At 33.2% G+C, this 72,089-nt stretch overlaps 1 protein-coding gene and 1 pseudogene across 3 annotated transcripts; both read right to left on the reverse strand.

The window, feature by feature from the left end:
* Positions 1-3,150: 3,150 nt before the first annotated feature.
* On the reverse strand, positions 3,151-25,885 carry LOC134690971 (uncharacterized). 3 transcript variants are annotated; one of them, XM_063551156.1, is made up of 10 exons: positions 25,723-25,885; positions 15,225-15,886; positions 13,693-14,002; positions 13,361-13,471; positions 12,486-12,662; positions 11,031-11,089; positions 9,360-9,478; positions 8,297-8,507; positions 4,898-5,068; positions 3,151-3,750 (listed from the first exon to the last, which is right to left on the reverse strand). In XM_063551156.1, exons 2-10 carry the CDS (start codon positions 15,819-15,821, stop codon positions 3,439-3,441), a joined length of 2,067 nt encoding a protein of 688 aa, XP_063407226.1. In that variant the 5' UTR covers positions 15,822-15,886; positions 25,723-25,885; the 3' UTR covers positions 3,151-3,438. The 3 variants fall into 3 exon arrangements, with proteins under 3 accessions (XP_063407226.1, XP_063407227.1, XP_063407225.1); XM_063551157.1 differs by lacking the exon at positions 25,723-25,885 and adding an exon at positions 24,309-24,463 and having other exon boundaries at positions 11,031-11,086; XM_063551155.1 differs by lacking the exon at positions 25,723-25,885 and adding an exon at positions 24,309-24,463.
* A 22,167-nt stretch (positions 25,886-48,052) lies between these two features.
* On the reverse strand, positions 48,053-48,933 carry LOC134689934 (uncharacterized; annotated as a pseudogene).
* Positions 48,934-72,089: the final 23,156 nt, after the last annotated feature.

Below are 72,089 nucleotides of genomic sequence, written 5' to 3' on the forward strand. Positions count from 1 at the left end.
ATTCTAGATTTAAAATTGTCTTATATTGTCTTAGTGACAGACACCTAACGACGTTGAGTAAAGAATAAAATAAAGTGGTGTAAATTTCCGGGGAACCCTCTTAAGACAGGTGAGGTAGAAATATCATCTTATGTCGGCATTTCTTGTGGGACTGTCTGCATGCATATTTGACCTTGATAATGTAGGCTGTTCGGAAAACAACAATTATGGTTTTGAATTTAAAATCCCAAACACAGTATGCGTCATTGTGAAGGTTACAATATTCATAATACGAATCAAGGGAGGGTTAAAAAAACACTAAAAAAAACAACATCAGTTTAACTTTGTTTGTTTTCTTACATTGAGATTTATTCTGCATTATCTGCTCGCTTCTTTCACTAAAGTAAGGATCTACCCACTGCTCAAGTATTGTAGTTGCGTTGCTCCTTTTCAGAACTCTGTCAGTTGTGCTATTTTGTAGCACAATTATCGGTCATTTTCTGACGTATGGACTAAATGTGACAACAATATATTCACAGATTTGATTTTTTTCTCCTTGCATGCCATGAAACTCATTATAGTCTCCGGTTTTCAAAATTTCAGTTGAAACTTCAAATACGATTTCAATTGTTTTATAGTTTTGTTCATACTGTTTAAATATTTTAATCATCTTTGACTTCTGAGGTGATGGATCATAACATGAGACAGAAGACATAACTCAACGCAAGAACCCCTAGGACTTTAAAAAGTCAGAATTTACATGCTATTTGTTTGTACTCTCATTGTATGCTGCTTGTATCCTTATCATTGAGCTTTTTGCAAGTTCTAGAAGATTTGATAAACTAACAACTTTGGGCACTGGTACAGGTGCGGTTTTTATATTATAAGCATGCATTGATCAGTGTCTGTCTTCCTCCATCTTGGATTTTGAAATACCAGAAAACAATCGGTCTATATCTTTAATAAAATGTGCAAATTTTGAAAGTAATAGGTAATTCATGTGTAAGAATTTTCATTTCAATATAGAAAATGACATGTTTTATCATATTTATGGTTGTATTTTACAAAAAACAGAATACTTTTGTTTGATTCAATTTTTTCCAACTTTGCCACATAAGGGTAGGCAACTCAAATGTAAGGGCAGATAATTCAGATAAAGTTACTTTTACAAAAGAATGTGTTAGGAATTTACCTATTTTATTATGTAGCAAGAAAACGGGTCCCGTGACCCAATTTTTTCTTTTTCTTATGTGAAAGCATAATATATGAGCTATCTTCTCATATTTTGTCTCAAAATTCTATGGTGTAGTTATCGTTTTATGGCAGAAAATTTCATGTCAATATTGTTGTGGTATTGTTTCATGCATAATCTGTACAAAATCTGTCAATTTTGCACAACCTGTAAAGTGAAAATAAGCCCCGTGAATCACTCTTTTTATTTTATTTTTTTAAAAAGCATGATATGAACTACACATTTTGGCAAATTATTAAAAAATTCTATGGATTATAATTTAGACACCCCATCTACCTTAAAGGAGTAGGTCCGGTAAGGGCCGATTTTGGCCTCAAATTTCAGGTTCATCTGACGAAAGATTTTGAACACTTTTTAAACACTTAAGTGTCTATTTCAATGATTCAATTATTTTATGTGAAAGATTTTAACTGATTTTGTCATTAAAAGGCTCCGATTCTAGCTTAAAAATGGAAAATCTATCAAATATGCCAAAAAATGTCAATTTTCAGATCGTTTTTGTAAAAAAACGAAAGTGACCGCATCCGTGTTCATCCTCAACCTTTATATATGTTATGTATTATCATCAAATACAACTTACGTTTCAATATTATGAATGAACACAAATGCGGCCACTTCCTTTTAAGACGAAAACCGTCAAAATTTTAACTAAAATGCTAAAATTGTGAAGATTTCAGTAATTTAGCATGAGTTTATGATGCTAGTTCCCGATCTATGCGCATTATTGTATTGTCAAAATCAGCACATATTTATGTAGCAGAACCAATATCTTTCCAATAGATAACTAGAAGTTTACATTTTAACAATTTTGTAAAACAACTATATTTTGGGGCCAAATAAGGGTCTTACCGGACCTTCTCCTTTGTTTAAAAAAAACTGTCCTGTAATCTATTAGTTGTTTTACATTTTCTACCCGAAATTGATAAAAGTAAAATATCAAACGAATTATAAGCGTGGTTATTGGTAATTTGTTATAATATTATTTAAAAGTTTTAATGGGGTAGACCTATATTAAGGGGCATTACCCTTTAAAAACCATGAATGATTCTGCCGAACACTGGATCTCGCCTGCGACTGTTGCTATCAGTGTAAAGGTGTAGTATTGATCGCAATCATTGTCATTTTAGAACAGCTGAACTATATTTTCAGACGTCATTTTTACATTTTAAAGACGTTGAATAATGCATGTTTAGTCTAAATGCATTTTGGTTATATTGTTTTGTTGCTGTCACATCGAGGTTGACCATTATCTCCATTTATTCATTCTTCATATTCTTAATATTTGAGGGATAATGGACGTATAAACAGACTGAGAGACGGAAAAACGAACTGCCGGTAAAAAATATTATACCTTCCACAACTTTGTTTTTTAAGACATAATAATTGGACGAATAAACCCTTTATGTAACTATATTAAATTATACCAAGTAAAGTTCACGTAAACTAAGAAATTTTAACGGCGATTGTATAAATCTTAATCCGGTACTATATATGTTCACGTTTTGTTGAGGAAACAACACCAAGGTAATCACTTTTGTGTCCCTGCTAATCAAAATGAATTTAAAAAGAGCAGGCGAAGATCCGGCCATTTCGAAAAGGGGTTTTCCAACTCCCGCAACACCGTAAAACGTTATCATAATTAAAAATTAAAAATCGAAAAAAGGAGGTCCAGCACAAAGACATATGTTGCATTCCTGTTTCTACCATACACAGCAATTGTAATGTACCCATGCAGGAAGTAAAAGATTTTGCCAGACCCAATTCAAAACAGCATGCTCGTTCGACTTACTGCACAAACAAAAATATACAATTTAAAAGAATATAAAACTTACACAATTAAGAGTATCGGAAATAAATCAGGACGTACATGTATATGAATATGAATTAATTGCTGGCAACAGATTTTATTTATAATTTGAGAATATAATTAACAATTTCCAAAGAAAGGAGTGACCCAACCCACTTAAACATATTCTCTTTCTGCTCCAGCCAAAGCAAAGTTTTATCTCATCTGCTTGAATGTAACGTAAAAACAATCATTGAACAAACACGTTAATGGGGTACTGACAACTAGACTGAGTAGATCAATGCGGATAAAAAACAATAAAACGAACAAGCGTCACTGCTTAACCCAGTTCAGTTACACTACGACATAAGTAAGAAATCTGACTGTTCATTGATGAAAAAACTTCAGTCAATATCTAACATTATGGCTTGGTTGTGTTAATGTTTATGTCAAAATGTACAAGAAGACCCCAGTGATCACTAGGGAATAAACCACATGTGGGAATTATTTCTTTACCAATAAGCTGAAACGACACGGGAGATATAACGTTGTCTGTTTTTGGATGTCTCATATATATGCGATCAAATCTAATTTTAGGTTTGAAGTCTTGATTTTCAGCCAATTGCAGGTTTGTGTTGATAGATGTGTCCCACGTAAACTGTGTTTCCTTATTTCTCCCGGTTTCTATCCAAATGTCCAAAACACCTTTGGGAAGTCCCTTGATTTCACGTATCTACAAGTAATATAATTACGATAATCAAAAAGAATAAGAAATACACAGGAATAACAGACACATTGTAAGACAAAGTAGATGGTCTGTTAAAATAACATGAAAAATGAATCAGTATTGTCAACAAAAAGACTCACCAGTGACGCGCGAGTCATAATAGTATAAGGCCTAAGCAAGTTAAGGTTGCAAAGCATTGATGACCCAAATTTCCAAAAAGTTTTGCCAAATTCGGCTTAGGTAATCTATGCATGGGGAAGAGCATCACTTGTATAGCGAACAATTTACAAAACAGTAAATTTACAAAAATTACCGATCAAGGATATTTCATGTCAACACAGAGACGTTGACTACTGGACTGGTGATATTCTTGAGGTTGAAACGTCCTTCAACAGTGACATCGACCAATTGGTTGGAAAATGTCACCAAAGACACCAGTATTATACACTACTTTTGAAAGTTGAAAGTATAACTTGTTCATAAATTGTTGCATTTTAAGAAGAAAATTGACTAATTTGATACGGTTAATTAATCCAGTGTATGATTGCATTTCTTTTGCAACGCTTTTGAAGTCAACATTTAAGTTGGTAAGAGAAAATTGTTGAATTTTTTTGTGTTTCCTTTGCACGCTATGAAGTTTTGAAAGAATGTAATCATGCCTTATTCATTCCGTGTTTGTGCAACTTTGTTTATCTCGTTGTGGTACGGTCGTGCAAATATAGTTTTGATCTAAAATAAGATATAACAGCTCTAGGTTACAAACGAATAAGCATCCACTGTGTAATATAGCTACTGTCTTACATATAACTTCCATAGGAAATCCTGCCTTCTATTCAATATCCATTCTTATTCGATGAATTGAAGGTCAGACATGAAATCAGCTCTCAAACAAAGGTCAATGTTAAGCCAATTTAGGCCGGGGCGTTTGCTCTGACGTTCTTGGTGTTAACACACAATGTATATAGAGAGTCCGTTTGACTGAACACATAATATCTTTTTAAAAGTATGACAATATAAATGATTTGACTTTACTTTAAATCCCATGGATTCTAGAATGTTGCGTCATTTGGAGCGAAATACTTCTAAGGGACCAATTCGGGCTTGGCAGCAGCTTCCAATTTATTTTTTGAACCATCATTTAAACCATTTTTACCTCTCTGTCTTTAACGTTAAAGTCCCCGCCAAAAAGCACAGTTCTGTCACGACTAGCATTAACCACATGGTGCAAAGCTCTTTTCATCTGATGTTTCCTCTCATCACTGTTGGCTTTCATACTTTCTAAATGTGATGTCATCAACAGGCAAGGTAAACCTTTTATTGTACACTAAAATAAATATGTAGTAGGTGTTTTTTTTTATCCTGTTTATGTACTTGAAACATTTTCAGATTGGTAAATGTAAATGTAGAATGTACTTTACCCTTTAATTTTCAATTTATTGCCAAATTTATCAACGAAGTTTTTTTACTGTTATTTATATCTTTTCTTGATATTACTTCTGATATACTTTTACATTTGTTTGCTTACACGCTCCTAATATGATTATTCCAGAAATGACATGCATGCTTAACTATGATTTCTAAGTAAAAAAATAATGAGAAAACGAATCATTTTACCCAAGCCATGAGCTGGATAAAACATGGTATAAAAAGCAAAACTAAACCTGGCAATCGTTTGGCACAAGACCAAGGCTGCCAACAGAGCAAGTGTCTCCTGAATCAGACTCATTTTGACAGCCTATCGTATCACGTTGCGTTTGGACAAAATTAAAATATTTAACCTTTCTGAATGACAGTAAATATTGACGACTTCAAGTCTAAACCTCCTGATTGCACCTATGCTAGTTCCCCATTCATATATAATCAGGCGGACCATGTTATTACTGGTGACCTAAAAATATCAATAACACTTCTCTGCGAAATGTGTTATCGAAAGGCCCGAAATATTGTGGACCTAAATCCATCAATTGGAAACACAACTTCAAAATACCGAAGTTGAGGATTATGCCAGGCAATGAGCTAAACGCGAGAAAGAAGACTTAAATACTCCTTCCGAATGGAACAAGGCTGTGCCGTCGTTGATACAAATCAGAATTAAAAAACTGAATGGGTCTATGAATATCCATGCTACATCAATCTTTAAAGACCCAAATGTTGCAAAACACAAGTCTTACCTCCATGACAAATATGTTGTCGTCCCCGCAGATAAATCCCCAAACAGCATCGTTTTTGTGTTTAAAGCACATTACTTTAACTGTTTGATAAATAAATTGGGTATTGACAATTCACTTGGACACTCAACTTATACTCCCACGACACTTACCAAGAAGGAAATCCTGGATATTCATAGGTCTGTTCTATGTTTCAACCAAATATGAAGAACTGGACTTCAAAGTTATTGTGAAACAACCTATTCTAGAGGTGGAGTGAATCAGATGTGGATACTAAAAAAATTCCACAGATTTTTTAGAGTACATACAATCTAAGACTCTTTCACCTTGCAATAGTATTAAAACATATGACTTTTCTACACTTCACACTAGTATTTCCCATTCGAAATTAAAATACAAATTAAAAGAGTTGGTCCAGCTTGGTTTCATAAAAAATGAATGACCAACGTATCTTGTCTTAGGGAGGGATAAATCGTACTTGGTAAAACATCACTCTGATTCAAACAAAATATTCTCTGAAACTGACATTATCAAGATGCTTTAAACATATTTGTTACGTTTGGAGGACGTGTTTTTCAAAAAACAATCGGCATTCCCATGGGAACCAATTGTGTTCTTCTTCTTGCCGACTTGTCCCTTTATTCATATGAGGCTAACTTCATACAGGAACTTCTTACTAGGAAGAAAGAAAAGAAGTCAGCAGTATCCTTTAACTTTACTTTCCGCTATAAAGATGATGTTATCTCACTAAATAATTCAAAATTTGGTGACTATGTTGAACACATCTATCCCATCGAACTAGAGATAAAAAAATACAACATATACAGTTAAGTCTGCCTCATATCTCGACTTGTTCCTTTATTCATATGAGGCTGACTTCATACAGGAACTTCTTAGGAAGAAAGAAAAGAAGTAAGCAGTATCCTTTAACTTTACTTTCCGCTATATAGATGATGTTCTCTCACTAAATTATTCAAAATTTGGTGACTATGTTGAACACATCTATCCCATCGAACTAGAGATAAAAAAAAATACAACAGATACAGTTAAGTCTGCCTCATATCTTGACTTACATCTAGAAATTGGCAATAAGGGTCGTTTGGAAACAAAACTGTACGACAAAAGTGATGATTTCAGCTTCCCAATTGTGAATTTTCTATCTTTATGGAGCAAAATTTTAGCAGCGCCTGCATACGGAGTATATATCTCCAAGTTGGTATTCCACGGCTTATATTTCTTATCATGATTTCCTTGATAGATGGTTGCTGGTGACAAGGAAGCTATTAAACCAAGAGTTCCAATTGGTGAAGGTGAATTCAACTTCGTAAATTTTACAGACGCCATCACGAGTTGGTTGACCGTTATGGAATAACTGTTTCACAGATGACAGCAGATATGTTCCAATTGTCGTAACTACAATCCCGTCCCCTTCCCCCGAATGTGACCTACCGAATAAGACTTATTACCGGGTGTGTACTAACATAAGCAACACGACAATTGCCACATGTGGAGCAGGATCTGATTACCCTTCCGGAGCACCAGAGATCATCTTCTCTTTTTGGTTGGGTTCGTGTTTCTCAGTGTTTAGTTTTCTATGTTGTGTTTTTTGTACTGTTGTTTGTCTGTTGGTCTTTTTCTTTTTTTTAGCCATGGCAGTTTATTTTCAACTGATGAGTTTGAATGTCCCTTTCGTATCTTTCGCCTCTCTTTTAAATGAATATACTAAAGATTATTACACATTAATATGTGATGGTCTATTTGAGAGATTTTCAAAACCCTTTCTTTTTCTAAAACAAAGCTCTTTTTTTCTCAATATTGTGGTCATAAGTAACGGGTTATGTAAATGTTAATTTTTTCACAATTGTCTATGTATAAGAGTGATTAGTATATTACTAGATTTGCTAAATTCAACAATTTTATACATGTCAATCTGGTTTTACACAGATCTTTCACTATGCTCCGTTACCTTTGTTTGACGCTCGTGGAAGATTCGAAGACATTGCATAAGGGGTCATGTTCTGGGACTGTTTTGTATGCAAAGTTGTAATCAAGGGAAATTCCAAACGGATGTCCTTTATAAGAAGGCAAAATCAAAAGCTCAAACACATCAAACGATTGGAATCACTCGTTCGCACTTTTGTTACATATTGTTCACCTGCAAGCATGTAAGTTTGATTGTCGAGTGGAATGTACATCAGAAGTTACGTATTTACTGCCTATAATTATTTGGATGTGAAAAGCACTCATCATAGATACCTGTCTTATAATGTTATAAGACAGGCGGTTGCTCCATCTACAAATGAATCATCCGGAGCCTTAAACATTAGCTTGTGTAACAACGAAAAAGTAATGACAGAAGGTAACACATGTATTTTTTTTCTTACCTCAACTCTTTGTAACGTTCTCCCCTGTTTACTGCTAGTAAAAGGAATGATTTTCGAGTCTGTAACCTGAACACTATTTTGCTTCACCATAATGACTGTGAAATAACATTCAACACCTGATTCCATAAACGTATAATCTAGACATTTTCTGGACAGCATCTCCAACGTATCAAGTATGACTTCTTGTAGAAATACTACATCAGGTCTTTCCCTACAATCAAAATTATTTGTAATATGTATAACAGTTTAACAGGAAATTATAAGGTTACATAGCAAGTTTCTTTTGTTAAAAATTAAGGTAGATAAGAAGTTGATGATATATGCGGCGATGAAAGAGCTAACTGACCACACCAAGAGGTAAACTGCCGGAATTCAAAAAAAAAATCTAAATCACCACAAGTAAAATATGAGCTTTGTCGGACAGAAATCAACCTTGTGCAAGTGCACATATACATGTACATGGATACGACTTTGATTGATTTTGGAACATGAAAATACGAAATAAAATAGAAGTTTTATCTATTTTGTCGGGTTCTTATAACAACTAAATTTTCAAATAGTTACATACTTTCCGTAGAGATTTTTTCAACCCAAAATAGGTTAACAGATGTATTAAAATTCATTTGCATAAGGTCAATTTCTATCTGACGCAGCTCATATGTTACGAATAAATTGAAAGTCTTTACAGGCATTAGTTGCAGGATCGGTGTTATTTTTGAAAATAATCAAAGTATGAGAGTCTTCAATGAAATTGTTCAAAGTTGAAATTTATGTGTTTTGAAATGTACTTCTGATTTCTGGTAATTACTGTTTGGCTGTTGTTTGTTTCTTCTTCAAAACAACAATAAGCATAAGAGTCCACATGGCAACTTTGCAATATTGAAATTCCTATTTGTGTTATTCAAATTTTTACTTATTATCCAGAATATAAAATATCTGGGAGAGTCCAAGAAATTAACAAACTAAGTTGAAACTTCAATCTTTCCGATACCAAAACTCATCCAATGTATGTGTTTCATGCTGGTTAGGTTGCAATTACTATTTTATCACACGGTACACTTACCTATTTATGATCGAGATTACAGCACTTGTTCGTTCTTTGATGCTATCCTCAGAAAGACCATCGATGTTCCATGATAACAATTTAATTCGATCTAGTGACGATTCTTCATCAGATATACTCTAAAGAATATGTGTCAAATATATATAAAGAATATACATAGGCACGTCATAGCTTTATCATTAGTATAAAGGACAGAGTGAAATAAGAGCTTATTTTTTTACTTTTAATTGAAGATTTGAATTTTTGTCTTTTTCAAAGGTCAAGTGATGCTAAATTAAAAATAAGTAGATTTCGATCCTTATCGTAACAATAAGCGTAGTTCTGAAGTCAAGGAAATGTGATTTTTATGGGATTTTGCGACAAAAAGTAAAATAACAAAAATACCTAACTCCAAGGAAAATTCAAAACGGAAAGTCCCTTATCAACTGGTAAAAAAAAAAGCTAAAACACATCAAACGAATAGATAACAACTGTCATATTCCTGACTTGGTACAGGCATTTCCTTATGCAGAAAATATATAGTTAAGGTAATTTTTTCTGTTTTGTTTTTTGTTTTTGTGACCTGCATATATAGAGCAATTGCAGGTACTTACTACATATATCACTTCAATGGTTTTTTTTCGATAGAAACAACATCTTTCATATCAATATTTTTTTGGCAATGTGCTAAATATTTCGCACTTACTAAATATGTGTGAAAATGTATTAATGCACATTTTATAATTTTTTGTAGAAAATTGGGGTTTTCCTTTCTGTAGACACTGAAATCTTCGTTAAGATTCATTATACATTTTAGAGCTTTAACAGTTTCAACAATGCAACTACTTAAATAAACAGTTATATTTAGCTAAAATAACCTAATTTTGTAAAACCTAATTTTTTTTCAGGGCGGAAAGGGCCCTTAGCGCATCTCTCCTTTATTGTATTTTATCACATTTCTTCTTTAATTATCAGATGAATATAAAGATGAGAAGATGTGGTATGATTTCGAGTGAGACAAATCTCCACCAGAGACCAAAGAAATAGAACATAAATATAATAGAAGATGTAGACAGCTCTGTCACAAGCACAACAAAAAATTAACTGTTCATTGTAAGGGTATCTGTTGAACAATGTTATGGAGCTAACTTCGACTTACCGAGTAGTTTATGGTCCTTTTACACATGAAAGACAAGATCGACTAAATGGTTTACAACATAATTTGAATAGTCTTAAAGAACTATTGGTATCCTGAAATTCATTAGCATGGTAGCAAAGAAAGAACAGCATTCCAATATCGTTTATAAGGGCTGTTATAAGGCAAACGGAAGAAAGCTTTCATTCATACCCAAAAGGTCATCAAATCTATATCGCTGTGTGGAACAACAAAGGTTTGATAATCACAGGTCTATTTATAATACGACTTATTTGACTTTTGAAAAAGGGTGTAGATTAAGAACTACTAGTACTTTAATTGTCGATAACTCAATACAATATATTTTCTTATCCTTATTTCAATTTTGTCTGCAAGGTTATATATTTTCTTGAAAAAACATAGATATTGTGTATAAAGACCAATAAAGACTTATAGATATTTATTTACGGAAAAACAGAATTTCTGCAAGATCGATTACATGTGAGAGGCCCTTGAAATTTCGCCTTTGTATTCCGCCGAGCTGTAAATATGCATACCTGCTTCCAATTAGATTCTTCTGTTGTGATTTCTTGTAAGCATTCTGATAGTTGTGCTGCTAAAAAGGAAATGCATTTGAGACAGTAGAGGCAATATATTTTCTTTGGAAAGACAGTTAATATACTGATTGACACGGAAGCCAATAATAGTCCTATCAGTCTTATATAGACAAAATAAACATTAGACTGCCAAACATTTATGGACGAAATCCTCATAGGATTGCCTGTTGGTGGAAATTTCTGAAAATAAAATCTACGTGCGTCTTAGGCAAGGTGTTAAATTAAAATGGTTTGATATCGATGATACTTACAATGAAAAAATTGACCTATCTGGTATATTCAGAATTCTGTAAGTATAATAGTACAATGTATTGAGCGTAAATCTGATTCGTAAAAGAACTACAGTAAAAAAGTCATATTACATTTTGCCAGCTTTAGGTTGGCCTTTTGTATACCTAAGTCAGGTGAAGGAATTAAATTGATATATATGTTGACACAATAAATAAGCTAAGTTTTAAGAAGGTCATGATACTATCTTGCTTCAATTTCTAAAACAGAATGATAAAGTACTAATACCAAACATAACTAGTTTGTCCAAGATTTTATTATAAAAGTGGAAAAATTAGAAAATGTTAGTGTTGTCTCTGATATTGGTTTTCCCTACAGCTTATCTCAAAAGATGATCTCTAAGTGACGACATCAAAAGTTCAATCTTAATTCACATAGTTTTTTCACTGAACCCCCCCCCCCCCCCCCCCCCCCTTTCTACTGTCCAATTATTATTATATAGACAATTAAATATATTTAATTAAAAATAAATTAAACATTGAGACAAGCTAGCATACAACTAAGACTGCATTTATTTTTATTTAGCAATTCCTGTATCTGAAATATGCCCGACTGAAAAAAATCCAGTTAACCGCCCACAACTTTCTCCTGATCAGAGAGCAGCTTTAACTTACGTAATTTAGAATTGCTCTAACACTTGAACATATTATGACAGATTCACCCTAAAACAATTTGGACAGATCTACCTTAGAACTAATCCTGACAGTTCTTCATACAAACATTTTGGACAGTTCTACCCTAGAACGTATTTTGATGGCTTTACCCCTTCAACAGTTCTATTACAAACTGTCCCAGGGTATATATAACTGTAATAGAACAGATACGAACAGTTCTATGACAGATTATTCTCGCAGTTCTGAACAGAGTTTAGAACTAATCCCTACTGTTTATGTATATAAATATACATGTATCATGGGTCGGTTTCTTCTTAATGTATTTACATTTTTTTAATTGCGTTAAGAAACACTCTAGTTTTCTACTAACATAGGTAAAAGTCATTATTCAAACTTATATACTGTGTATTGGCCTGTCAAATTGCTTGATTTTAAATGGTACAGTGCTGACTTTAGAAAAAAAATCTATTTTAAAACATAAATGCGTAATTACTGCTATTTTCGTTGTGTTGTAGTGTACACAAAGCCTCCTTGCTGATATTTTTAACTGCTTCTTCGGGTGATTTAGCCAATCTTTCGAGGGTTTCAATAATTTTCCAATCTTTCGTCTCAATCATTTGTGATTTGTTCTGTTTGTCAAGCGATAGATTCGAGAGACAACACACAGCTTCTGTAATATATATATATATTTCAATATTATTACATGTTTTACGACAGTTCTTATACATAAATTAAAGGTTACCCTTGTTAATATTTTTTAAACACTTTATAGTGAAAATGTTATGCGAATTATACCATATAATTAATGGATTGTTTCTCATTCAAAAGTAATAGCATTAACACTTATGATATGTTCACGCTCACATACCCCACGCTCTAACATTGTCAGTGGACAAATAAAATCTCACTAGATTCCTACGTTCAAAGACTCATAACTACTACAAAAGTCAACTGATCAAACTTTCTTGTGGATATGCACGTCTACATATTATGGCCTCATTAACTCTGTTGTGTGGTTTCAAGGAGTTGCTATGACAAACTACTTTAGTAGTATATTTAGGCCAAAAGTCTTGTTCAAAGGGGCATAACTCCTAGAAAAAAAAATGAATAAAATTTCCTGTCGATATGCACATCTGCATAGTATGTTCTTAAAATCTACAAAGTTTCATGAAATTCTGCTGTGTGGTTTTATAGGAGTTTGGTGGGGTTTAATTACCAGAAGGACTATGAATTATGATCATACTTAATTGGATAGTGAAAAACAATATAAGGCGTATTATAAACATTTCAAAAGTGAACATTTTTTCAAGGACTATATATATATATGATATGCAATTACTTAAATAAAGTAAAAGGAAATATTTTTACCATATTGTTCCTCTGTTTCACCTTGTTCTGCTATCATAACAAGAAGTGGCACTGCACCCCGCTGTACCAATAATCTTTTGTTGGAATCATTTCTAGTCACCTGTTTTACAACTGTATAAAACATAAAACGAATTTAAACATGGGGTAGAAGAGTTTAAGCCTGATAATATCATTATGATGTCTCTTTCAGTAAATCTTCTTTAACAAAAAAGGAGGTATGTTAAGAGTTATTAATTGCAAACTTGCCATTAACTTCTTGTTCGTTTTTTTAATTTCTTTTAATTCATTTCATACTATTTAAATAATAAAAATATCTACTTGGTTATTCTCACTTTTTGCTAGCTCTTTTATTGACCAGATATCCCAACCGTCACATTCAGTTTTAAGTGCCATTGAAAGTGCCCATACCACATATTTGATGATGCCATCGTTGATTTTCAAAGTCTGAATTTCAGATTCATTCGCTATATTACTAAGGACTGCTAAACTGAGAAGTCGAATTCTGTTGTCGTCAGAATCTAGATACGGTATTATTGTTTCAATACAGTTTACATCTCGAATTCTTTGAACGTTTTCCTCAAACATGGTTACTATATACAGCAATCGGTAAAGAATTTCTAGGATATCTGCACCTTCCGTGATCTTTAAAAAAAATTATAATATAAACATTTCAGAAAATAAATGAATATTTCAAACAAATAATTCGTCGTAAACGAATTGATAAAACAAATCTTTGAAGAGACTCTCTAGTACCGAGGGATCTAAGACGTAAATAAAAGCAACTGTGGACAAAAGTTTCGCCTACATAATTGTTGATGACCGATGAATATACTAAAAGTCCATGACATCGAACAACGAATGTATTTTTCGGCCAATCTTGTATCACACTATGTATATTAGGATAAATAATAAACCATTAACTTAACATACAGAAAGAGTCATGTGGTCCTTGTAATACTGACGTCACATGTACAATAACACATAACAAATTGTGAATGATTTTAAATATTCTCGATTTAAAATCTTCCTTATTGACAGAAACCTAACTTTGATTAAAGAACAAAAAAGTTATCATGTAAATTTCATGGAATTATAATTATTTCGTACCCTAACCATTTCGTACCCTTGAAAAAGCCATTTCGTACCCTGACCATTTCGTACCTCATGGAATATTAACATGTAATGCCATTTCGTACCTCATGGAAGATTAATATGTATGCCATTTCGTACCTCATGGAAGATTTATATGTCATATCATTTCGTAAATGAAGTTTCCAAGTGCTGCTTAATTAAACCAATCATCGGTCTTTATAAAACTGTTACGTCTAGATGCATAATTTTATTCAATATGTTATATTTAAAAAAAAACATTAATACAAAAATATGATACGAAAAAGCTATCCATGAGGTACGAAATGGTAGATGCATTTGGCCCATAGGGTACGAAATGGATATTATCGTGGGTACGAAATGGTAAATGGTGGGTACGAAATGGCAGATTTGGGTACAAAATGGCAGAGGTACGAAATGGTCAGGGTACGAAATGCCTTGCTTCCAATTTCATTTAAACCCTCGGAAGACAATGAAAGTAGAAATATCATCTTACTATTCTTAGGTCAGAAATCTTTATAACGGGACTGTCTATAGGCAAACTTGATAATCTCGACTGGTCTGAATCAGCAATTATGGTTTTAAATTTGACTACACAAATAAAGTATACGTCTAGAGTGAAGGCTAAAATATTCCAAAATATGAATTTAGGGAGGCATGAAAAAAAACCAAACGTATTTTTATTCACATAAAAAATATCAATTTAACTTCATTCTTTTTTTTTTTTGGCAAAATGTGCTTTATTCTGAATTACCTGCTCGCTTCTTCTATTAAAATAAGGCTCTAACCACTGCTTAAGTATTGTAGTTGCTCCTTTTAAGAACTCTGTCAGCTGTGCTATTTTGTTACACAATTCACGGTTATCCTCCGACGTATGGACTAAATATGACAACAATATATTCAGTGATTTGATATTTTCACCTTGCAGATATCCGTGCATGCCTGGAAACTCTTTATTGTCTCTAGTTTTGAAAAGTTCAGTGGAAACTTCGCATACAATTTCAATTGTTTTATACTCTTTTTCATACTGTTCAAACTTGTTAATTATCTCTGACCTCTCAAGAGATGACTTATAATATGGAAAGGCATGAAGAACTTCATACAATAACTCCAAGGACTTCCGGAAGTCAGGATTAACATTACATTCGTTGGTTCTCTCGTTGTATGCTTCTTGTATCCTTATCATTGAGCTTTTGGCAAGTTCCAGTAAATTTGAGAGACTTACAATATTAGGCAATGGTACAGGTGTGCTTTTTATAAGCATGAATTGTTCACTGTCTAACACTATTTCGCCTTTATGTTTTATAATTTCAAATACTGAATCAACGTCATATTTAGGTAGCCTGTCCATTTTGGGACTGAAATTTATTCAAACAAATATGTACTGTAATCTATTAGTTGTTCTATATTTTCTACCTGAAATTGATAAAAATAAAATATCAAAAGAACTATGATCATGGTTATTGATAGTTTTTTGTAATATACATTCTATGTTTTATGGGATAGACCTAGATTAAGGTGCATGATCGTAATGGGTTCCACAGATCCCGGTCTCTCGCCAGCGACTGTTGCTGTCGGTGTAAACGTGTAATACTGATCGCCATAAACTAAGTCCATTTATTAGTAAAAAACGAGGGAGAAAAAAAAACGTATTTCTAGTATCAAAACATTCCATGGTAGTTTAAAACAAATTTATGGATGTTGAATACTGAATGTACAGTCCGATGCATTTTGATTATATGTATTGTGCGATTGCTGTCACATTGAGATTTACCCATAGCTTATTTTCTTTATACTTTAGATCCCTACTGTTTGAAGGATAATGAACGGATAGAAAGACGGACATACGCACAAACGAACTGACGTACAGGTAACAACATTTTACCTTCGACAATTTCGAGGTATAATAAAGGAACAAATAACTCTTTTAGTCGAACTACGTTAATACCAAGTAGAGTACATGAATGTACTTTTTAAACTAAGAAATCTTAACAGGAATCGTATAATTCATTTAGATAATCAAAGTACTGACGTGCTGTTTACTCGGATGAACCCAAGATCTGACAAATGAATAAAAAAAAAAGTTCTACCTCCATATTGACTACTAGCAGTTGATTTTTCAAGTCAAATATCAAACATTTCAGCCACATTTATATATTTATGAAGTTAACATACTAGTATTTAACATGTTATAAATTGTCTAGCTTCTGTGGGCATAGAGGGTCGAAAGGACCAAAAAAAAAAAAAAAAAAGTTCCGTGTTTTGCACCGTAGAGGATAATACATTTAATGAATGCATTTCGATCAGACGTGACTGTGTTTAAAACATATCCCCTTCCCCAATATAAGACTGGAGAAGTATATGCGACTATAATTATATACTCATGTGCATCTTGTATTTGTAAACAGTATACATATACCTTTAATTTATTAATCATGCCATTAAATTCATGTAATTTCTACCATGTATATAGCAGAAATTGTTTTATTTTTCTTTATAAATGGTTCAAACGGAAGAGGTAAATCACAGAATCATATTTTGATTCGCTTAGTTTAATCAGTAGTGGATCAAGGAACTATTAAACAGGGGTGTGCGTACATGTCAGTTAGGGGAGTAGGAAGGAGCCAAACATTCTTTTATACTAATATTTAAGATATGAAAAAGGAGATAATTAGTTAAAAGTCAGCGGGTCGCACGATTCCTTCTATACAATGATAGGCAAGCAGTGTAGTGTGTTTACATATCATACGCTAATAAATAGATATTTTTTTGAAAATTATATACAATCATGAGATGTCTCCGTACCGTTATGTTGATTAATTATGAGTTATCTCTGTGATAAATAAATATCATTGAAACCAGTCGTGATATAATACAACTCTTGTAAACTGGATTCAAACTTAAAAACATATAGGCTTACAATTCAAATTCAAATGTTTACAGTAAATAGTCCAGAGGCCCATGTCCTCAAATTTAATGACCTTTAAATGTAGGACCCCAGTTTATTTACTTGTGATGTTGCTGATGGATTGAGCATAACAATCACCTTTTCTTCATCTGACAAATCTTGAACAGAAAGTGTATTTCCAAATTATAAAAAAAAATGTGTTTCTCAGCTCCCTATTCAACTCACAATCTAATAAAAACTTCTTTTTCATCCACTTATATGTTACATTTAAGGCAAAATCGCTGCTCTCTGTGAATATTAGAATGTCTTCCTTTTTTCTATATTTAAATAATGGTCTGTAAATGTTAGTTTTGTTATTAATTTTCTATATGTAAAGTTTGGTGTTCTTAAAAAGTCTTTAAAATAAAATTTTGTTTAAGGTTCTTATATAAATAAAGTTTACTTTTTTCATCATTTTTGGGGCATTTTATTATGAATCAAATTTTATAAGGTGGTTTTTAGAACTTGTTTTAGGTAACCTTTAAATGGATTACAGATTTTTAGGTCTGAACTAGTCATAATCTTGTAGGATTTGTTTAATATCTAAATAAGTTCACATAGGAATATTTTCTTTTATAGGTTAGACAAATTGAATACTTGGTCATGTTTTATGAATATTTAAAGCCCGAAGCGTAGCCGAGGTTTTACATGTTCATAAAATATGACCAAGTATTGTCTGACCTATTCAGGACATATTCACACCTTCGAGTGACATAACAAAAATTAGCCTCTCATTGTAATAATCCAATTTTGATATTAGCTCACTTTAAATGTTAAATTCAATATGATGTCTTCTGCTTCAGGTAAACACTAATCTTATATATCGATAATTCCTTCATTTTAAAAAGCACATCATGTTATAAATAAATCAGCTTTTCTTAAATTGTGTAATTTTTAATTATGAAAAAACTTCATCAATGAATTTTAATAAATTTATAATCGTTTCAACATCAAACACTTGGTTTTTTTTATTGATGAATTTATTGTTTTTTTTTCTTTTGTTTTTTTATAACCAGTCATTGATTCTTAAAACATTGATTTTAAGGTCTCGTATAAAAATCAGATTAAATACTACATTATTTTACCCACACCTTTGTCCCCTTTTCATTTTTTTTTTGGGGGGGAGGTCTATATATGTATCATTAAATAACATTTACAATGTTAAAATCTCAACTTAAAATGCTTTCATAGTTTTATAGTTCTATTCTCCTGATTTCATTTATGAATAATTAGACAAACAACAGTACTCATGATTTTTTTTTGCTCTTTTCCTTTAGAAAATAGTGCATAGAAAGCCATGTACTATGAAAAATAGAAGGGAAAATACTAATTTTTCATTGGACGAGAATGGGTATGACTTTTGTTCTAAACATACAGTCAGGTATCTACTTCGTTAAAATTATCTCCCCATTACGCCAGTTCATTTTTACAATCGTAGAAATGGAAGTCATTGTAGGGATGACGCGCTGCCAATTTAGCTCTTGAAAACCGATAAATTTATCCACATAGCACCATTACGATCCTTATATGTCAGTTGTATTTTAAAAGACAAATGTATCTACTAGCTAATTAGCATCAGTTAATGTTCTTATCTGCATTGACTCAACTTAAAACTATTGTCAGATCGGTTGTCAGGTGGAATTTTCGAAAATTCATAAACATTTAAAAAAAAATCTAATTAAATATTTCGTGGAAGGGCAGACTTAAAATGTTCAGTGGTTGAAGACTACATACACCCTAGTTATCACACACAAAAGATTATGTTTTTTAGAAGATAATTATGCATTTTTACCATCCAACTTAAAAGACTTGTCGTCAAGAACTTTTAGTAAAAAATAGCTATTCGAACACACCGACTCTGTTTTGTGATTCATTAGAAAGGTATTTCACTTGACCCATATATTTCATCTTTTAGTACTGTGAATTTCTTATGTTATAAAGGCAATCTGTAGCTTTGATATATAAAAGTGATAGAATCTGAAGCGAGATGATGTATCAAATACTCTTGCTTTATACGTTTTCAAGACGAAATATTCAACTCAAACACGCCCTAACATAAAAAGGTACACTCGATTTCTCTTTTCGATACAATTGTTACCCATTTTTTTGAATTTTTTCTTGAGTCACATTATGGAAGGGCAGACACGAAAATTACTGAACTAATAGATTGATATGTTCTCCGTCCGTGGTAATTTTTTTTTTTATCGGAGGTATATGCATTTTCTACATCCAACTTGATAGATACCCATGTCGTCGACTTGATATCTAATTTTTCTGTTAAACTTTGTAATAGATAAATTGAAAACTTATGCAAATGGTGTTTTTAAAATAAAAAACTCCGTAATTGAGCAGAAAATTTTCATTTTATTTGTTTCTATTAACTTCTTTAAATTTTGTTACTATAGTAAACATTACAGTAAGCCTTTATCGCCTTCTCTAACAAAGAGCTTCGATTCTTTTGTTCTATTTCAACCGGGTTTCCGCCTGCATAGGTAAACCATAGATATAATGACTATTTTATATATGGGTAAACCTTTTAATGAATACTTAAGGTTCATGTGGAACCTTTGGCAAAAATGGCTGCGTTTTCACCTCAAAATTTACTCTGAGTACAGTGTCCCAGTAGCGTCCCGATTCTCCCAAATGCGAACCGGAGTGGATTCCGAAAAAGTTCTCGCATTCGCCGAGATCTGAAGAATTCAGGACTTAATCGGCAAGAAACAGCAATGAAAAAGATCCCAAGATCATGCTCGTTCCTCGGAGAACTGTCCAGACAACTCAGAACAGAGTTACGATTTTGATTCGATTCAGCCAAATCGGTCATCACATAGTCACGGTTATGGCAAGCCGTTTTACTTTTTATTTCAAATTCAAGATATCTCATATATAATAAATAAGATATCTCATATAATATGTAATATTAAGATATCTCATATAATATATGATATATAAGATATTTCATATAATATGTAATATATAAGATATCTCATATAATATATAAGATGTTTCATATAATATATTAGATATATCATATAGTTTATAAGATAACTAATTTAATTTATAAGATATCGTATAAAGAAAATTATATGTAAAATTTAAAAATTATACATGAGATATCTTATCAACTATATTAGATATCTTATAAACTATAAAAGATATCTTATAAACTATATATTAAGATATCTTATAAACTATATAAGATATCTCATAAACTATATAAGATATCTTATAAACTATATAAAATATCTTATAAAGTTTATTAGATATCTTGAAGTTAGAATACATAGTAAAGCGGCTTGCCATACACGATTGTAACCCGACTAGACGAACGATTGTTACGGGACACACCTTGTTGTCGAACAGTAATCCGACTTTTTGACTTTTCGTGCTGTGGCGCTGTCTGATCTCAAACGGAAGCTACAATCGACATTGTGTGGACGCCTCATTAATGAAACAACATCAAGGTGAGTAACACTATTATATCCCTGTGATTTAAAATTTATTGAAAGAGAATGTTTTAAATGTTTTTATGAATTTAGAAAGTAAGCTGTTATTCATTTTCATGGTGTAAATACGTATTTGGCAATCCCATCTGTACAATAAATATTCATTGTAATGTACTCATGAAATAAAAGATATCGTCATGCTCGTTCCACTTATTTTGTATAGGCAGGGATACAGTTTACAATATACTAGGCGTTATTTCACTTTGGAAAAACACGTTAAATTGAATATAAAGTCAATAATTGGTAAATATCATTTTTCAGAGGTTTGTATTATAATAGTTCACACGGAAACATAATAATGTTAAGACTTTTTCATTACTTGGTCACAAATCAGGGCAATACGTAACATTTCAAAATATTTTAAATTTTCATAATAGGCGTCAAATTGCCGTTTATTTTTTGAAGATTTATGTATTCACTCAGCTGAAAATTATGACTATTTTCCGTTATTCTCTTTTTTTTGTTTGTTATGCAAATACATATATATTATCAACTGAATAATCTGCGATACAGAATTCATATCCGTTTCATAACGTTACGTGCTTCGCAATACTTCACTTAACTATGACAAATTCTGGCAGAGAGTTCATATCTGCTACATGTACCTGCTTGGCGAATATGAACTCTGCAATTTACGAGATAGTATTACGAATAAAAAGACAGTGAGGAGTAATTGTTTTATATTTTCTGTACACAACACAATCATCAAAAAACCTTAAACTTTCCCCCCAAATTGCACCGATCAAGTGTTTGATTTTACTTTTTATGGTTGTTCTTACTTGACCGAGTAGCAGGAGGTCCTACCATATAGTAGGTAACCTGTCGAAGATTGTATAATGTGGAATCAACAGTTTGTTACATGTATATAAAAATATTGAATGTGTCTACACACATGGCATTGGTATATATGATATATGTGAAGTTCCTGCAAGTTTGCTGCAAACACGCAGCAGAAAAAAAAATCGTATTAAAAAGTTTGCATCAAAAACTTACGGCAAGTTTGCAGCAAATATAATTTGCATACTTATGTTTGCCACAAGCTTACCGCAACCTTTATGTGCATGGTAAAATGGTTGCGGCAAGATTGCAGCAATTTATGCCCCCCCCCCCCCATTTGCTGCAATGTTTGCTGCTTGTTTGCTGCAAACGTTTGCCACAAGGCTTTTTTTCGGTAAGGATATGAATGGGGCTCATAACATCACGTCTACTATTAATTTTATACAAAACTTGGCAGGAAAAGTCCTGTGTTTGATAAATTCGTTATATACATTGTAAGGTCACTACTGACCACCTACGGATACATAAAAGGGCCTCACCGCCTATGTATTTTACTAACCCACTATGGATCCGTAGGGGGGTCAGTGGCAAACCGTATAACATATAATATTATTAATTCGTATATTTTAGAAAATTTGATTCGTTTAGGGATAGTCACATGTAAAACTTTATTTTCGAAGGTAGAGAGAAAACTGCGGATAGCAAAAAGCATATTGAACAGAGCATACTGCACGGTTATTTTTAGAATATCTAAAAACCGATTACTTTGTGACGTCATGTAATGAATTTCAGGAAATCGTTAAACGTCCTTAAACGTTTTGAAACAAATGATAGATCTGTGATCGATTATCTTCAAATACACAAGATGTCAAACTAAACAACAAATTAAATTAAATAACAACTAATATGTTGTTATTGTCAAGGAGACAATATGATATCTATAAAATTCAAACAAAATCAAAAGACGATTTTGATAAAAAAATATGCATAATGGTCTGAAATTATTGATATAACAAATATAGCCTTTGTATGAGGTCAATACAGGATATATACATGTATCGACCCAAAGAAGTATATCGACGTCGGAATTCGTTCTCAGTCAATATACTTCTTTCAGGTCAATATATCCTTATATCGACCTCATACAAAGGCTATGTTTGTATAATAATATTAATTCGTATTATTTAACAAATTTGATTCGTTTAGGCATAGTCACATGTTAAACTATATTTTCGAAGGTAGAGAGAAAACGGCGTATAGCAAAAAGCATATTGACCGGGAAAATGCATATCGCGCTATTATTTTTAGAATATCTAAAAACCGATATACTTTGTGACGTCATGTAATGAATTTCAGGATATTGTTTAACGTTTTGAAACACATGATATCTGTGATCAATAATTTGACGGAACATTTTTTCAAACACATAAGACAATGTAAGATGTCAAAAAAAAAGTAAATTAAATAACAACTAATATGTTGTTATTGTCAAGGAGACAAATTGATGTAATATTCATAAAATTCCAACAAACCTAAATGACGATTTTGATACAAATAAAATTATGGTCGGAAATTAATAATATAACAAATATAGCCTTTGTATGAGGTCAATACAGGATATTTCGACCCAAAGATTTGTATAATATTATTAAATCGTATATATTAACAAATTTGATTCGTTTAGGGATAGTCACATGTTAAACTATATTTTCGAAGGTAGAGAGAAAACGGCGGATAGCAAAAAGCATATTGATCTGCAAAAAGCATATCGCACGGTTATTTTTAGAATATCTAAAAACCGATATACTTTGTGACGTCATGTAATGAATTTCAGGAAATTGTTTAACGTTTTGAAACACATAATATCTGTGATCGATTATTTGACGAAAATAATCTTCGAATACATAAGATATAAAAAAAAAAAGTAAATGAAATAACAACTAATATGTTGTTATTGTCAAGAAGAAAATGTAATATCTATAAAATTCCAACAAACCTAAATGACGATTTTGATACAAATATGGTCGGAAATTAATAATATAACAAATATAGCCTTTGTATGAGGTCAATACAGGATATATCGACCCAAAGAAGTATATCGACCTCGGACTTCGTCCTCAGTCAATATACTTCTTTCAGGTCAATATATCCTTGTATCGACCTCATACAAAGGCTATATTTGTATAATATAGCTAGTCCAAATAATTATGACGTCTTGAAAGGCTATTTTCTTTTTTTCTTTGACGCCTTACGTACGAAGTAAGGCGTCAAAGAAAAAAAATATAATAGCCTTTCAAGACGTCATAATTATTTGGACTATAATATAGCCTTTCAAGACGTCATAATTATTTGGACTATAATATAGCCAGCTATCGTTTTTCACTGCACTGCATTATTTGTATTCCAAATAAATATGACGTCTTGAAAGGGTATTTTCTTTTTCTGTGACGCCTTCCTACGGCGTCGTAGGAAGGCGTCACAGAAAAAAGTGAAATAGCCTTTCAAGACGTCATAATTATTTGGACTACATAATTTGGGGATTTAAACTACAGGCGCCATGATTAGAATTCACATGCAATTCCTCCCCGTATTCCGGTAAATAACTTACAGACAGAAACACCATTTCCTCCCTCGGTCTTCCCTTCAAACTGATATTCGCTAGTATTAACGTTATGCTCAAACAAGGTTAAACAGTCTAAGATCTAGCCAGTCGACTGAGAACGTCCAGCTTATCATCCCTTTTGACGCCATTTTGTCATAGTGCTTTCTATCACGTCCGCTTTATTTTAAAAGGTGCAAATTAAGTGGAACGAATCCCGACTCAATTACAATATATCAGTTAAGCATTTATCAATGTAGAGAAGAGTTATACGGTCATTTAATATTTATTTTGAATTTATAAATAACATAGACAGGTACAACAATATACGTACATCTCAACATATTTAGTTAAAAAAAATGACATAAGTAGTTGGAGAAAAAAAAGGCCTTCTGCAATCATCTTATAAATATCGTGGCAAACTAACAACTCAGCCAAATTTGCTTCGTCATTCTTTCGGTCTTTCGATAGGTAAAAAGATTCAAGGACAAATTCAAACAAAAAAAAATATAGTCACAAATATCATAGGTACTTGGGGACAGGACAATTTTTTTAGTCCTCCCCTCTTTTTTTTCCAAAATCGATTATTTTTGGTTTTCTATAAGTTTCAATTATTTTCGCGTTTTTTCTGTGTATGAACATAACTATACTAGAGATACATGTAACTCGTATTTGCTATCATTATATATCAGTGACCGCTGGGGATAGTAAACTTGGAATTGATACATGTACATGTAACAATGGCAAATACAAAAATGAATACAAATTGTCCTGATCCAAAATACGTATGACAAATATATATATATATGTATATACATTGCATTGTGAAACAAATGAAAGATAATATGTATCTTCACCATATATAAAAAAAGTGGTGTCTTCCTAAACATATGATACCTAGTGTAGCATACAAATTACATTCAGAGCTTAACATTTTTCCTTGAGACAATTTTGGACAGCAAGTGACACGCATCATTACGTCCCCTTTTTCCATTTATTACCCGTTCCCCTAAAAAAAAAAACCCAGATAAACACCTCGATCGAGTCAAAAGGTCAACAAAATAATACATGTGCACAGAAAACTTAAGACATAACCATTTGTACAACTTTTCCCCCAGCAGAGCTATAGAAAAACAATACAGTAACGGGTGTTACCCGGACACTTTTTATGAATAGAGTCACTCGTGTATTCAGTGAGATCATAGGCACTTTAGCGTACACCTTGTGACTCATAGGCACTTTATCGTACACCTTGTAACCCAATTACCTTTTTTATAAATATAATGTATATGAAAAGTGTTCATAAAAATTATAATTATAAAAAAAACTAACTATGTCCCAAAATGCTGAAATTAAATAAAGTATCTACGAAGTTACTGACTGCAAGAGTAACTGCAACCATAAAATGTTTCCATGTACAAACCTCTCGTGGGTTTTCTTAGCAGTTAAGCTGAAATCTTTTAAATCGTCTAAATCAAACTAACCGGAGGATTTCCTTTTCTCTTCAGGTTCAAGGAGTGTGCATAAGTCGAATTGTGATATCGCAAAATCAGTCTCAACGACAATAAACGTCCAACCGTTTTGGATATAGGGATTGAAAATGAAAAAAAAATAGTGTGTCACGTGATCAATATTTGGGTCTACTCGAATGTTACATTACTGTAATGAGCATGAAATTAAACAAAACAAAAATTTATTTCTAAAATAAGAGGATCAAAAAATTTAAAACGAGACAAAATGAATGATTTTTGATTGAAAGTTATTCCCCATAAAACAGAGAAACAGCTTTTTTCTATACTTCTATATTTTGTTCTTTATTTTATTGTTTTATTGATTTTGACAATATTTATACATGTTATATTTACGTTTGTCTGATTACTCTTTCTTATTTCATATGCATACGTCGTTGAATTTTTAAATGTCTTAAATCTGTTATTGATATTTAATTTGGGGGGTGGGGCATGAGCCGGGGAAGGTGGCAATCCCCCCCCCCCATTTCAAAATTGGAATGGAGGAGGCAAAACATATTTCTTTGTATGTACGCATGTATGCCTTTTTTCTTAGTGTGGAGGGGTATATATATATGCAGGGGCGTAGGAGCCGGGAAAGGGGACCATAACCGCATTACACAATTGCAAAGAGGAGGGGCAAAACTATACTACCCCCCCCCCCCTAATTGAAAATTTATTTTATTATTAAAATATAAAATGGCTTCGAAAGAGGACATTAACTTATTTCTAGACAATTAGACTTTTTTAATAGAATATATAGATTAAAGGTCTTTGTTTTGCTTGAGCTCCTACTTCACTGATTGATCAAAGGAATAAGCAATAATTGTACTCGCACACAGCTGATAGAATTGAGGAGCGTGTTAAAACAAAATCCCTAGTTTATTATAGACTAAATATCTCCAAACATCGTGGTACATAAACCGGTATGCAAATTGTTTGTGTTCAATCTTTTTAATTATGCAATCGTCTTAAATGCAAAATGCATTACTTTGAATTCTAATATGACGTCCTTATTACGCTTTGTAAACAAAGCCGTGTTCTAATGAGCATAAAAAATATGTTTGACACATGCGCACGAACTTACTTTGTATTTTAACGTTATGTCCATCGTTATCCTTTAAAATGTATACATTTAAGCAGCAGGAATAAACTTTTATTATATATTTTTTATAAAACAACGTATATATACCCTGCTTGTTGTTTTTAAACTTATCAAATATGAAATGTAATGCACAGACTCCTCGGGAAAAAAACCGGGAAAAGCTGGAACATTTTTACGGTATTTTCGTACGCTTCGACCTATAAAATTACTGTATATGTCCTATTAGAATCGAAATAATTCCTTCGTGTCATGCTATATGCTCATTTTAACATGGGTAGGCATTATATTTGACCACATTTTACACCTCGCTAACGCTCAGTGTAAAATATCGACAAATATAATGCCTACCCATGTTAAAATGAGCATAGAGCATGACAAGAAGGAATTATTTCTTAAATTAAAAACGTCGTACAAGTCAGATATAAAACAAAAGTAACAAAATAAACGGGTTGGTAAAAAATCAACCGTATTGTTTTTTTTCTGCACTTATAGTCAGGTCAAGGTCCTTGGCTATCGCTTCGGACTTGACCTGAATACTCGTGCAGAAAAACTATACGGCAACGGTTGTTACCGGCCTGTTTTTTTTGTTACCTTTATTCTGTATCTAATACTTTAAAAAAAACTGTAGTACTTACATAAGTGAGAGTATTGGAAATAAACTGACACGTATATGAATGTTCAGCATGTACATTACACTCGTTTGATTTGCTGATTACAGGTTGTATGTGTAAACAATAGCATGTCTTTGCTCAGGGTGCCCCCCCAAAAAAATGAGGAACAAATCATGTTAACAAATGATAAACAAATCGTATGATTTCTTTGTGATTTGAAAGTTATAAAATTTCACATGAAAATGAGCTAGGAAATCACAATAACACATCACGAACAAATCGCTTACAATTCATAAGCAAATCATAAACAAATTGTGAAGAAATTGTTTTGAAATCATTAACAAATCAGAAGAAATTGCTTTCCTACTTCAAGCAAATCACAAACAAATTGTTTTCAAATCGTAAAGAAATTGTAAAGAAATTGTTTTCAAATCTTTTCTTTGGGTGTTTGATATAAAGAATAGAGAATAATGGGATGCTAAAATATAAAGAATAGAAAATAATAATCACAATAATATATGTAAACAATAAACAGAACCAGTTTGATTAAACATAATTTGTCACAAATATGCAGGGTAAAAAAGCAGAATAAGAGTTTCCTTTTAAGTTTCCTAATCTCATGATGAGTATCACATGGTTTCTACCTAGATTATAAACATTCGTTACATTGTACCCAAAAGATGTTTTGGATAATTTTGTGTATAAATATAGCAACAGAATGATATTCAGTGCTCAACATTGTTATTTGAGCCAAAGAAACAGCATTCATGTTGAACTTTAGTGTTAGGTTTTAAAAAAATCCTTTACGGACATGCATCGTTATTACAAATATGAATTAATTTATGTAAATGGAGAAAAAAACATACCTTACTTAACTTCGATAGAACATTGCTTCTGGTCCTTTTTTTCATTTCTCATGATTTGTCATAATTCATCAAATCGAGACGTTGAGACCACTGTTTAATATTTTGTCAAATATTTCGAAATATGCAATCAAAATGTGAGAATCTCAAAAATACAATAATGATGCTGTGATATTGTTAAACTTAGTAAAAGTTGAAAGATATATAAACGCTCCATCATCCATGATAAAAAAAAAACAATTTATCGGGAATTTGCCTACCTCTTTTCAATATATACACGCGGCTTAGGGTAATCAAAAAATCAAAACCCTCTCCTAAACTTTTAACCAAATGCCCTTATTTAAAAAAAATGTATATTTATCAATTATTTTTTGGCAAAATATGTTTGAGACATTCACGGTACATGTACAGATTGGAAGCTAGAAGTAAATTCTACAAAATCAAAAGTCCTAATATTTAATTCTAACGGCAAATCATTTTTTTTTTACTATCAACAAATATTATATTGAGACAGTTGATAAATATTGTTACCTTGGGATAACTTTAAAATGCAATAAAAAATTTAACCTTACCTCCAATTTATTGATGGAAAAGGCTAGAAAAGCTCTATTCAAAATAAAGAAATCTCTTAGTCTTAACAATTCATGTAGACTTTTAGAAAAACTTTTTGATACCATGGTACTTCCAATTTTATTATATGGAAGTGAAGTTTTGGGTATTGAATCAATTCAAAAAAATACTGAGAATGAACCATATGAAAAGTTTCATATAAAATTTATGAAAGAAATTCTTGGGGTTCACTGTAAAACTTCCAACCATGCATGTCGCAGTGAGCTTGGTAGACTCCCCTTAAAAGCTAAAATTTTGTTGTCTTCCATGAAACAAAATCTTAGCTCATGACATATTTATTCAAACAAGAGAAAACAACCTATGGACAAGTAATATGAAGAAATGTATCCATAATCTGGGTTTCTCATATTTAACATTTTTTAATGTACCTATTACAACTATGCTTGCTCAAATAAAACAACGAATTCATTTATTACAGAATCATCAAAATTTTTATTTTGGACATTTTTGTTTTTCAAATAAACGTGCACACTATGTTGACCAATCGAATATGTTAAAAGAAAGGGCACCTTTGAAAAAATTTAAAGATGACTATCTGATTTTAGCCTAAAATGAAAATTTGAGCATTTTTTTCTTACCTATTAAATAAATCCATTAATTTAACAGCAAAACACCTAACTATCAAACAACTTGGCTTTCTTTAAGTTCAATATATAAATGAGATAGCTGTAGAGATTTATGAAAATCCAAGGTGATTTGAAAAAGTTATAAAAAAATTAAAGTTGACTATCTGAATTTAGCCTTTAACTGAAAATTTTAGGTTTTTTTTCCTCCCTATTATTTAAATCAACAAATTTAACAGCAATACACCAAACTATTAAACAACTTGGTATTCTATAAGGTCAAAAAAGAAAAAGATAGTCCGAGCAGAAAATTCTAGATTTTTTATTCCGTAATTAAATCCTGAAAATTGACAGAAATAAACCAAGCTACCAGTTTGTTAAGACATGTTGTGAGTGCCACCAAAAGACATTTCCTACACACCTATAAAATTGATAGAATTTTTTTCCTATAAAATATGTTCTGGCCCATCCACTAAATATTTAAAAAACAATTCTCGCCCATCCAAATATTTCCACAAAAAAAGTGCTTGCACCACCCAATTTTTCACCGGCCCATCCATCTGATAAATATTGAACGGTCCCTAATGAAAACCTACCTATCAGATCTAAAAATTAAGACCTATCAGATGAAGAGTTTCTGTTGATATTGGTTGGATGGGCTTTCATAGGAAAAAGTTACCTATCAGAATGTGTTACTGCAAGGATTGTACCCATCAGAATTTGAAATACAATACCAGATAATGCATAATACGAAACTGTCTTCATTCAAAAGTACCCCTAAGATCTCATATAGGCATTTTTGTATCCCCTAAGATGTAATTATTTTTAATTATTTACTGGTGCAAGACCCTCAGAAGTTTTTTTGTGTATAAGTGTACGTGTCAGATGAAAAAAAAAAAATTCACCCCAAGATGTATAATTTTTACACCCCTCAGAAAGAACCATCCATCCCCTTTTAGCAGATACTAACTGGAATTGCCCATTGTTTTAACATAGCGTCAGACAAATCATGATCTACTTTCAAAGAGATGACTCCTGCTACCACTAGTTCTTGAACTTAAGTTTTAAGCTCATGTGGAGCAGGATCTGCTTAACCTTTCGAAGCACATGCGATCACCGCCTAGTTCTTGGTGGGGTTTGTGTTGCTTAGTCTTTAGTTTTCTATGTTGTTTTTTGTATACTATTGTTTGTCTGTTGGTATTTTTTCTTTTTTCAACATGGCGTTGTCAGATTAATTTTGACTTATGAGTTTGAATGTCCCTCTGGTATCTTTCGCCTCTCTTTTAAACGGTCATGTTGATCTTAACATTATCTGTCATTATTCAGTCATAGTCAGTTTTTAATTCCATTTTGAGACTGCGGTAGATTCAGGTCTGTTCAGACAATTCAATTGCAGCCAATTTATTGAATATAGACACAACCCAACCAAAGAGCTAAAGTAGTGAACATAGCGAATTTCGGTAGCTTTTTAAACATTTCAGTATAATGTTGATGCGTTCAGGCAATTACCAACAACTGAATAGTCTGACCATAGACTGAACAGATCTTAATTTGCTAAAAGTGAAATGTTTGAACAGACCTACATTATCACAAAACCTTCACTAATGAGCAAAAGCCTAACCGTATAGTTAACACGGATCACCGGTGATGATTCCATGATTTTTGCGGGGTTCGTGTTGCCCTTTAGTTTTCTAGAAGTATTTTATATACTGTTATTTGTCTTTTGGTCGTTTTTCTTTTTGGGAGGCAATATCGTCATCAGTGTGTTATCGACTCACGAGTTTGAATAGCTCTTTTGTATTTTCTTTCTGTTACTAAGTTATAAAAGGACATGGTCTAACAAACTGTGAAACAATTCAAAAGACAAAAACCAATGACCCGTTTTTCCTACATCATGTAACCACGGAAATGTGGCGGACAACAACCACGATAGTATATAACAAGTTTCTTGCTGGGGATAGACCCATAGGGTATCTGTGTGGTTAAACAGAGTTTAATCCTCAAACGAATTAACACATTCATCAACGGAAGAGAAAATGGCAACTACATTGGAGAAAAGGCCACAAAATCTTGCATAGAAAACTAAAAAAATATAGGAAGATGTTGTATGAGGGCCAATGAGACAACTCTCCATCCAAATAATAATTTATAGAAGTAAACCATTATTGGTCAATGCACGGCTTTCAACACGGAGCATTTGCTCACACAGAACAACAAGCTATAAAGGGCCCCATAATTACTAGTGTAAAACCATTAAAACGGGAAAACCGACGGTCTAATCTATATAAAAAAAACGAGAAACGAGAAACACGTATAAATTACATAAACAAACGACAACTACTGTACATCAGATTCCTGACTTAGGACAGGTGTAAACATTTGCAGCGGGATTAAACGTTTTAATTGTACCAAACCTTCTCACTTTTTCTGAAAAAAATAGTATAACATCACAACATAGAAAAACACACGATAAAATATCAATTGGAAGGCTTAACTCAATCGAAAAATATGGGTTGGTCTCGGGTGATCAAGAAGGGTAACTGATCCCTGGTCACAAGAGAAACTCGTTACTTTGTTATAAGTCTCATTCTATGAAGTCACAATCAAGAAAAGAGGACGGCGGTCTGGTTACGACAAGTAGAACATATCAGTGGTCATCTACGATACATATATTTTCTAACGACCACGAATGGTTCGTAAAACTTTCGAAGGGATGACTCAAATTTTACCACTTTGAACCCTTAGTTAAATAGCTTTCTTTAAAGCAACAACTTTCTATCGAAGAAATCATCATAGGAAACGCAAGTATTGGAATGTCGTATTAACTGGGAGATATATACTCCATATGCACGCGCGTCAGTAACGTTGTTACAGAGGAAGGGAAAGGTCACAATTGAGAAGCGGGAACAGATTACACAGCGTAAATGTAAGCGGGTAGAAACCAAAATGTAAAAATCCGTTGGAAAAGGCTTGACTCGTCAAATCGGTACTTAGCACAAAAATAAAATGAAAATTTATAGCTTGCTTTTTGTATATTCGCAGTTTATGAAATGTTGATTTATTTTAAAAACTCAAGTCAACTATCCCAATTTTTCAATGCTCTTCATGATAAATTGCCTCCCAACTGTTATATAAAAATTGAGCGCAACTGATAAGTTTTATGTAGAAAACGCTCGACTGGCGTACCAACTCATAAACCTGGTATTTATAACGAGTTTGTTGACAAACAAATAAATAAACCATGGGTTTAAAGACAAAAAAAGACAAAAATGTCAATCAGTAAACCTCTAACAGATAAAGCGTAAATGTGTTACATGTATGTATATGAATAAAGACAAGAAGAGAGCCACAGTTATGTTCCGTAGTGTCTATATATTTCAATGTATAATCATAACCAGATATTACACTTATGTTGTAAAATAAGGCGATGTCGTATGATTGAAATAATGTTGCAAAAGATATCAAAGGATTGGTAGAGAAACCAACAAAACATATTAGTTAAACGATATCTGTCCATACATGTACATTTTGTACCTACCCTCGGTGGTTAACATACAAGACAGTGCTCCTATACACAATCTAACAACAGTATCTGTCTTTACCTACGGTCGGTGGTAAGCATACAATAAAGTACTCCTCTACAAATTAAAAAAAAAAGTTTATAAATAATTTATGTCCATACCTACCGTCGGTGGTTAGTTATATAATAGTTCTTGAAAAACTGGTCATTATCGTGATATATGGATTGCCCACAGGACAGTGGTATTGACTGAGATAATGATAATGACTGAGCCGAAGGCGAGGTCATTATCGCTGTCGCAGTCAATACCACTGCCCTACGGGCAGTCCATGTATCACGATAATGACCAGTTTTTCAAGAACTATTATGTTTATTTCATTGAGAAACCATGTTATGGAAAATTCTCATAAATTCAAAAAGCCTACAGCGAACTCGAGTAGTTGTACGATTTCTATGGCAAAGAGTGAAGACCAGTCGTAGTAATACTGTCATTCATTTTAATGCAATTTTTCAGTATATAAATACTTATTAATCAAGTTATCTTGAATTGTATAATTAACGAAAACAAATAATAAACAATTCAACAACTTAAATATAATCATATATCAAAAACAGGAAAATGTTTTATAAAACGTACATCTCTCTACAAAGAGAAACCACGCCCCACCGGTCATTAACAGAGAAATCACGCCCCAACGGTCATTATCAGATGGAAACCATGCCCCAACGCTCATTATCAGACGGAAACCAAGCCCCACCGGTCATTATCATGTAAAAGTTCGTTAACGACCGGTTTTCTGGTCCGTTTTTTTCTGTTAATGACCGATGGAATTTATTACTGAAGAATAATGAATGTCATGTGACCCCTTTTAATCCAATAAGAGAATCTTATTCTCAATCGATATGAAATAACATACAATCCAGTACTCCTATATAGACACGTTTTTTTCAATTATCACCCGTAGTACCAATCTTCGCCGCTGGGCGCGCTATAATCGCGTCCGCCATTACAGTAATGATAAAAACGTAAACAAAGCATTCAATCGTAACGAGAAATATATAAACAAGATAGTTCATCCTCATCATGTCTACTGCAGTTAAACATTGTGTTAAAAGTTAAATGCCAGCTATTTTCAAAGAAATAAAGGACTGGAATGACGATATGAGGAGTTGGCCAAATTAATGTACGGTGACATTTATAACTACTTGATAAGATCAAATGCAGTTGATGCGGAAACAATGAAAAACTTTAAGAGCTTACAGAGTTATAATTATTTTCAAAGTGGAAATGTAGACAAAATATTGCATTTCAATGCAACAGATAACAGAATATTTATGAAGGCGAGTGTACGATCATCCCAGACTGTGAGTAGACTTAATGATGCCTATGTTATGTGCACAGGGGCAGGTGCAGTGGAACAAGCCTGGTGTACGTGCATGGCTGGTTTGGGACTTTCCTGCAATCATGTCGGAGCATTATTGTGGAAAATCGAGTATGCTGTGAGAAATAGCATGACTGGAGTAAGTTGCACAGACGAAACTGCAAAGTGGAATAGAGGAACTACCAGGAACATTGAACCAAAGCCCCTTGTCAGTATTCAGCTGAAAAAAACCAAAACTTGGTGAAAATACGATGGGTAATGAAAATGTCCCTGGACTACGACATACACCATTTTATGTGTCTAAAGATGAATTTTAAGAAGTCGTCAATCCCCCTCAATGCTACCTTTATTCGAAATCAAAGGTACAATCATGAACAAAAGTTTTAAAAGTAATCCGTCAGTTCGTACTGAAGAAAGTATTGAACAAGTTCATGGTGAACATAATGATTTGTCATCGTGTGCTTAATGTGTGCAGTTTCTTTCTAAATATGTGTTTCTGACGGATTCTCAAGTAGTTAGATTACAGACTGAAACAACACTTCAGTCCAAAAGCTTATTATGGAAAGACTGTAGAAAGTTAAGAATAACTGCCAGCAGTGCTCACAAAGTTCCGGTTAAGGAAACAACAGACAGCACGAACTTTATACGTGAACATTTACAACCGAAATTTGTTGGAAATAAATTCACTAAACATGGCCAGCAGGGAGAAATAGATGCAAAAGAGTATCTGAACCCTAATGGACATCAAGTCCAAGAGAAAGGCATTTGTGTGTCACAACAGGAAAACTGGTTGTCCGCAAGTCCAGATGGAATATTTGATGGACAAACTCTTCTAGAAATAAAGTGTCCAGTGCCTTCTTCTAGTTGGTCCACATTAGATCAACTATTTGAATCTGGCAAATATGATGTCGGAAAAGATGACAATGGAGATCTTGATGTAAAGGAAAAAGGAAGCAGAGGAATTTACGTACAAGTTCAGCTCACTATGTATTGTACGGGATTAAAACAGTGCAAGTTGCTTGTATGGCTGGGCGTAGATGAACATAAATATATTGACATTCTGTATAACGAAACTTACGTTAATAACCAAGTTACCAGATTAAAAACTTTGATGTAAAAAAACTTCTTCCATGTTTAGTTAATGAGATCCAGGATGACCGTTTGATGATGAGCAAAGCTTTTGTAAAGTTTATGCATATTTGATAATATATATGAAGACATGTACATTTGCTTAATTTTAGCAGTCAGATTTTGAAGGATATGTATAATTTATAATTGAACACCGATGTATGTGCTTATTTTGTATTGAAAATTATTTCATTTGGTTTAAACTAAAAAAAATCCATTTAAATAATTGTTTCATTTGTTGGTTTATCTGAACATATATACATGTTCCTGTATATATATATTATTTGTGAGATGTGGTATGATTGCCAGTATGTGTATTCTTCAAACAACTTGATTGTTGTGATCTTTCAAAGTTACTCTTGATGCATGTACTTTTATTTTCATTGCATGGTCAGTCTTTCTGCATCTCTTAGGATAATCACACAATTCCATTGTATGTGTCTACATGTAGTTTGGTTCAGATAATGACAGCAGGGAGCCTTTAATTGTACTTGTTTGTTTACATTGTTCAATCAGAAATATGTCAATTAATTGCCCTACTGTGTTAAGTAATATTTACCATGTTTACACAGTAAATACCATGGTTTGTCTTAATTATCTCACACGGATAATCCCCATAGTTTTGTGGTCTGGCTAATCACAAAGAAACCTGTGTTATTTTTAAGGACATTTCAACTGCTTGTCGGTTGTAAGTTACTAACAATTTCATCCCATTACATCAGTTAAAGAGTAAAATATCTTAAAAGGTTAATCATGAAACCAGTTATTGATCTGAAAAGGTGTCCAAGTTTAATGTTTTCATTTAAATACCTCCTATGATGTTTTACTCTTTGATTGATGTATTGCGATGAAAGTTTTATTATAAATTATGAATAAGAGGAGATGAGTTGGACAATGCTATACATCAATGCGACAGACACCAAATTACAAAATAATTTTGACCCGAAACTAACACAACCATGACAAAGATAAATTCAAAAAGGTAGAGTTCATAAAATAACTAACAGACGTCTAGAGGGAAATATGTCATCCTGAATATGCATAAACTATTTGCCACTGGACGCTAAACAAACAACATAATACAATCATAATGCAATGAACATATATATCAATTACATTATTCAAATGCCTTAAATATACATGTACATGTACAATGTGTATTCCAACTGTTAAAAAATAACAAACTAATTTCACTCATTACTTTCATTAGTATCTCTGATCAGATCTGACCGTAAATTAACCAAAGCAGAGCATACAAGCAAAATGTCATCAAACAGTTTTAATGATGATACAGGCACAGTCCCACTTAAAATGTTGAAGACCTTCAATCGTTGAATTACCCTTTCAACATGTATCCGTACTCTGGCAATCCTTCTTGTGGTTGTCACATCTTCCGCACTTAACTGGGGTTTGTTTTTTGTGAACGCTGGAATGTTCAGCTTAACACGCAATGGAAACAATAAGTCATCTATTGTAAAGCCTCGATCTGCCATTATTTCATCGCCTGGAAGCAAGTAATTCATGAATCCACTTTTTTCTACAATAAATTTATCACTAGCACGACCACCAAATATTTTTTTGGGTCTACTCGAATGTTACATTACTGTAATGAGCATGAAATTAAACAAAACAAAAATTCATTTCTAAAATAAGAGGATCAAAAAATTTAAAACGAGACAAAATGAATGATTTTTGATTGAAAGTTATTCCCCATAAAACAGAGAAACAGCTTTTTTCTATACTTCTATATTTTGTTCTTTATTTTATTGTTTTATTGATTTTGACAATATTTATACATGTTATATTTACGTTTGTCTGATTACTCTTTCTTATTTCATATGCATACGTCGTTGAATTTTTAAATGTCTTAAATCTGTTATTGATATTTAATTTGGGGGGTGGGGCATGAGCCGGGGAAGGTGGCAATCCCCCCCCCCCATTTCAAAATTGGAATGGAGGAGGCAAAACATATTTCTTTGTATGTACGCATGTATGCCTTTTTTCTTAGTGTGGAGGGGTATATATATATGCAGGGGCGTAGGAGCCGGAAAAGGGGACCATAACAGCATTACACAATTGCAAAGAGGAGGGGCAAAACTATACTACCCCCCCCCCCCTAATTGGAAATTTATTTTATTATTAAAATATAAAATGGCTTCGAAAGAGGACATTAACTTATTTCTAGACAATTAGACTTTTTTAATAGAATATATAGATTAAAGGTCTTTGTTTTGCTTGAGCTCCTACTTCACTGATTGATCAAAGGAATAAGCAATAATTGTACTCGCACACAGCTGATAGAATTGAGGAGCGTGTTAAAACAAAATCCCTAGTTTATTATAGACTAAATATCTCCAAACATCGTGGTACATAAACCGGTATGCAAATTGTTTGTGTTCAATCTTTTTAATTATGCAATCGTCTTAAATGCAAAATGCATTACTTTGAATTCTAATATGACGTCCTTATTACGCTTTGTAAACAAAGCCGTGTTCTAATGAGCATAAAAAATATGTTTGACACATGCGCACGAACTTACTTTGTATTTTAACGTTATGTCCATCGTTATCCTTTAAAATGTATACATTTAAGCAGCAGGAATAAACTTTTATTATATATTTTTTAAAAAACAACGTATATATACCCTGCTTGTTGTTTTTAAACTTATCAAATATGAAATGTAATGCACAGACTCCTCGGGAAAAAAACCGGGAAAAGCTGGAACATTTTTACGGTATTTTCGTACGCTTCGACCTATAAAATTACTGTATATGTCCTATTAGAATCGAAATAATTCCTTCGTGTCATGCTATATGCTCATTTTAACATGGGTAGGCATTATATTTGACCACATTTTACACCTCGCTAACGCTCAGTGTAAAATATCGACAAATATAATGCCTACCCATGTTAAAATGAGCATAGAGCATGACAAGAAGGAATTATTTCTTAAATTAAAAACGTCGTACAAGTCAGATATAAAACAAAAGTAACAAAATAAACGGGTTGGTAAAAATCAACCGTATTGTTTTTTTTCTGCACTTATAGTCAGGTCAAGGTCCTTGGCTATCGCTTCGGACTTGACCTGAATACTCGTGCAGAAAAACTATACGGCAACGGTTGTTACCGGCCTGTTTTTTTTGTTACCTTTATTCTGTATCTAATACTTTAAAAAAAACTGTAGTACTTACATAAGTGAGAGTATTGGAAATAAACTGACACGTATATGAATGTTCAGCATGTACATTACACTCGTTTGATTTGCTGATTACAGGTTGTATGTGTAAACAATAGCATGTCTTTGCTCAGGGTGCCCCCCCAAAAAAATGAGGAACAAATCATGTTAACAAATGATAAACAAATCGTATGATTTCTTTGTGATTTGAAAGTTATAAAATTTCACATGAAAATGAGCTAAGAAATCACAATAACACATCACGAACAAATCGCTTACAATTCATAAGCAAATCATAAACAAATTGTGAAGAAATTGTTTTGAAATCATTAACAAATCAGAAGAAATTGCTTTCCTACTTCAAGCAAATCACAAACAAATTGTTTTCAAATCGTAAAGAAATTGTAAAGAAATTGTTTTCAAATCTTTTCTTTGGGTGTTTGATATAAAGAATAGAGAATAATGGGATGCTAAAATATAAAGAATAGAAAATAATAATCACAATAATATATGTAAACAATAAACAGAACCAGTTTGATTAAACATAATTTGTCACAAATATGCAGGGTAAAAAAGCAGAATAAGAGTTTCCTTTTAAGTTTCCTAATCTCATGATGAGTATCACATGGTTTCTACCTAGATTATAAACATTCGTTACATTGTACCCAAAAGATGTTTTGGATAATTTTATGTATAAATATAGCAACAGAATGATATTCAGTGCTCAACATTGTTATTTGAGCCAAAGAAACAGCATTCATGTTGAACTTTAGTGTTAGGTTTTAAAAAAATCCTTTACGGACATGCATCGTTATTACAAATATGAATTAATTTATGTAAATGGAGAAAAAAACATACCTTACTTAACTTCGATAGAACATTGCTTCTGGTCCTTTTTTTCATTTCTCATGATTTGTCATAATTCATCAAATCGAGACGTTGAGACCACTGTTTAATATTTTGTCAAATATTTCGAAATATGCAATCAAAATGTGAGAATCTCAAAAATACAATAATGATGCTGTGATATTGTTAAACTTAGTAAAAGTTGAAAGATATATAAACGCTCCATCATCCATGATAAAAAAAAACAATTTATCGGGAATTTGCCTACCTCTTTTCAATATATACACGCGGCTTAGGGTAATCAAAAAATCAAAACCCTCTCCTAAACTTTTAACCAAATGCCCTTATTTAAAAAAAATGTATATTTATCAATTATTTTTTGGCAAAATATGTTTGAGACATTCACGGTAAATGTACAGATTGGAAGCTAGAAGTAAATTCTACAAAATCAAAAGTCCTAATATTTAATTCTAACGGCAAATCATTTTTTTTTTACTATCAACAAATATTATATTGAGACAGTTGATAAATATTGTTACCTTGGGATAACTTTAAAATGCAATAAAAAATTTAACCTTACCTCCAATTTATTGATGGAAAAGGCTAGAAAAGCTCTATTCAAAATAAAGAAATCTCTTAGTCTTAACAATTCATGTAGACTTTTAGAAAAACTTTTTGATACCATGGTACTTCCAATTTTATTATATGGAAGTGAAGTTTTGGGTATTGAATCAATTCAAAAAAATACTGAGAATGAACCATATGAAAAGTTTCATATAAAATTTATGAAAGAAATTCTTGGGGTTCACTGTAAAACTTCCAACCATGCATGTCGCAGTGAGCTTGGTAGACTCCCCTTAAAAGCTAAAATTTTGTTGTCTTCCATGAAACAAAATCTTAGCTCATGACATATTTATTCAAACAAGAGAAAACAACCTATGGACAAGTAATATGAAGAAATGTATCCATAATCTGGGTTTCTCATATTTAACATTTTTTAATGTACCTATTACAACTATGCTTGCTCAAATAAAACAACGAATTCATTTATTACAGAATCATCAAAATTTTTATTTTGGACATTTTTGTTTTTCAAATAAACGTGCACACTATGTTGACCAATCGAATATGTTAAAAGAAAGGGCACCTTTGAAAAAATTTAAAGATGACTATCTGATTTTAGCCTAAAATGAAAATTTGAGCATTTTTTTCTTACCTATTAAATAAATCCATTAATTTAACAGCAAAACACCTAACTATCAAACAACTTGGCTTTCTTTAAGTTCAATATATAAATGAGATAGCTGTAGAGATTTATGAAAATCCAAGGTGATTTGAAAAAGTTATAAAAAAATTAAAGTTGACTATCTGAATTTAGCCTTTAACTGAAAATTTTAGGTTTTTTTTCCTCCCTATTATTTAAATCAACAAATTTAACAGCAATACACCAAACTATTAAACAACTTGGTATTCTATAAGGTCAAAAAAGAAAAAGATAGTCCGAGCAGAAAATTCTAGATTTTTTATTCCGTAATTAAATCCTGAAAATTGACAGAAATAAACCAAGCTACCAGTTTGTTAAGACATGTTGTGAGTGCCACCAAAAGACATTTCCTACACACCTATAAAATTGATAGAATTTTTTTCCTATAAAATATGTTCTGGCCCATCCACTAAATATTTAAAAAACAATTCTCGCCCATCCAAATATTTCCACAAAAAAAGTGCTTGCACCACCCAATTTTTCACCGGCCCATCCATCTGATAAATATTGAACGGTCCCTAATGAAAACCTACCTATCAGATCTAAAAATTAAGACCTATCAGATGAAGAGTTTCTGTTGATATTGGTTGGATGGGCTTTCATAGGAAAAAGTTACCTATCAGAATGTGTTACTGCAAGGATTGTACCCATCAGAATTTGAAATACAATACCAGATAATGCATAATACGAAACTGTCTTCATTCAAAAGTACCCCTAAGATCTCATATAGGCATTTTTGTATCCCCTAAGATGTAATTATTTTTAATTATTTACTGGTGCAAGACCCTCAGAAGTTTTTTTGTGTATAAGCGTACGTGTCAGATGAAAAAAAAAAATTCACCCCAAGATGTATAATTTTTACACCCCTCAGAAAGAACCATCCATCCCCTTTTAGCAGATACTAACTGGAATTGCCCATTGTTTTAACATAGCGTCAGACAAATCATGATCTACTTTCAAAGAGATGACTCCTGCTACCACTAGTTCTTGAACTTAAGTTTTAAGCTCATGTGGAGCAGGATCTGCTTAACCTTTCGAAGCACATGCGATCACCGCCTAGTTCTTGGTGGGGTTTGTGTTGCTTAGTCTTTAGTTTTCTATGTTGTTTTTTGTATACTATTGTTTGTCTGTTGGTATTTTTTTCTTTTTTTCAACATGGCGTTGTCAGATTAATTTTGACTTATGAGTTTGAATGTCCCTCTGGTATCTTTCGCCTCTCTTTTAAACGGTCATGTTGATCTTAACATTATCTGTCATTATTCAGTCATAGTCAGTTTTTAATTCCATTTTCAGACTGCGGTAGATTCAGGTCTGTTCAGACAATTCAATTGCAGCCAATTTATTGAATATAGACACAACCCAACCAAAGAGCTAAAGTAGTGAACATAGAGAATTTCGGTAGCTTTTTAAACATTTCAGTATAATGTTGATGCGTTCAGGCAATTACCAACAACTGAATAGTCTGACCATAGACTGAACAGATCTTAATTTGCTAAAAGTGAAATGTTTGAACAGACCTACATTATCACAAAACCTTCACTAATGAGCAAAAGCCTAACCGTATAGTTAACACGGATCACCGGTGATGATTCCATGATTTTTGCGGGGTTCGTGTTGCCCTTTAGTTTTCTAGAAGTATTTTATATACTGTTATTTGTCTTTTGGTCGTTTTTCTTTTTGGGAGGCAATATCGTCATCAGTGTGTTATCGACTCACGAGTTTGAATAGCTCTTTTGTATTTTCTTTCTGTTACTAAGTTATAAAAGGACATGGTCTAACAAACTGTGAAACAATTCAAAAGACAAAAACCAATGACCCGTTTTTCCTACATCATGTAACCACGGAAATGTGGCGGACAACAACCACGATAGTATATAACAAGTTTCTTGCTGGGGATAGACCCATAGGGTATCTGTGTGGTTAAACAGAGTTTAATCCTCAAACGAATTAACACATTCATCAACGGAAGAGAAAATGGCAACTACATTGGAGAAAAGGCCACAAAATCTTGCATAGAAAACTAAAAAAATATAGGAAGATGTTGTATGAGGGCCAATGAGACAACTCTCCATCCAAATAATAATTTATAGAAGTAAACCATTATTGGTCAATGTACAGCTTTCAACACGGAGCATTTGCTCACACAGAACAAACAGCTATAAAGGGCCCCATAATTACTAGTGTAAAACCATTAAAACGGGAAAACCAACGGTCTAATCTATATAAAAAAAACGAGAAACGAGAAACACGTATAAATTACATAAACAAACGACAACTACTGTACATCAGATTCCTGACTTAGGACAGGTGTAAACATTTGCAGCGGGATTAAACGTTTTAATTGTACCAAACCTTCTCACTTTTTCTGAAAAAAATAGTATAACATCACAACATAGAAAAACACACGATAAAATATCAATTGGAAGGCTTAACTCAATCAAAAAATATGGGTTGGTCTCGGGTGATCAAGAAGGGTAACTGATCCCTGGTCACAAGAGAAACTCGTTACTTTGTTATAAGTCTCATTCTATGAAGTCACAATCAAGAAAAGAGGACGGCGGTCTGGTTACGACAAGTAGAACATATCAGTGGTCATCTACGATACATATATTTTCTAACGACCACGAATGGTTCGTAAAACTTTCGAAGGGATGACTCAAATTTTACCACTTTGAACCCTTAGTTAAATAGCTTTCTTTAAAGCAACAACTTTCTATCGAAGAAATCATCATAGGAAACGCAAGTATTGGAATGTCGTATTAACTGGGAGATATATACTCCATATGCACGCGCGTCAGTAACGTTGTTACAGAGGAAGGGAAAGGTCACAATTGAGAAGCGGGAACAGATTACACAGCGTAAATGTAAGCGGGTAGAAACCAAAATGTAAAAATCCGTTGGAAAAGGCTTGACTCGTCAAATCGGTACTTAGCACAAAAATAAAATGAAAATTTATAGCTTGCTTTTTGTATATTCGCAGTTTATGAAATGTTGATTTATTTTAAAAACTCAAGTCAACTATCCCAATTTTTCAATGCTCTTCATGATAAATTGCCTCCCAACTGTTATATAAAAATTGAGCGCAACTGATAAGTTTTATGTAGAAAACGCTCGACTGGCGTACCAACTCATAAACCTGGTATTTATAACGAGTTTGTTGACAAACAAATAAATAAACCATGGGTTTAAAGACAAAAAAAGACAAAAATGTCAATCAGTAAACCTCTAACAGATAAAGCGTAAATGTGTTACATGTATGTATATGAATAAAGACAAGAAGAGAGCCACAGTTATGTTCCGTAGTGTCTATATATTTCAATGTATAATCATAACCAGATATTACACTTATGTTGTAAAATAAGGCGATGTCGTATGATTGAAATAATGTTGCAAAAGATATCAAAGGATTGGTAGAGAAACCGACAAAACATATTAGTTAAACGATATCTGTCCATACATGTACATTTTGTACCTACCCTCGGTGGTTAACATACAAGACAGTGCTCCTATACACAATCTAACAACAGTATCTGTCTTTACCTACGGTCGGTGGTAAGCATACAATAAAGTACTCCTCTACAAATTAAAAAAAAAAGTTTATAAATAATTTATGTCCATACCTACCGTCGGTGGTTAGTTATATAATAGTTCTTGAAAAACTGGTCATTATCGTGATATATGGATTGCCCACAGGACAGTGGTATTGACTGAGATAATGATAATGACTGAGCCGAAGGCGAGGTCATTATCGCTGTCGCAGTCAATACCACTGCCCTACGGGCAGTCCATGTATCACGATAATGACCAGTTTTTCAAGAACTATTATGTTTATTTCATTGAGAAACCATGTTATGGAAAATTCTCATAAATTCAAAAAGCCTACAGCGAACTCGAGTAGTTGTACGATTTCTATGGCAAAGAGTGAAGACCAGTCGTAGTAATACTGTCAGTCATTTTAATGCAATTTTTCAGTATATAAATACTTATTAATCAAGTTATCATGAATTGTATAATTAACGAAAACAAATAATAAACAATTCAACAACTTAAATATAATCATATATCAAAAACAGGAAAATGTTTTATAAAACGTACATCTCTCTACAAAGAGAAACCACGCCCCACCGGCCATTAACAGAGAAATCACGCCCCAACGGTCATTATCAGATGGAAACCATGCCCCAACGCTCATTATCAGACGGAAACCAAGCCCCACCGGTCATTATCATGTAAAAGTTCGTTAACGACCGGTTTTCTGGTCCGTTTTTTTCTGTTAATGACCGATGGAATTTATTACTGAAGAATAATGAATGTCATGTGACCCCTTTTAATCCAATAAGAGAATCTTATTCTCAATCGATATGAAATAACATACAATCCAGTACTCCTATATAGACACGTTTTTTTCAATTATCACCCGTAGTACCAATCTTCGCCGCTGGGCGCGCTATAATCGCGTCCGCCATTACAGTAATGATAAAAACGTAAACAAAGCATTCAATCGTAACGAGAAATATATAAACAAGATAGTTCATCCTCATCATGTCTACTGCAGTTAAACATTGTGTTAAAAGTTCAATGCCAGCTATTTTCAAAGAAATAAAGGACTGGAATGACGATATGAGGAGTTGGCCAAATTAATGTACGGTGACATTTATAACTACTTGATAAGATCAAATGCAGTTGATGGGGAAACAATGAAAAACTTTAAGAGCTTACAGAGTTATAATTATTTTCAAAGTGGAAATGTAGACAAAATATTGCATTTCAATGCAACAGATAACAGAATATTTATGAAGGCGAGTGTACGATCATCCCAGACTGTGAGTAGACTTAATGATGCCTATGTTATGTGCACAGGGGCAGGTGCAGTGGAACAAGCCTGGTGTACGTGCATGGCTGATTTGGGACTTTCCTGCAATCATGTCGGAGCATTATTGTGGAAAATCGAGTATGCTGTGAGAAATAGCATGACTGGAGTAAGTTGCACAGACGAAACTGCAAAGTGGAATAGAGGAACTACCAGGAACATTGAACCAAAGCCCCTTGTCAGTATTCAGCTGAAAAAAACCAAAACTTGGTGAAAATACGATGGGTAATGAAAATGTCCCTGGACTACGAGATACACCATTTTATGTGTCTAAAGATGAATTTTAAGAAGTCGTCAATCCCCCTCAATGCTACCTTTATTCGAAATCAAAGGTACAATCATGAACAAAAGTTTTAAAAGTAATCCGTCAGTTCGTACTGAAGAAAGTATTGAACAAGTTCATGGTGAACATAATGATTTGTCATCGTGTGCTTAATGTGTGCAGTTTCTTTCTAAATATGTGTTTCTGACGGATTCTCAAGTAGTTAGATTACAGACTGAAACAACACTTCAGTCCAAAAGCTTATTATGGAAAGACTGTAGAAAGTTAAGAATAACTGCCAGCAGTGCTCACAAAGTTCCGGTTAAGGAAACAACAGACAGCACGAACTTTATACGTGAACATTTACAACCGAAATTTGTTGGAAATAAATTCACTAAACATGGCCAGCAGGGAGAAATAGATGCAAAAGAGTATCTGAACTCTAATGGACATCAAGTCCAAGAGAAAGGCATTTGTGTGTCACAACAGGAAAACTGGTTGTCCGCAAGTCCAGATGGAATATTTGATGGACAAACTCTTCTAGAAATAAAGTGTCCAGTGCCTTCTTCTAGTTGGTCCACATTAGATCAACTATTTGAATCTGGCAAATATGATGTCGGAAAAGATGACAATGGAGATCTTGATGTAAAGGAAAAAGGAAGCAGAGGAATTTACGTACAAGTTCAGCTCACTATGTATTGTACGGGATTAAAACAGTGCAAGTTGCTTGTATGGCTGGGCGTAGATGAACATAAATATATTGACATTCTGTATAACGAAACTTACGTTAATAACCAAGTTACCAGATTAAAAACTTTGATGTAAAAAAACTTCTTCCATGTTTAGTTAATGAGATCCAGGATGACCGTTTGATGATGAGCAAAGCTTTTGTAAAGTTTATGCATATTTGATAATATATATAAAGACATGTACATTTGCTTAATTTTAGCAGTCAGATTTTGAAGGATATGTATAATTTATAATTGAACACCGATGTATGTGCTTATTTTGTATTGAAAATTATTTCATTTGGTTTAAACTAAAAAAAATCCATTTAAATAATTGTTTCATTTGTTGGTTTATCTGAACATATATACATGTTCCTGTATATATATATTATTTGTGAGATGTGGTATGATTGCCAGTATGTGTATTCTTCAAACAACTTGATTGTTGTGATCTTTCAAAGTTACTCTTGATGCATGTACTTTTATTTTCATTGCATGGTCAGTCTTTCTGCATCTCTTAGGATAATCACACAATTCCATTGTATGTGTCTACATGTAGTTTGGTTCAGATAATGACAGCAGGGAGCCTTTAATTGTACTTGTTTGTTTACATTGTTCAATCAGAAATATGTCAATTAATTGCCCTACTGTGTTAAGTAATATTTACCATGTTTACACAGTAAATACCATGGTTTGTCTTAATTATCTAACACGGATAATCCCCATAGTTTTGTGGTCTGGCTAATCACAAAGAAACCTGTGTTATTTTTAAGGACATTTCAACTGCTTGTCGGTTGTAAGTTACTAACAATTTCATCCCATTACATCAGTTAAAGAGTAAAATATCTTAAAAGGTTAATCATGAAACCAGTTATTGATCTGAAAAGGTGTCAGTGTTTAATGTTTTCATTTAAATACCTCCTATGATGTTTTACTCTTTGATTGATGTATTGCGATGAAAGTTTTATTATAAATTATGAATAAGAGGAGATGAGTTGGACAATGCTATACATCAATGCGACAGACACCAAATTACAAAATAATTTTGACCCGAAACTAACACAACCATGACAAAGATAAATTCAAAAAGGTAGAGTTCATAAAATAACTAACAGACGTCTAGAGGGAAATATGTCATCCTGAATATGCATAAACTATTTGCCACTGGACGCTAAACAAACAACATAATACAATCATAATGCAATGAACATATATATCAATTACATTATTCAAATGCCTTAAATATACATGTACATGTACAATGTATATTCCAACTGTTAAAAAATAACAAACTAATTTCACTCATTACTTTCATTAGTATCTCTGATCAGATCTGACCGTAAATTAACCAAAGCAGAGCATACAAGCAAAATGTCATCAAACAGTTTTAATGATGATACAGGCACAGTCCCACTTAAAATGTTGAAGACCTTCAATCGTTGAATTACCCTTTCAACATGTATCCGTACTCTGGCAATCCTTCTTGTGGTTGTCACATCTTCCGCACTTAACTGGGGTTTGTGTTTTGTGAACGCTGGAATGTTCAGCTTAACACGCAATGGAAACAATAAGTCATCTATTGTAAAGCCTCGATCTGCCATTATTTCATCGCCTGGAAGCAAGTAATTCATGAATCCACTTTTTTCTACAATAAATTTATCACTAGCACGACCACCAAAAGTTTTGAATATGAACATAATTTGTCCATGTGGGGATATCCCTACTAAATATTTTGCTGTATTATGGGACTTGTAATTGCTGTACGTTTCACCCCTACTCCTTAAATTTGTTGGTCTCTGAATAAATGTTTCAGCACAGTCAATGATACAGGTAGTTCTGGGATAATTTTCCCTAAATGATTCGGGACAACAGTCTCTTATTACTTCTCTAGGAAGCCAAACAATCAAGGACTTTAACGTATCTGCCAACACAGGAATCCATGAATTAAATATTTTGCAAGCTAAACCACTTGATATACCAAATCTTCTGCATAGATCGTCAAAAAATAAATTTAACTTAAGTCTCATGAGCACAAGGAGTAATTGATCTGCCACCTCTAATTGAAAATGAATGTATTGAAAGGAGTAAAACATTTCACCAGCGTGAAAAAGACTTCTTTTGTGACCCCTGTATACAATAAAGCGTCATTGTCCGTTTTTAAGTTTTGATCAGCAGACATAGTTGATCCGTCTGATTTACTTTGAACTCCCTTTTCTTCCGTTGAAACTATATTTGTTTGAGAGGATTAAGCCTGAAAATCGGTCATTTTTTTCCCGTACGTGTGATCTTTCTGCGGTAAGAATTCCGATTCAAGATATTGTGTACTAACAGTAGATGAAGCTTCTATAACATTAAAACTTCAAATAGCCTCGGGTAATTTCTCGTACGGCGTACTTGCGCCTGGTTCACTTTCTAAGGTAGTGTCCAATTCTGTTATTTCCATATCGGAATCGGAATCACCAGTTTCCAGTTTTCTTTTTTCACTGACAATTGATGTTTTAAAAATTTTCTTCTACCCGGAGTTGTCTTATTTTCATACCCCATCTTTAACTTAGGAGAAGGATTTCTATCCGTAGGTTTTCCGTCAATAAAATGTTCAGAGCATACATATACATTTTTTTGAAGATCTTTCCGATTTAAAGCTTTAATCCACTCGAGTCGTATCAATTCTTTGGATGGCATTATGAAGTCTGTAATTCACACATTGATTTCTTCCATAAAGTTATTTTTTTCCGATTATTGGAACAACCATAAACTTAACATGAGTTCCCACCACCCGTTTTGTATTTGTTTTCACTCTCCATAACAAAACGAATAAGAAAATAGTGGAAAACAAAATGTAAACAAAAGATCGATATTGTTGTGATTAACGCACGTGCGTTATCTATCATTAGTGCTATGGCTGCAGCACCACGTGATAGATCAATGGCAGCGCACATGATAATTAGGTCAGATCTTGAACAATGTGTCTATACAGTATATCATAAGTATCTGTCCATACCTACTATCATATGTTAACATACAAGACAGTACTCCCAAACACGGTCTATTAACTGTATCTGTGGTTAACATACAAAACAGTGCTCATATACACAATATATCAACAGTATCTGTATATATACCTACCGTCGGTGGTTAACATACAATACGGTACTCCTATATACAGACTATCAGCAGTATCTCTCCATACCTACCCTCAGTGGTTAACATACAAGACAGTACGGACATACCGATATACTCTATATAGACTGTAGATACAAGTTCTGCAATGCACGTTAACCACTGAGGGTCGGTATGGACATATACTCTATATAGACGGTATATACAAGTATTGTTATACACGTTAACCACTGAGTGTAGGTACACAATGTATGAGCATTATATTTTCTTTACTGTTTTTTGGCCACACATTAAGCCACACATCAACGACTGTTCATATGCTTTTGGTGATCATGGACACCTTTTTGTGTCAACCTGCCCCAAGTCAGGAGTCTCTGTTGTTGTCTTTGATTTTGGTTTTTCGTTTATTGTTTCAGCATTAATCGGGCTGTTAGTTTTCTTGTTTTTTTACAACTATTCATGACCTGGGCGTTAATAGCAGACTACATGTATATGGTATGGATTGCTCATTGTCTATCCACTTTCCTTAGCCTTTGGTGGATAGTTTTCTCATTGCAATCATACCACATCTTCTTATTTTCATTGCATATTCTAGACATTGACAATACGCATATAGACAATATATACATATATACAATATATATATGAGATTTATACAATACATACATACCATATATCGAAAACCAATACATATTGTTTAAAGAAACAAAGACAATGCTTATAGACTTTTTCTTAGAACCACAGACAATGCATACGTTCTGTTTCTTAGAACCATAGACATTTGCATACATACTATATTTATTAACCACAGCAATTACATACAAACTGCATCACGAAAACACAGACATTTGCATACATACTGTTTATTAGAAGCACAGACAATGCATACATACTGTTTATTAGAACCACAAACTATGCATATTAGAACCACTGACAGTACTCGCAGTTACTGTTAAAAGTTAAAAGCCAAAAACAATTAATAATAAAAAATCTTGCATCAGAGACTAATAATAAAATGCATACATACTGTTTATTAGAACCACAAACTATGCATACAGACTGTTTATGAGACCCACCGACAACGTATACAAACTGTTTATTAGAACCACAGATAATGCATACATACATTTTATAAGAACCACAGACATTTGCGTTCATATTGTTTAGTAGAGCCACATACAGTTTATAGACTATTTACTAGTATTAGAACCACATACAATGCAAACAGGCTGTTTGTTAGAACCACTGACAATGAATGCATACTGTTTATTAAAACCACAGACAATGCATATATAATGTTTCTTAGAACCACTTACAGTGTAGGCAGACTGTTTATTAGAACTACAGAAATACATCCATACTGCTTCTTAGAACCTCAGACAATGCATACAGTTTCTTAGAACCACAGAAATACATACATACTGTTTTATTAGAACCACAGAAATACATACATACTGTTTTATTAGAACCACAGACAATGCATACAGACTGTTTCTAAGAACAACAGAAAAATACATACGTGCTGTTTATTAAAACCACAGACAATGCATACAGACTGTTTGTTAGAACCACGACCAATGAATACATACTGTTTCGTAAATCTCAGACAATGCATACAGTTTCTTATAACCACAGAAATACATACATACTGTTTTTTTAGAACCACAGACAATGAATACATACTGTTTATTAGAATCACAGACAATGCATACAGACTGTTTCTTAGAACCACTTACAGTGTATACAGACTGTTTATCAGAACCACAGAAATACATACATACTGTACATGTTCATTAGAGCCACATACATTGCATACAGACTGTTTCTTAGAACCACAGACAATGAATACATACTGTTAATTAGAGCCACATACAATGCATACAGACTGTTTCTTTGAACCACATACAGTGTATACATACCCTGCATTCAAACCACAGACATATGCATTAATACTTATTATTAGAACCACAGACAGTGTATACAGACTGTTTTGTAGAACCACAGTCAATGTAAACAGAATGTTTATTAAAACCACAGACAATGCATACAGACTGTTTCTTAGTACCACAGACAATACTTACAGACTGTATCTAAGAACCAAAGACAGTGTATACGTACTGTTCATTAGACCCACAGCCAATGCATATACATACTCTTTATCAGAACCACAGACATTGGCATACATGCTGTTTATAAGAACCACAGAAGTATATACATACTGTTTATTAAAACCACAGACAGTGTATACAGACTGAATCTAAGAATTACACATAATGCAGACTGTCTATAACAACCATGGACACAGTATAGCCTGCATGTGTGAGGAATCGGCAAAACACACAAACTGTATCTTGGAACTAATGCAGACATTACATAACTGGAAATATCTAAGAACCACATATAATACATACAGACTGCAACCGCCATTACATAAATACTGTATTTCAAAACCACAGACAATGCTTTTTCTTAAAACTTCATGCATATCTTCATATCATGTCATTATTATCTATAAACTTTTTATGAAATTTTGTTGCGTGGTTTCAGAGTTGTTGCGATGACACACTATTGCAGTATTATATTTAGGCAAAAATTATAAGTTCAAAGGGGCATAACTCCTAGAAAACGATTGAATCATAATATACTGTCGATATGCACGTCTACAAAGTATGTCCTAATTATTAACAAAGTTTCATGAAACTCTGTTGTGTGGTTTCAGAGAGTTGCGATGTCAGACTGTTGTAGGAGTATATTTAGGCCAAGATTCTAAGTTAAAAGGGGCATAACTCATAGAATATCAATGAATCATAATTTCCTGTCGATATTATGTCCTCATTATCTACAAAGATTCATGAAATTCTGTTATGTGTTTTCAGAGGAGTTGCGATAACAAGACCAGGACTGACAGACTGACGGGTCAAACAAATTGTACCCTAAGGAACTTTGTTCGGTTTGGTATAATGCAGGGTCTGCTTAATAATGTAAGGCTTAGACTAATTAGTCATTTGGTCACGCACTGTTTTGGGTGGGGTTCGTGTTGCTCACTTTTTAGTTTTCTTTGTTGTGTTTTGCATGTGCCTGATATTCATATGATGAACTCATAATCTTTCAATCAGTTTAATTGAAGTCTGGAGCTGGCATGTCAGTTAACTGCTAGTAGTCTGTTGTTTTTTATGTATTATTGTCAGTTGTTTATTTTCTTTGGTTACATCTTCTGACATCAGACTCGGATTTCTCTTGAACTGATTTTTAATGTGCGTATTGTTATGCGTTTACTTTTCTACATTGGCTAGAGTTGAGGGCTGAGATCTCATAAACATGTTTAACCCCGCCGCATGTTTGCGCCTGTCCCAAGTCAGGAGCCTCTGGCCTTTGCTAGTCTTGTATTATTTTAATTTCAGTTTCTTGTGTACAATTTGGAAATAAGTATGGCGTTTATTATCACTGAACTAGTATATATTTGTTTAGGGGCCAGCTGAAGGACGCCTCCGGGTGCGGGAATTTCTCGCTACATTGAAGACCTGTTGGTGACCTTCTGCTGTTGTTTTTTCTATTGTCGGGTTGTTGTCTCTTTGACACATTGACCATTTCCATTCTCAATTTTATGTTGTTTCTCTTTCTTGCCGTGGTTATGTCAGTTTATTATTGACTTATGGGTTTGAATGTCCCTTTGGTATCTCACCTCTCTATTTGATCATATTTATTTGGAGGTAGGACGTTCTAATTCAGGTCCAAACTTGTCTCTGATTGTTTAGTGATTATTGCAGATATATATCATACTAGCCTTTTATATATAGGCGACTATACGGTATGTTTTTTCTCATTGTTGAAGTCCATACGGTTGCCTATCATTGTTTACATCCACTTCACTTGAACTTTAGTGGATAGTTTTTTCTCATTAATTGTTGAAGTCCATACGGTTGCCTATCATTGCTTACATCCACTTCACTTGAACTTTAGTGGATAGTTGTCTCATTGGCAATCATACCACATCTCCTTATTGTGTATTGTATTAGTACTATTACCTAATAAATTGACAACACAAGCCAGCAAGTTGACAAAACTAAAGACATAAATACTTGAATGAACTGCTTTAAAGATGTACACCAAATTTTTACAGATCATATGTGCATCTGTACACAGTCAAGGGAAATATAAGGGACTATATTTCAGTGTGTATAGATTTAGTAGCTAATCTGGCTAGTTCCTGTTTGTGAGGCCGGTGCCTTAGAAAAGAATTGGAACAATAGTTACAATCTTTTCAAAACCAAAGAATAACTTTACTAGGAGCTGTAGTTGTCAAAGATACTCATGTATGAATAGGTATAAAATCAAACATCTGCAACTTTTACAATAGGGACTACACATAGTTTTGAACGGGGTATAATCTGTTTGTGCCAAAAATGCGTTATTTTGAACCACAACTCATTTGTGCTAATTACTAATATCCACCCACATTTAGGACCGGCAGTTTACACTTGCAAGAAGACTGATATTGGTAGTTTTTATCAACTTTTTCTAAATTATATTTGCTTCTTTAAACTGACCACAGTTGCTTTTTAACAGTGTAATTTGAATAAGGTAGTGCATAGCATACAACTGTTAGAAATATTTTGGACAACCCTCAAAATTACAATATTGTTTAATAAATACCTAACAATGATCTTTGATGGTATATCGGAAAACATTAATAAAGTCTCTGTTTAACAGACTACTTGAATTAATTGACCCCTTACTTATGTGCAGCTTTAACACATGAATGTACTACTCATTTGCATATATGATAGCAGTACATTCTTATGTTTTCAATGACCCCTTATTTCTTCACTCCTCTTTATAAGATAATAATCTTTTTTATTCCATATTTTAATGTTTTCGAAAAAAGTATCATAATTTAGACATAAAGACCAAATTAAGCAATGTGAAAAAAGTCTAATCTGTCCTGTAAAGTTTGAGATGTTTTTGTCCTTCAATCTTGTGTGGAAACACTAAATGTTGATGACCTAAAACAGAATTGTTATCATGTTTAATAAATAAGTCCAATTCAAACATACAGTCAGGTAATAAGGAAAATGATAAATTCTAATAGTCCTGATCAGATCTCAACATGCATACTATCCCAAAAATATATCAAACATAAAAGCCAAGAACAGTAGTTTCTCTAATTTTTGTGCTATTTTCACATTTCCTGACTGGTGTGAGAAAAAAATTTCTCCTCACTAGTGAAAAGTCTGTTCTCGGCAACTGATTAGTCGAAATTTGATTATGACGTTAAAATGTTTTGGTTTTTTTTCTCAATTTTTCTATTGTGACGTCATGAAAAAAGGCGACCTTGCCTGATGACGTCGCATATAAAGAGCACAATTTTCTGAAAATCTTTGAAAAAGAACGATAAAAAGCATTAGAGAAACAGATTCCGACACTATAACTCGTGTATTACGATATTTCTCCACTCTCGACAGTTAATTTTTATTATTTAAAGTGCTCGGCAAGCCTCGCGCTTTAAATAATAAAATTTAACTGTCTCGAGTGGAGAAATATCGTAATACACTTGTTGCAGTGTAAGAATCTATATTTTTCTTACCATTTATGGACAAATAAGACTATTCCACCATTTGAATGGCAAAATATAATATGTACAGATTACATAAAATTTAAATGCAGAAATACAATTTATGTGCAACACTTTTTTTATGTAAATCAATAAGTTCAAATGACTTTAGTTTATGGTCATAACTTTTTTTAACAAATAATAACTTATATTAAAACTTTGCTTTGCAAAAGTGACGACTCAGATTATTTAGTTTTATAAAAGAATATACTATTAATATTGTATAATTTTTAATGCAGAAAGAAAAAAAACATGATTACTACAATTTTTCTTCTAACAGTTTGGTACAATTTATTAGACCTGTTTTCTAGTATGTCATTAGGAAATCCATTCTTTATTTTTTTTTTTATCATATTTACCTTATTGTATTTTCTTCATGTATAATCATAACAAAAACATAGCTTGAAAACTAGCATTTTGATCTAAATGTTCTAGATATGCCAATTGTGGTGATAAATATACAAAGTACAGTGATAAATATATTCAGTGTGGTGATATACATATATACAAAATGTGGTAATACGTTTATAAAGGGAAGGGATAGGTATATAGAGTGTGGTGATAGGTTTATCGAGTTTATAGAGGGGTTTACTAGGTATATATAATTTGGTGATATATGTACAAAGAATAGTCATGCTTGTGATTGGTTTTTAGAATGTGATGATAGATATATAATTCTTATATCATTTGCATATCTGTAAATGCTTGAATTGGATTGGTCAAGTAGATTTTTTTTCTTGGTTTACACTTCGATAAACCATGTTTCCGAAACTACTTTTGTAATCGATTCATGCGCGATACACATTCTTGCAGGGATACTGGGATTTTCAGCAAGTTAAGATTATAAAACAATTGCATAACACTTGTTTCTATTCTAATGCATATATAACCAAAAATAAAGAAATAAAATAAATGCAGCTAAAGCTTTGAAAATGTATAAAAAATAAAATTTAAATAAAATTCCGGGAAATTTCATGAATGATTTGGCAAATTTACGTCATGACAAAACACGACGTCATACGATTGAAAACTTTCAGACGGACGATCATTTCGTTACTTATACGCTTCAAATTCGGATAGTATCTAATCAAAATGATATTTTTGAGGTAGGTGCTAGTTCATTTTGGATTCTGCTGCATTTATTGAACATTTAATTTCTTAGAAAGTCAAGATGGCGGCGTACTCCTTAGTTACGACATGTCATTCTGCTTCTGATGGTAGCCATCAAAGTAATAATGTAAATTAGTAATCGCGTATGTTTGGCTGAAGAATTATAAGGATTAAACACATTTTTTCTAGAGGTTATTGATGTGTAAACCGGGTCTCTAACTCACAAACTTAACATAAAAGTCCTTCGGACTTTTATTCAGTTTGTGAGTTAACCGCCCCGGTTTACACATCAATAACCTCTAGAAAGAATGTGTTTAATCCTATAATAAACTCTCGATATACATATCACTTAACACTGCACATATAGGTAACAGTGTGGGTATAGAAATACAGAGTGTTGTGATATATATATACACTGTGTGGTATAGATACACAAAGTGTAATGACAGATATATATATAGTGTGGTGACAGATATATAGAGAGTGGTGATAAATATACAGAGTGTGGTAACAGATACACAGCGTGTGGTGACAGATACATAGAGTGTGGCGACAGATATATATATATAGTGGAGTGACATATATTTACAATGTGGTGATAAATATAGATTGTGATGACAGATGCTCAGAGCGTGGTGACAGATACATATAATTCGGTGACAAATACACAGTACGTGGTGACAGATACCCTGAGTGTTTCAACAGATATAGAGTGCAGTGATAGATATACATAGTGTGGTGACAGATACATAGTGTGTAACAGATACACAGTGTGGTGACAGATACACCGTATGGTGACAGATACACCGTGTGTTGACAGTTATATAGAGTGTGGTGACAGATACAGCGTTGGATGAGAGATACAGAGTAAGCTGACAGATACAGACTGTAGTGACAGATACAGAGAGTGGTGATAGATACAAAGTGTGTCGATAGATATACAGAGTGTGGTGACATATACAGAGTGTGGTGATAGATACAGAGTGTGGTGACCAATACAGAGTGTGGTAGATATACAGAGTGCGCTGACAGATGCAATGTGGTGATAGATATACAGAGTGTGCTGACAGATACATAGTGTCGTGACAGATACAGAGTGTGATGATAGATATACAAAGTGTGATGATAGATATACAGAGTGTGATGATAGACATACAGAGTGTGCTGACAGATACAGCGTGGGATGAGAGATACAGAGTGTGCTGACAGATACATAGTGTTGTGACAGATACAGAGTGTGATGATAGATATACATAGTGTGGTGATAGATATACAGAATGTGGTTATAGTTACAGAGTGTGGTCATAGATACAGTGTGTTGAAAGATATAAAGACTGTGTTGATAGATACAGCGTGTGGTGAAAGATATACAGAGTGTGTCGACGGATACAGAGTGTGGTGATATATATTCATAGTGTAATGATAGATAGACAGAGTGTGGTGGTGACTTATACAGAGTGTGGTATAGATACACTGAGTGTGGTGACAGATATATATGGTGTTGTGACATGTATTATATATAAAGTGTGGTAACAGAAAAACAGAGTGTGGTGACATATACATAAAGTGTGGTGAAAGATATATATTGTGTAGTAACAGACAGATAGAGTGTGGTGACAAATATACAGAGTTTGGTGACAGATGCATAGTGTGGAGTGTAGCTACACAGAGTGGGGAAAAAGATATATAGTGTGGTGACAGATTCAAAGAGTGTGGTGAAAGATATTCAGAGTGTGATGATACATTAGATAAATATACATGACACATACAGAATATGCATTTGAATGAATAAATAAGCAAAAAAAATGTGACCAGGAGGGTGACAATGTCAAATCATATTTTAAGAAATTATTTTTATAAAAGCTACTGAACAAATATACCTTTTATAATGATATGAAGCTTGTTTATTTTCTTTGGTAGGAAAAGTACATTGTACCAGCAAAAGTAGCCTTTCCTTATCTGCAAAATATAATATACATAAAATTATATAAGTGCTACAAGTACAATAAAACTTGAAGCACAATAATAAATATACTTTACTTTCCATAAATGCTCAAATTATTGATTTTTTTCTACTGTTTACACTAATGTAAATAGTCTTAATATAAATGTCTTTTTTGAATTATTTTTATAATTTCCCTGCGTATTTTAAGAACAAATTAATTTACCATCATAATTTATTTTTTGGTAAATAATACCCTCAATAACAATAGAAATATAGTATACAGGTCTTATAATCAAAATGTCTATTTTTTAAATACTTGAATATTTTTTGCAAGGGTATGTCAACACCTACTCTCAGTGGTTACCATACTATAAAGTGTTTCTATCCACAGTCTTTATAAAGTATCTGTCCATACATACTCTCAGTTGTTAACATATAATATAGTGCTCATATACACAGTCTTTATAAAGTATATGTCCAAACCTACTGTTGGTGGTTAATTAGACAATATACGTATAGTGTCTTGAAATATGAAATTTATTTGTATGAGGCTTAGAAACGGGAAAATGCGAGGTTCTACCGAGCATTTTCCCGTTTCGTGCCGAATACAAATAAATTTCATATTTCAAGACACTATACGTATATTGTTTTTATACTGAAATCGAAAAAAAAAAATGAAAAATGAAAAAAACATGTAACAAAAATTGTTAAAAAAAGTGTTTGGAATTTCCCTCTTGAGGTACCATTTTGGGGTATTTCCCTATGAGCGTAGTCCAGGTGGTAAGACATTGGCGTATTAAGGAAGTAGAAAGGGAAAATGAACTTAATAACATTTGATAAACATGATATATAAATAACCAATTTGAAGACATAAAAGTTTAAATTGAAAAAAGTTTGACCATTGTTACTTTACGTTGTCATGGTCGTGACGTGATGTTGTTGATGAAATACAATAAGGAGGCGGGGCTTATAGGTCAGTTGGGGTCATTGACGTATAAAGCTAACGTTTATACGTATAGCTTTATCTGTACAGTAAACTAGCTGATTGCAGTATAACATACGGTATAGTGCTTCTATACACAGTCCTTATAACGTATCTGTCCATACCTACTGTCGGTGGTTAACATACAATATAGTGCTTCTATACGCAGTCCTTATAACGTATCTGTCCATACCTACTGTCGGTGGTTAACATACAATAAAGTGCTTCTATACAGTCTTTATAAAGTATCTGTCCAAACCTACTGTCGGTGGTTAACATACAATATAGTGCTTCTATACACAGTCTTTCTAAAGTATCTGTCCAAACCTACTGCCGGTTGTTACCTTACAATACAGTAAGAGTAATAGGAGTGAATCATATGGCAAGTAATACCACTTTTTTACACAACAAATTGTACGAATGAATATTGCATTATTATTAAAATTTTATCATTTTACAAAGTGAATTTGTTATTTGGTCTGTAGTTTTCACTATAGGTTTATCAGGACTGCATTGAAGCTAACCTTATAATTTTGAAGGCTTTATCATATCCCAGGATTGTAGAAAAAAGTTTGTGATCATCAATTGTACTACCTGTTAATCCATGCTTTAACCAATGTTATACATCGACAAGCTATCAGTTTAATAGGCTAGGTAAAATTGATCAATTTGAAAACTGTTCAATGATTGTTTCATTGTTCTTTCTAAATAAAAAGTGCCTGTTTCATGTGTTTATCCTTCGGAAAACAGCAAATTATCTTATTTTATTAAGGAGGATCAAATTATGATACAAAAAGGTCAAAATTATAGGCAAATGATAATGCTATTAGAAATACCAAGTTAACCGTTGCCTTTCTTTTTTTCTATTTACATTATGTATGGCTAAGTAATAATGATTACTTTTATTCAACTATTTTGGTTCCTCTACTTTTGTTATCAAGGGCCAAATTAAACTTCAAGTTATGATTTGCTTAATTGTTAATTGCAAACTAAGCATCTGCATATTTAAACTATTCCTGAATTCACTCTACCTCAAATTCTGGAAACTGCAGAATTTATCGCATATCAGTCTTATGGTAGCTGAACTTTTTCTATTTTTAGTAATCCGGATTAGTCTTTTCCCACTGTTTTGACCATTCTGAGGCTATAGAAAAAAAACATGACAAAATTATTAAAATTATTTGTGTATAATGTTTGTGTACTTAAAAAGGACAAAAATATTTTCAATGTATAAAAAAATAAAAGTGATTTTAATATCTTAATAAAAAGAAAAGATTCAATTCATATTTTAATTGATACACGATTAAGAATTTATAAATCAATCTTTTACTCAGATTTCAATCTTCAATCAGTCCATAGTAGCTATGACTTTGACTTCCAAAATCAATAGGGATCATCATCTAATTCTACGAGACAGTGTTTATTTGGTGGTACTTCCTGCACATTTATTATGTAGCCTTAGGTGGCATTTTGATGCAAACAGGTGGAACATGTCTCGAGTTGTTTTTAATGAATGAATTACATGTCAGGCTGATCTGATGTCAATAAACGTAAACGAGGTCATTGAACAATCGGTTAACTGTAATGTAATGGTATTGTGACATTTACGGAAAAGAGCATACAAGGTTGGTTTAATTGACGCCGTAAGGCAAAAGTGAACGTCATATTGGTAATTCATAAGAAAATTAAGCTTCGTTAATGTTAATTACATAATAATTTAATTATTTGAAAAATTTCATTTCTAAGATTTATCGCAAATCAAGCATTTTTTAGATCAGTGCCTGTCTGAATATATTTTGCGGGTAACAATACATACAACTTTGTATGATGTGCGGAAATGCGTTTTGACAATTATTCTTAGAAGTAACACTATGTATTTCTTATTCTGACTTTGTGCTTGTATTCTAGTTAGTACTAAAAATTATGATGTCTTGCAAGGCCATTTTTTTTTATTCTTTTGTCTTGACGTCATTTCGTTTTAAAATCGGAGGGTGCATCGTGGTAGCGTATTCACAGAGAGTGCGATATGTGGTTCTCGAGTTATTTTTTTAAAAGGGGGGCTATTAAGACTGTTTCAAATTTACCCAGTTTGGTTTCATGAGAGATTTAAATCTAACCACAAAATTCAAGGTTCTTGTTTTTCTGAGCAGAATAAACACGAGTTCGTTTTAACCTCGTAGTCTGTAATGCATTTAAAGGCATCCTTGTCGCTATAATAAAACAATAGTTAACTCATTTGTTGCATCTCAGATAATCAGCTGTTTACCCAGAACAAAGCTAAAACATTGTCGACAGTCCCACAATTCCGTATACTTTTCTTATCTTCATACTAAAGAGCTCCAAATGAAGGCGTGCATAATTACACCGAGTGTGTCTTAAATCAACCATCGGTAATTACCGCCTTTGGGTGGTTAACTTTAAGTTTTTTTCAGATCAAGTACACATGGTACAGATGTACATGATTTTGAACAAACCCTTTTTTGAAGAATAAGATTTCATTGTTGCTTCAAGTAAGTCGCGTTGAAAAGGTAGCTCATTAAAAGCTGAAACGTATTGAAATGTCTTAGATTTACAGGTTTTGGGTAAGTGTACTGTCTGTCAAATAAGTAAAATGATTTGTAATCTTGGCTACTAGACTCGACAACGTTGTTGTTAAAATGCAAATATTGTCAATCAGATATGAAACAGTTACATTGCAGTTGTAAACAATGGTAAAAGTGCTAAATTGAAAGTAAAGAATAGCGTTATCTATGATATGGTCGGACAAAAGATTGCAATGCATTAATGATTTACACTATAGAACTAACCGATCATAAAACGGAAGTAGAATCCACAGTTAAAATTCACTAATGCATTGTTCACAGTTTTTATTCAATTAAAATATATGCCAGGCGACTCAACGGAACACTAATAACATAATGATTAATCATTAACAATCAATTTTAAATGAACTCACAATGCAACGGTGAAATATGTTTCAAACTTTTAAATAGATATCTATGTTTAGACACTTCCGAAATCTATTTTCTTTTAAAAGAAAAAAGATCATTGAACGGATAACTCTAGAACATAATTGGATGTCGATAAAATTATCTTATTCCTTACGTCAAGATCATTGAGCAGGAAGACATATTATTTCTTTCATTGCATTTATTTGAATGAACTGATTTTATGTGTCGCAGGAAAAAAAGGGACACCAATATAACGTCGACTTGGGATGAATAATAAGTCACCATAAACCCATAAACTAGTCGTGGTAATACATGTGAGCAATTTCTGCATTAATTGAGTCGTCCAATTTTAATATATTTATTATATAATCTGCAATTATACAAATTTTAAACCAAGTTTACAATTATGTTCCAATAAATATGAACAATATATTTGACTGAAATATTTGCATGCAACGGGAGCTTTATTCTGACCTTAACTTACATACCAAAAAGCGGCTTATAAGCCATACTGAATTCTATATATTTGAAATATTAAAGTAACTTTACTTTAGTTGAAACATTTTAAACATGGCTAAAAGAATAAATAAAGTTACAAGTACCTGCAGCGGTGACTTTAGTCTTCCGCCCTCCTGAGTGTAATATTGACCAGTGACTAACTCGAATAGTGAAATTATATTAATATATATATGGTTAATATTGCCGCGCTTTGAGCTCATGCATAACTCATGCTATTTGAATATAAATATATATCATTTAAATAATAATAACGAATCGCTTTAACTGTCTATTGTACTTATTTAAATATTCAGTACGTAAAGCAAAACATAGCGTACAAAGCTATAGTTTATTTCAAAATACGCAGCGCCAAACGTGTCGTCAAACGTCAAGAAACATGAATATGAAAAATGAATATGATATGAATGGGAAACATATAACACTGAAAACACAAATAATATGAAATGCTTAATAATTAAACAAAATGGATAAATACATGCTGGGACATACACCCCTCCTACAACAAGTTTCGTCTCGAAACTATATCGAAACCAATATATCAAACCTTATACAATAATATATGACACTTTCGAAATTTGGACAACCTAGATGAGCATGCGGCAAACGCCTCTATACCATATAGCAATGACAAAAATTCAAGACACTTCCATAGGATTCACAAACAAAAAACAACAAAAAAATATCAAAAGTCAAATAAACTTAAAAAAATCTTCCCTCATTGCTTTGAATTGCCGTTGACAAACGATCAATCCAAATTCTTGCCAAATCAAATGTAGGATGTACCCCATCCACTAATCTGTTATACACATATCTAATTCTCCCACTCTTACATTTATGAACAGGAGAATGAAAAAATGAAGTGATAACTTGATTAGTATGATTAAATTCTGTAATAAAATTATTCACATCCTGTATAATAGAGTTAAGTTCTAGCTGCATCCCATCGTATGCATTCTCATACTTTAAATGACTTGTTTTTCCAATTGACAATCTATGTAAATTCCAAAGACAGAAACTCATAGATGTAATAGTAGCAAAAACTATCTTACAATTTATACTTTTTAATTTGGTTTCTGTATCTACTATAGTATTCTTTAGTCTCAATGCATGATCAAACCAACCATTGTCAGGTTTTTTTGAGAAATGATTCTTCATAATTTGATCTACGATTTCTTTCTAAAGAACAAATATCCGGTATTCCAGCTATGAAATACGATTTTCAGACCGTCTATATCTTTAAGATCATCATATGCATATTTGCACAAAGTTTCCAATCCCCCCCAGTCACTATACGTAACGTTTTACAACGAAATTTGCCGTCTTGAACTTTTCCTCTACTAGACGTGTAAATATATGTATGCTGATACATTTCTATGAAACAAACAAAAATGAAACTAAATAGAAATAAAACTAAATTCCAAATATCAATAAAAAAAAATCAAAAGTTAAAACATTAAAATACTAGTATCTAACATAATCTTGAAAACGGACTGGCGGTTTCGCTTGTCTACTCGACCGCCGCACTTGAATTTCAGACTCTGGTTGGACATAATCTAAAGCGCTCGGCGCATGACTATCAGATACGCTTGACGCTTGATTATCAGAACTAGTATCTAACATAATCTTGAAATCGGACTGGCGGTTTCGCTTGTCTACTCGACCGCCGCACTTGAATTTCAGACTCTGGTTGGACATAATCTAAAGCGCTCGGCGCATGACTATCAGATACGCTTGACGCTTGATTATCAGAACTGGTTTCTGATTCACTACTGAAGGGGACTGGGTTGCTAAACTCAGATACACCTAAAATCCTTGACCTCTGACCATCAGATAGTTCAATACTACTGTCAGGAATACTAGATCGCTGACTTACTTCATCTATATTCAAAATGCCCAGATGAAAATCATCCACTAAAGGGTTGAGAGGCGGTACTATATCTACCCGACGCCTCGGGCATTCGTGAACTAAAAACTCTTCTTCTGAATCAGAATCAGAATTCTGAGATGAAGTATTTGAAACAACTTGGTCGTCAGAAAATCAAAAGTTAAAACATTAAAATACTAGTAACTTACATAATCTTGAAAACGGACTGGCGGTTTCGCTTGTCTACTCGACCGCCGCACTTGAATTTCAGACTCTGGTTGGACATAATCTAAAGCGCTCGGCGCATGACTATCAGATACGCTTGACGCTTGATTATCAGAACTGGTTTCTGATTCACTACTGAAGGGGACTGGGTTGCTAAACTCAGATACACCTAAAATCCTTGACCTCTGACCATCAGATAGTTCAATACTACTGTCAGGACTACTAGATCGCTGACTTACTTCATCTATATTCAAAATGCCCAGATGAAAATCATCCACTAAAGGGTTGAGAGGCGGTACTATATCTACCCGACGCCTCGGGCATTCGTGAACTAAAAACTCTTCTTCTGAATCAGAATCAGAATTCTCAGATGAAGTATTTGAAACAACTTGGTCGTCAGTAGTGATTTCGTCCACTGTTTTATCAGTCTTTGTCTACTAATACAGACGGACAATCTTTCTTCTTTGAAACTACATTTCTTTTACCTTGAGAGTTATAAATACACTGAGGGTTTAAAATGGGAATAGAAGTAATGGGAAGTAACATATTCCTATGTACTGTTTTACGACCCCGACCATGTTCCTGTCTGATGATAAAAACCGGAATATCAGAGTCAGGTTTTGAAACTATAACATAAGGTTGCTTACCCCACTTATTTTCTAATTCATGCTTCCCTCTAAACGCTACATTTTTAAGTACAACTCTATCACCAGGCTCCAGTACTGACTGTCTGACTTTCAAATCATATCGCGTTTTATAACGTCTCCCAGTCCTTTCGGCTGATTTTTCAGCTGTTTTATAGGCAAACTGCAGTCGTTTTTTTAAATCACTCACGTATGCAGAGTGATCTTTTGCAACATACTGGTTTGGGTTACCTATAAAATCGTCAATGGCAAGCCGCGGGTGCTAACCAAACATAAGATAATGTGGACTGTATCCAGTTGTATCGTGTTTTGTTGCATTATAGGCATGTACTAACGGCGCAACATACACTTTCCAATTGGATTTCTTTTCATCATCAAGAGTACCCAACATGTTTAATAAAGTTTGGTTAAAACGCTCGCACTGACCATTCCCTTGCGGGTGATACGGAGTAGTGCGAACTTTTTTAATGCCTGCTAATCTACACAGTTCCTGGATAACTTTACCCTCAACATTTCGTCCCTGATCACTGTGAAATCGAGATGGAAAAGAAAAGTGCTGAATAAAATTTTCCCATAATGCTCTAGCTGTAGTTTTAGCGGACTGGCTTTTCGTAGGGATAGCTTGAGCGTACCTCGCAAAATGATCCGTAATGACCAAAATATTCTCATATCCTCCCTTTGACTGCTCAAGAGTTAGAAAATCTATACAAATGAGCTCCAAAGGGTAGGAAGAACACATATTTACCAAAGATGCAGAATTCCTGCACTTCGACTTTCTGAGTATGCAGTTCTGACAGTTCGAAACTTTCCTCCCCACGTCTCTATCAATACCTGGCCAGAAATATCTTGATTTCACAAGTGATTAAGTACGATCGCGCCCCTGGTGACCTACATCGTCGTGCAGAGCAGTCAGTACTAGTTCATGGTAAATAGAAGGTAATACTAATTGAAACACAGCTTCATGATTAATCCAAATCAAAGTTTATCCCATTCTCTCAATAATCTTCGGACAAGATCCGTCTCATGAGACATCTGACGCTAAGTGAGTCTATAACTAAATCAATAACTCTACTTATGCATGAATCTTGTCTCTGCTCATACGTCCAATCCATATCAGCAAATTTGGATGTATCGGCCAAAATCTCGCTATCGCCGTCTATAAACTGAATATCATGTGACAAACATATAGTTTCAATAGTAGGGTTTGTATCTATAGTTAATACTATAGATTTACAAATAGCCTGAACGACGTCACTAAAAACTTCTTTACAATCGGACGGAAGTCTAGAAAGAGCGTCAGCGTCAATATTTGACTTGCCTGTTCTGTACACAATTCTGAAATCATAGTTTGACAATGCAGCAACCCATCTATGGCCGGTAGCATCTAGTTTAGCTTTACCGAGAACGTACGAAAGTTGATTATTATCCGTTCTAACAGTAAATTTGCCACCAAAGAGATAATCATGAAACTTATCAGTTACAGCCCATTTAAGCGCCAAAAATTCTTTTTTATGGGCTGGATATAATTACTCTGGGCCACGTAGGCTACGACTTGCGTAAGCTTTTACCCGTTCATTACCCTCATGTTCTTGATACAAGACGGCACCTAAACCGGTACCACTTGCATCAACGTTTACAATGAAAGGTAATGAAAAATCTGCATATGCAAGAACTGGTGGGTTTGTCAACTTTTCAATAATGAGATCTACAGCATTCTGTTCCTCGGGACCCCATTTCCAAGGACTAATATAAAAAAGAAGATGTGGTATGATTGCCAATGAGACAACTATCCACAAAAGACAAAAATGACAAAAAAATTAACATTATAGGTCACCGTACGGCCTTCAACAATGAGCAAAGCCCATACTTAGCTTACTAGACTTCTTCCGTTTAGACCCAAGGTTTTTCTTGTTCGTAGGGTGTCCAAGAAATAGGTCATTTAAAGGGTTTGCAATTTTAGCGTAGTCCCTAATAAATTTCCTGTAAAAGGGAGTGAAACCTATAAACCGACGAAGATCCTTAATGTTCTTTATACATGTTATAGCTGGTCAATTTTGTACTGCTATAACTTTCTCTGGGTCGGTTTTGATACCGTCGGCGGACACTATGATATTTAATCTCCTTCTTATAAAATTCACACTTGCTACCTTTGAGTTTCAAACTGTGGTGTTTAAGACGACTAAAAACAGACTCAAACCTAGCAAAATTGTCATCTATGTTACGTGAAAACACCACAATATCATCTAAAAATACCAAGCATTCATGTAAATGCGCTTCTCCCATGCATCTTTCCACCAACCTCTGAAACGATGCTCCTGCGTTTTTCATACCAAATGGGAGCCTATTAAACTCATAGAACCCCAAAGGACCTAACGAAAACGCGGTCTTATGCTTGTCTGACTCTTTAATGCCCATTTGGCAATATGCCGACCGAAGGTCCAGTCGTGTAAAGTATTTAGCTCCAGCTAGACAATCAATTGTCTCGTCAATGCGAGGCAAAGAATAACTATCACGAATTGTCTCCTTATTTAAAAATCTAAAATCTAACCAAAATCGCAAAGAACTGTCCTTCTTCCGAACGAGAACAGCGTTACTAGCGTAAGGACTGTTTGACTCCCTTATACAGCCCGCATCCAACATTTCACGTACATGTTCTCTTACCTCATCGAACAATGCTTGTGAAATACGCCTGTAAGGTTGTCTAAAGGGTTTCTGATAACTGAATTTCGTGTTCCATCAGATCTGTGAGCCCAATGTCAGTGGGGCCTTGGGGGAAAATAGACCTATACTTGCTAACTAAACCTTTCAATCTAAGTTTAGGGTCACCAGGAACATTTAAATTCTCTGAGTTAATTCCTAGAGATGACAACTCCTGATCAGACAAACTCCTTTTCTTATCCTCAACAGCGCTTTCATCACTTTGAAAATCAACATGACGGACAACCTTAACCTCATTCAGAGAACACAAGAGTGTTTTAGGTTTTATGACCATAGCTTTGGCAGTCATGTTAAATATTCTAACTGGGACCCGACAAGTTGACCCCTTAACGTTTACTACCCGTGGGCATACTGAAACATCTGACAAGTCATCAAATTCTCAGTCACTATTGTACATGCTTCTGGTGTCTTAGACCTTGCTTCATCTTTGATAGAATAAAAACCAATATCCCACTCTCTTGGGATATTGTCTATGTTAGTTTGCTGTCTACCAATCATAGTACATGAATCTAACAATCTGATTACATTTGTACCAATAATAACAGGTACATTTTTGTTATAATCAGTAAGAGAGACAACCAACAATGGTATCATAAAATCTTGCTCTACAAAATCAACCTTTATACTAGCTTCTATGTAACCTAAACACGGTAAAGTGGTACCTCCTGCCACACTAATTGATAAGCTAAAGTCATCTAAACTTTTCAATTCAGGCGGAGGTGTTAACTCATTCAACATACCTTCAGATATTGTTGATATCATGGACCATGTATCAATCAAAGCCTTACACTTTGTATTATTAATGTAAATAAAAGATTAATTTTCTAAACCAATCATGCGTTGAGCCATAATGCTCTGCGTACAAGTATCAACACAGTTGGGTCTAGGCACATTCTCATGCCTATATAAGTCTCTGGTTTGTCCCTCAACCGAGACCTTTACCCGTTTAAACCGTTCGTCTGAGAATTATAATTCTGGTTTTGTTGGCTTCCTGGATAGCCACGGCCACGCCAGCCACGGTTATTATTGAATCTATCCCTTCTATCAGACCCTCTATAGTTCCCGCGACCTTGGCCACGAAACTGACTATTTGAAGAACTTGTATGATCATCAGGTTTGCTTTCTTTTAATTTCTTTAACTCCCCCTCAAATGATTCCATTCTAGTATTCAAAAGCTTCATGGACTTAATCATCTTTGTATACCTGACTGTTCAACAACCGCAGGTTGATGTTGAATCTTATTGTCAGAACCTGAGGCATAATTTGATAAGTCCAATTCAATAGATCGGATCTCTTTTAATAACTGATCAAACTTTTCAACAGTATCGTAATTATAACGACTAGCGTTTTTCAAAAGGGGATCTCTGAGACCTGAACACAACTTTGATCTAAGCATGTCTTTTTTAGCCTGCGAGTTAATTTTACCTTTTTCAACAGCTTTCTGTGCAATATCTTCAAGTCTCATACCATAATCAGCAACAGACTGACCTTGTTTCTGAGTTTCCATGTAAAACTTTGGAAGCAATGCTTCACTACTGAACACATTTCCATATATCCCATCTAATTTTTCAATAATCTGTGTGGGTGTAGCCCCATCTGGAAGTGATAACAATAAACCCCTAGCTTTACCCTTTAGGGACCCTCTTATACATTGCAATAATATAGTATCTGTATAATTACCTTCCCGTATTATACATTTAACTTCGAACTTCCATACGTCAAATGGCACTTCACTCTTTTCTTCCCCAGAAAATACAGGTATCTTGGGTTTTGCATATTAAGAGTTTGAACAAGAAACGGTTGTATTATTACCAAAACCTGCAGCATAAGTTGCCACTCTTGCTATAGACGAAGATCAGACAGGTGCCAAATCAGTCTTAGTATGAGCAGTAGTTCCTTTTATAGGAGTACTATGTCCAAAAGATACATGCTTCTCACTACTTAATTTATCAAACTCATCTGATGTTACAACTCTAAAGCTTGTATTATGATTTAAAAACTAAATCATTTTCTGAACCTGTTCTTCTGAAACCTTAGGTTCTGTTTTTTAACCTTGTTTTGACTCCGCTTCAGCCATCACTTGTACTTTAACCAACGACAAAAACAACACAAAATAAACAAAACAAAACAAGGACAATACACATGAATGAAATGAAAATGATGAACTTACTCATATGTCTGTGTCAATGCAAGTCGCTTTCTTAAGTCGCTGCTGTAACTATTAGTGCGTAACTTGTTAAATCAGGTGCGTGCTTCTATTCATGCACAAACAATAATCAAATCTGTAAAATACATTAAAGACGATAAAATATATTCAAACAATAATACACAATTTTTAAATCAATAAATATTTATAACAGTTTGTTTTCATAAATGAATGTCAAATACATGCTACTACAGTTCACTGTCAACAGTTGTAAAAATCTCCATCCGTGCGGAACGTTGGTCGATTAAATTCCTTCAGTTGTCTAGGTTGTCACGTGATAAAGCAATACACATTCACCTTCACAGGTATGCTGACCGTCCATGTTTCAGTTGAAATTTGTAAATTGACTTCCACTAATAATAAATAACATCAAACATATTTACATGATGTAGTATTAGTTTCCTGGGTAGATATGCGCATTACAAGAAATATGAATTTCAAATATACCTTTCAAACATCAGGGTTTTACATTCGTAAATTCACTACATATAAAGCAGTTGCTGACATTAAAGTTGACAAATGCTTGTTGTCTCACCATCAAGTAGCGGTACGTTGTTCCGAAACTAATTTCTTGAACTTCACTGTATATCATTATAAGCGGCAAACGCCAAATACTGGTTATGACGGACCTGGACTTTACAAGACCATTATAGTTATAAAATGTAAAACTCTTCGTTGTCAAAACCATATAAAGTTGGACAATCTCGCTGGAACCTCCAAAATGTCGCAGGAAAAAAGGGACACAAATATAACGTCGACTTGGGATAAAGAATAAGTCACCATAAACCCATAAACTAGTCGTGATAATACGTGTGGGCCATTTCTGCATTAATTGAGTCGTTCAATTTTAATATATTTATTATATAATCTGCAAGTATACAAATTGTAAATCAAGTTTACAATTATGTTCCAATAAATATGAACAAAATATTTGACTGAAATATTTGCATGCAACGGGAGCTTTATTCTGACCTTAACTTACATACCAAAATGCGGCTTTCAAGCCATACTGAATTCTATATATTTGAAATACTAAAGTAACTTTACTTTAATTGAAACATTTTAAACATGGCTAAAAGAATAAATAAAGTTACAAGTACCTGCAGCGGTGACTTCAGTCTTCCGCCCTCCTGATTGTAATAATTACCAGTGACTAACTCGAATAGTGAAATTATATTTAAAATTAGTATATGTATGGTTAATATTGCCGCGTTTTGAGATTCATGCATAACTCATGCTATTTGAATATAAATATATATTATTCAAATAATAATAAAGAATCGCTTTAACTTTCTATTGTACTAATTTAAATATTCAGTACGTAAAGCAAAACATAGAAGTACAAAGCTATAGTTTATATCAAAATAGGCAGCGCAAAACTATTGTCGTCAAACGTCAAGAAACATGAATATGAAAATGAATATGATATGAATGGGAAAC

This window comes from Mytilus trossulus, chromosome 11, assembly GCF_036588685.1.
Source record: "Mytilus trossulus isolate FHL-02 chromosome 11, PNRI_Mtr1.1.1.hap1, whole genome shotgun sequence".
NCBI lineage: Eukaryota > Metazoa > Mollusca > Bivalvia > Mytilida > Mytilidae > Mytilus > Mytilus trossulus.

What these genes read in the sequence shown, in the direction of transcription:
- LOC134690971 (XM_063551156.1), bottom strand. Translation starts at nt 15,821, where the DNA reads ATGGACAGGCTACCTAAATATGACGTTGATTCAGTATTTGAAATTATA. An exon ending in AAGAATCTAATTGGAAGCAG is followed by an intron (nt 9,479 to 11,030) that starts GTATGCATATTT and finishes CATATTCTTTAG; the next exon opens with AGTATATCTGATGAAGAATC. An exon ending in GTAATCTCGATCATAAATAG is followed by an intron (nt 8,508 to 9,359) that starts GTAAGTGTACCG and finishes TTTTGATTGTAG; the next exon opens with GGAAAGACCTGATGTAGTAT.